The sequence below is a fragment of the Python bivittatus genome, unplaced genomic scaffold (assembly GCF_059951505.1).
Source record: "Python bivittatus isolate LINGU-HERP-01145 unplaced genomic scaffold, Pbiv_v1 ctg000220_np1212, whole genome shotgun sequence".
Lineage (NCBI taxonomy): Eukaryota > Metazoa > Chordata > Lepidosauria > Squamata > Pythonidae > Python > Python bivittatus.
In genome coordinates, this window is record NW_028277048.1 from 23983243 (window position 1) to 24044190 (window position 60948).

At 43.6% G+C, this 60948-nt stretch overlaps 1 protein-coding gene across 2 annotated transcripts; it reads right to left on the bottom strand.

The window, feature by feature from the left end:
• Positions 1 to 20429: 20429 nt before the first annotated feature.
• Positions 20430 to 57277, bottom strand: NR4A1 (nuclear receptor subfamily 4 group A member 1). 2 transcript variants are annotated; one of them, XM_015890202.3, is made up of 7 exons: positions 57090 to 57277; positions 33306 to 34141; positions 27281 to 27410; positions 26045 to 26196; positions 24107 to 24309; positions 22626 to 22804; positions 20430 to 21827 (listed from the first exon to the last, which is right to left on the bottom strand). In XM_015890202.3, the coding sequence occupies exons 2-7, from the start codon at positions 34137 to 34139 to the stop codon at positions 21571 to 21573; spliced, it is 1755 nt and encodes a 584-aa protein (XP_015745688.1). In that variant the 5' UTR covers positions 34140 to 34141; positions 57090 to 57277; the 3' UTR covers positions 20430 to 21570. The 2 variants fall into 2 exon arrangements, with proteins under 2 accessions (XP_015745688.1, XP_007440073.1); XM_007440011.4 differs by lacking the exon at positions 57090 to 57277 and adding an exon at positions 42420 to 42642.
• Between the last annotated feature and the right edge of the window lie 3671 nt (positions 57278 to 60948).

Genomic DNA, 60948 nt, shown 5'->3' on the forward strand with positions numbered 1-60948 from the left:
ACCAAGAATGTGAAATTGTGGCTTAAAGTCTGTAAAACATGATTTGCATTAACTGTAGCTAAGTGTTGCACTTGCACTAAATAGCTGTGGTTAAAAGTTATTGTTGTCCATGAGGGGGCAAATGAGAAAATGGGTGTCCCGATGCAAACTATTTGACTTCCTTGCAGCTCAACATTGAGATGCATATACTGTAGGAAGGCTAACATTTGCATGGTGACATTGCAGTGCGTGTTCCATCATCTCTTTGACGTTCAAGTTCTTACTAGATGCTTAGGTTAAAGCTGTTTCCTTATTTCTCTAACTCTCTGCATCCAAGATGTGAAGCAGTGTTTTCTTGAACAAGCCTCCCAGGTTGGCCTTACTGTACAACTGGATTTGTACTTTGCACTAAACTATGGTTTATTGAATAATGCACCATTCAATAGGATCTCACAACATTTTATGTTATAAACAGAGATGTAAAAAGTGTAGCTTGCCAGCACCACTTTTGCAACCAATGGAGCCCTTCCAGAGTAGGCAGGACCCCATATTTTCATCTACTGAGGAGGGGAATGAGGGCAGCATTTCATTCCTCCACATTAGACCCACTGTAACTCTTCTCCCTCTTCTTTAAGGATGCTACCCTCAAGGCAACAGAGGTAGGCTGCCCATACCATAAACCATGGTTTAAAGATTACAGTGGCTAGGTTCAGAAAACAGGCTAAAAGCAGCCCTGGATTGACCATTAAACAAGATAAGCATGTGCTTAGGGCACCAAGGGAAGGGAGGCACCTCAGAGTTTTTCTCCCTAGCTATCATGCCCTTCACTGCCACACTTTATTTGTTTTTAGTGCTTGTTGAGTCTTAATGTCTTGTCAGTTAAGCAATCGAAGGGCCGAGGGGCACCATTATCAGGCTGTGCTTAGGGCATCAGTTGGCCTTAATCTAGCCCTGACTGAAAGGACATGGCTGTCAAGCTTTCATACCATTACAATTAAACTTTCTCCCTGCTCCACTTTTCTAAGCAGCCACAAATAGGTTAAATAAGTAGGTTTATTACAGAGAATTAGGGAGCCATACAGTACATACAAAGAGGTTCTCTGTCTAAGAGCCTCCTGCTGTCTCTATACATTAGTCCCCAAGTTTTAATCCTGAGCAGCTCTCATCCTGCCTTTTGGGGTCAATGGCTGCATCCTGCTTGGTTCCCAGCTGAAAGATTTCAGAGAATGATCTCTGGCTCAAATGTGTTTTAAACCACGGTGAAACTTATATTTCAAAGGGAAATGGCTCCTGGCTCCTAAGCTTCAACAGTTGCAGGGGGAAAGGGTGGCTGGAAGTCTGTTCAGCTCTTTCTTGATGGGCTGTTAGGATCCTTTGCCTACAACCAGGAATATGCAATGGGAGGTAAGGATATCGATCTGAGGGTAGGGTGGAAAATAAGCAATTTATTTTATTTTTCTTTTGCACAAGGAGATTTCTCTTACTCCAGGAGCTGCGGGAGGTTGGGGCAGGGCAGTGGTCTTGGCTTCTTGTTCTCCAGTTTTGTGGTCAGCAAGAGTATTTGAAGGTGATCATGTACAGTGGACCCTCTCCCAATGGCTTTGGAGGGATTGGGCAGTGGAAGCTGTCAATCAAATAAGGTGCTCTAAGACTTAACATGAGGAATGAACCTCCCGATCTCAGGGATCTGAATTTGGAATGAGGGTTTGTTTTTATCTTGCTTAGTTGTTCCATTGTCTGAGGGAGGCAAGGTACCAATTCTCTGCTTTTAAAAACCTCTTTCTTTTGCACTACTGGTGGGGCCTTTCCCTTAGAGGAGTGGAGGTGGCCTGTTCCTACTCAGGGCAACCCCTTCTTGGCTGGGGAAGAAATGAATGACCTGCACATGCTGTGAATGGGAATAGAATTATTCCACCGTGCATGTTCCTACTAGGATCAAGTTTCCTCTGAGTACAGTATGTACAGTGACTGGCAGTCACGCCCTTTACAGAGGAGCATTTAAGCACAACCAAGACTACTTTTTCATTATCTCCCTGACTTGAAAACAAATTGCAGTGCCAGGCCTTCTGTTAATGGACATAACACAGATATTTCATGCTCACTGTGTGTGTGAATCTGTGCCTGTGTGCATGATTGAAAATCTGGGTACCCCACTTCCTGCTAACTGGGAGGAAGACAATAAGAGCCTCTTGTCCAAGTCCACTGAATGTGAATCAACAGTGCCAATCCCATTGAGAAGCACAGCAAAAAATAAAATGCTATTTTGAGATGTGTTAACAGGAGAATTATGTGTAAGTCATGGGGTGCAGCATCAGCAGTTCCACTCGGCTCAGCATTGCTCAGAGTTTGGCTAAAGGGCTGCATTCAGTGGAACCCCCTTTCTTAGAATGGAAACAAAGAGAAGCAGTCCTGGTCTGTAGATTGTTCCACCTCCCCGCCCCTCCTGCTTCAGAAAGATCTGTGTCTCAAAGGCTGTAGATCTTTCTTTACCAGGCTCTGTGTTTTGCCTCTACTTTATCTCTCTGGAGTCTTCTGTCAAAACAGAAGAAAAATGCCACCCTGATGCATTTGGACAAGAATCTGCCAAATCTTTTCTAGCCTAGAAGCACCAAAGAGCTCTGTATGTGGATCTCAGTTTATGTCCCTTCCCGCCCACGCATTGTTCCATTCAGGCTTCAATGCCGCTACTGTCCAGAGTGCAGAGACCCATGGCCAGCCAACAGGCCGTGTGTTCCCCCTTTCTGGCTCGCCTGTTGCAAAATGAGAAGGAAGGGAACATTCCACACCCACAAAGCTGAACACCCCAGGATGATTCAGGGTCCAGCTGCAGGGACAGGCCAAAGACCTAAGGAACGGGTGGTAAGATATCTTTGCCAACTGAAGTTGTCCTTCTGGCTCTCCCAAAGTACAAGCAAAGGATGGTCTCCAGCCATCCGCGTGACCCTCAAACAAATCCCCATCACGGTTGCCCATGCGCCAACCTGCCTTTCCTTCGGCTGTCAATGAGAGGGGATGGAGCGTGTGGTACAGTATTCCACTTCCTTACCCTGTAACGGGACCATGAAATCTTGGGATGAGATGTCATCCACTGTGGCCCGTTTCCCTGACCTTCTCTGACATTGTGTTTTGGGGGAGGAAGGGTAGAGAAAGAAAAGAGGGACATAAAAAAAAGGCAGCCATCAGTGAGGCATGAGTGGAGATGAAGAAATCTTCTGCAAGCAGTTTTCTTTAGGCCTAGAAATTACCATCAGCCAGGGCTGTTGCACTTTTAACCCAGTTCTTTTTGCTCAGCATTGCAACCTTGGATTGAATTGGTAGATTGCGAAGATAGAGCTTTTGCTTTCTATTGTTCAACATCTCTAATTGCTAAACGCCAGTCTCCACTTCACCAGCACCATTATTGTTACCATGACATCAAAGCAAACATCCGTCCTAATTTTCTTGGCCGGAAATGGCTCTAACTCAGCAACTCCCATCCAAGGCTGTTTGACAGCAGCTGCCCCTTCAACAGACGAAGAAAACATTGAATCGGCCCCACGGTTTGTTACTAGTACACCTACTGCTGCTTTGGAAAGAGAACCTGCCATGGAAGTAATCAAACACCGAATGGTTTCTGCTGCAAACATACAACCAAATTTAGATGAATAAATATGAAATAAATGTAACTTTATTTCTCATCGTATCCAGGGCCTTCAATGTCTAAACGTACATGAAGGTTTCATATTCCTGGAGTGTTCATTTGATACAGATAGTGCATTTAAATCACAAGAAAATGCTTTGCGATAAACTGACACAGGTTTTTATGTATAGGGCATACTGATAGGAAGAATACTGCAGGGAAAAAAAAAGATTTTTAAAGCAGACAGCATCTCGAGCCTACAAAAATGCAACACATAATCTTCTAAAGCAGCAAAAGTCATAATTAGCAGAGATACTTTTTTTTTTTTAAAGTTTGATTCTAGATATTAGTAACAGATGCTGTTCGATTGCTAAAATAATTAAATGTCTAATCGTTAGTCAACCGTCTTTCAGGAATGACTGAGTGCATAAACAATTAGGAGTAGGTGCAAGTGGGCTCTTTTTTACCATAGAGTTTTCTGTGAGAAAATATTTTGAACAATACAAGAGATTGCAAAAGATATCTCTGCCAATAGCAAACTGGGCTAGTTCTAAAATCCAAAATGGAACAATACATATACTGGTTAATTATACAAAGGATACTAATAAAAATGATATCCTGTGGAGTGCACTGAGGAGAGTACTTGGGGTTGACGTGTTGACTGAAGGAAGAAGGTGAATGTGACGTCTCCATGGAGCTGTGCTTGACGCTGGGTGATTACATCGACGTATCCAGGGCAATGTAATAGAAGTGGTTTACTATTGCTGCCTTTGGATGTTGTCTTTTTAAAAATTCCCAGTCTAGCCTATAGCTGTAAGCTTTCCAGGTAGTTTCCCATCTAAATATCAACCAAGCCTGATCCTGCGTAGCTTAGCCTAGCCCAAGTCAGCTGAGTGTTGCCACGTGCTGTGATCAGGGTAGGCAAAGGCACTGAAGTGTTAACAGTTGCTTTTTGATGTCTGGCAAACAGGAACAGAAATATGTGTGGGTAGGCTAGAGCATTCACCAAGTGTTCTAAGTGTAACATCTGAATGTTTCTTAACGGCGATGAGCTTCCGCTTATATTTTTACAAGCTAATTGCTCAGCCATATGATGGAGTATCTGTTATGAAAGGCACCTCCCGGAGTGTTCAGGTTTCTCTGAAATCTTGATCAAAATATGTTGTTTCTTCGTTGCTTTAATCACTAGCTGCATTTGTTCATAATATACGCAACTCAGGCATAAAGGAATGTTTGGATGTGAACAGTTGTATGTTTTTATAAAGAAGGGATACATTGCTTGGATTTATAGAAGCTCTTCTTTCAAATGATTGCTGGTTCGGCGATTGACTGAATATTTGGATTCAGTTAGAGTTAAGCACTCAGAGAAAGAAGGTATTCTTTTGCCTCTCAAGTTAATTGGAGTGTCTTCCCCTTGTGAAAAATGTGATCATCTGAAAACTGAAGCAATTGGATTGCTCAGTCAGATCTGTGGGGCTTCTTCCTCTTTTCTGTTGTGAATGATGTTGAAAGTAACATCACTGTGGAACAGAAAAACATGTATATTGAGGCAGCATTGAAACATGTTGATTGAGTTGGGAAGTACTTGCCAGAAATGAGAGCTGAGGCTGTATTCAGGCAACACTTTGAGGAAGCCAAGAAAGCACATTGATCTGCTGACCATGACTGATTGCTTATGTGTCATCAGATTACTGACGACTCCTAGTGACCATATGGATAGATTTTCCCCATGAAGAACTGTCCATAACTTGGTCTTGCAGGTCTTCTAATGATGCACTCATGGCCACTGTAACTGAGTGCATCCACCTTGCTGCTGGTCGTCCTCTTCTTCTCTTTCTTTCCACCTTTCCCAGCATTAGAGCCTTCTCCAGAATGCTGGCTCTTTGCATAATGTGTCCAAATTGCTAATCATGAAATTCTTTCATGAACTTACATAATTGTTTCTTCATATTATTTATAATGGTGGTTTTATTACTTTACTTTACTTTACTTTACTTTACTTTACTTTACTTTACTTTACTTTACTTTACTTTACTTTACTTTACTTTACTTTACTTTACTTTACTTTACTTTACTTTACTTTACTTTACTTTACTTTACTTTACTTTACTTTACTTTATTATTTTATTGAACTAACCAGTAAATTACATACAACAGCATATAAGGATCAACAGCATTTCAACACTGGAAAGGATAGTAATTAAAAAAGAAAAAAGAGGGAGGCGGTCTGAGAATTATATTAGAAACAGAACAATTCCAAAAGTTAGACCATATTGCTCAAAAATATTCTTTGCCCTTTATCAAATGTTAATGATGATCCAAAGAAACATTAATAATCCTATTGATGTCAGCTTAAGATGTAATAATAGCATGGTGGTGTTAATTTTGAAGGTAACATTGAAAATGAATTAGTTCCGGAAGCTTTCTAACAGCGTTATTGCTCACTGAGTTTATAAATGGGAAAACAGTGATAAAGAGAAAAAACTTACTATCAGAGTAGTAGATTACAAGTATTTGCTTCAGAATGGAATGAAGAAAAATTGTGAAATACTGAAACACGACTAAAGCAAACCCTCAAACATTTAAATTCAGTGCTTTATTTAGCAAAAGTCCTTTTTGGCAAAAGATCACTGTAGGTGTGATTTACAAGAATGCACAAAATAACAGCTTGCGTTTCCCAGAATGTATCCTCTGATTGAGGATGCCCTGACAATTTCAAACAAAGGCCTGAAAAATGCTTTTTCATTTGGCATCATTTTTAAAATTGCAGGGATTGTCAGTATTACATGAACTTCAACCTAATCTTATTTTTTTAAGTTATAATAAGGGTATTACTGGATATTACATTTGGCAGCACTGAAGACAAGAACATGTTTATACTAAACTATAAGAGTATTCCAGTTGTAGTTTATCTTGGATTCTTTACTAGTTATTCTTGACTTTTTATTTTTGGGGGGGTTCGTATTAGGTGGCAACGCCCCCATTTTAAATTTCTTTAGTGCAAACATTGAATGTACGATGCTCTGCTGTCAAAATGACAACACCTGTGTCATGATGTCATTGCGCATGTGGAGCAATTAAGTCATGACATCTCATGCTAGTACATAACTCACATCAAAAATCATGCTGAGTGCTGATGTCACTACCCAATACATGTCTTCATTTTCCCCCTTTACTTCCCTCCAGACACCTGTGAATATTACAAACTCTCCCCCCAGGTTGGTCCCCTCCAGGTGCCAGGATTCCCAGCTAGCATTCTGGGAGGAGCAGTTGCCAAATGTTTAGTGATTCAAGAGTGGGGAAGGTTGTCTTAGAGCATTTCTGAGCACCTGTCTATCAGCAGCATCTATTCTTGAACATCAATAGTTTTGTAGGGTGGGCCCAGTTAAGGCAGAGCACCATCCGGATTATAAAAAAAAGAACTGGAGGAGTTTGTTTCTGTCATTCTGAGCCTCAGACATAAAACCCATCTCACTGCACAAAAAGATAACATATTTTAAGAAGTAGAAATAATAAACAAGAGACTGTTACCATCCAAGCCTCCCCACTCTATGGAACATCTAACTCCAGAAATATGGGGGGCTCCAACCCTCTTTGCTTCCCAGCAGCAATTTAAATTGGAACAATTCTGGCAGGCTTTTGGCCCCTGGTTGTGTTTGGGCAGCCATCGTAGTTAGTTGATTGTTGTTGTTGACTGTTTTAATTCATTGCATAGTGCAATTGTTGACTGCCATCCAGAGTCCATACGGATTGGGGCAGCCTATAAATACTGTCAATTAATTAATTAATTAACAAACATACGTGCCTGGCTGGTATTCCCACAATGATAAATGCTACTGATTTTTAAATAAGAAAGAAGAATGCTGGAGCTATTTGCTGAGTCTGTTGGCCATCTTCCTCCTTCATCTGCTGGTTTCACTCTAAACCTAACCCTTTGAAGGCTCTTGGACTACAAGGACCTGGACATCATTCCTGAGGGTCAGCCCTTGCTGGGCCTCTGTCTAGTCCCAGGGAGGTGTGTACAGAAGCACATCTTTAGGCTGGTCCTCAACACGATGTCTTTGCACTTTGTCTTCCATTCACCTTGTTTGGTCCTCCTGACTAGGGCTGAGCTTGGGGACGCTCACCTTGCTCGAAGCCTCTTTTGAAACCCCAAATGGGGGGGCCATTTAGCACCATCTTATCAACCACCTCACAAATCTAGAGTTACTCCTGTTCGTTCTGGTGCTCCTTGCTCCCCTTAGTTCTAACTCTTGCACACCCATTGCCAGAGGATAGGGCTGTTCTTTCCCTTCCAAGAGCCGAGCGGATGTGTCTTGATGACAAGAACATGAAAGCGAGACTCCTTCGTTAGTGCCAGAAGTTATTTTGAATTGAGGGGGAGGAGAGAGGGAGAGGGAGAGGGAGAAGGAGAGGGAGAGAAAAGCCTGGCTCTGAGACTCCCATTTCCTTGCTCAGGAGCCAGGTGTGAGCTTTACACTGTCCCAGAGCACAGTCTTGAGGGTGAGTGCGCAAGGATGATCTGAAGAAAATAAAGTTTTCCCTTTTGTCAAAAGGCCCCTTTTACACAAACCCTGGCCATATTCAGAATGTCATGCTAAAGTGTGACCTGCCCCAAATGCTGAACCCTGTTCTGACTCAGTAAGAAAGCCAGGGATGATGGTTGTCCTTACTGTTTTACTATGGGACAAGTTAAGGAACCTTCTACATTTAAAAAACAGGTCCAACCTTCTTTCAAAAAAAGAGTGAAACCTGTGCCTATAAGGAGCTAGATAAGATCTGACAGGCCTTTTGAAAATACCCATCTGGTTTTATAGTGACAGATGCCTCCGCAGAAGCCAGGGGTCCAGTTTCTCCTGCAGCCCAGGCCAAACTGCCCATAGAGGGCAGTGGCCAGTGACCAGGGAGGCGGAGACATGTCTACCGCAGCCTCCAGTAGCCAGTGGGAGGCGAGCAGATCCCAGCCCCTAAGCTCACTGGCAGCCACACTGCTGGGGAAGCCTGCCAGATCATTATCCCTGGCCAAAATTATGTCAGGAGAAGAGGGAGAACACTACTTTAAAACTGTAGAAGCTAACAAGGCCTTTTAGCTGCCTCAGCTGTGGGTTGGCGATGAGTTGACGGCAACACCCTAAGACATGGTATTAAAGAACAATCACCAGGGCGTATTTATGCTGTAATTAAGGAGACATGAGGACGAGCCAATCTGAGATGTCCATTTTTAAAAAAATCCCTACAAGGATTGCCAGTCTCTCTTTACTGTTTGGGGCTCATCGGTCTTACGGTGCATTTGAAGAGAAGGACCGGGAAAGAAAAAGCTTCATTTCTTGAATTTTCTCTCTAGCCACCCTTCCTGAAGAATAACAACATCTGTGTTACTAAGAATAACCTTTGCACTGGTGTTTTTCTGTATGTGCCGCTCTCTTTCTGCACACCCCTATTGTCTCCACTTGGATATCATGTCAACAAATGACTCACACCCTGCCATGGGTGCAGTATGTGGCCTGGTGATGGAGGTCCACTGAAAAGCTTGAGACAGATTACCGGCCGAGGGCACTGCTGCTGGACTGTCCTGAAGAGCACATCCCTCCCCTTGGGAAAGACCCATGTGCCTGGCAGAGTCAGGCTGTCTTTAAAAGGCTGGGACCAGGGGAGCCGCTGACAGCCTGTGCTGCTGGATGGGGAAGCTGATCTTGCTCCCCAGGAACATTTCATGTTGTCCCCTGTGCTTGACAGAACATTCAGTCCTTCTGCCTCATCTTGCTTTGAAGGCAACAGGGAACTGGAAAGGGATCTTGAGATCCTGGTGGGCTGTTCCTTCTTCAGGGGGCTCTTCACTATGTCACAGTATTTAGATTAACCAGACAAGGAAGGGGAGGAGCCAGTAAGAGGGGAAGGGGCTTGTCAGAGTTGTGGGTACCTTTGGGAGAGAGCTCCTGCAAGGCTGTTCAGGAAGGGCCATGGCCAGTGTCCTGCCCATTGAAGGAGGAGAGGAAATGGCCCAAGGAAGCTTGAAGCCAGGGCATGCTGATACTCAAAGGCATCCATGAGGGGGTGGGGGGTGGGATGGGGGTCATGACTTATATGATTGAAGGCCTGCCCCTTTTTTGCACGTATTGCATGTGCAATGCACCTAGAAAGGGGTGGGGCTTCAATCTCACAGTTGCAGTCACCATCCTGGCTTTTTTTACCCCTGGAGGATGCCCTCAACAACAGAGGCTGAGGAATAAGAGAACACAAGGCTCTCTAAAACATTGATCCAAGGCATCTTAGTTTTAGAGAAAAGCCGAGCAACCTTTTTGGGAGGCCAAGGTTGGCTGTGGGCCTTTGACCTTTCCCCATCAGGCACTTACAGCATCACACAGCCATTGTGGAGGTGAGATACAAAGCTTCTCCTTGGTTTGCTTAAATTGCCCCAGTGGAAGACCTTGTAAATGGCTAGTGGAGAAATGGCCCCTAGTGATATGCTGAAGGCAGGTTATGGACAAAAGCTGATTTTGCTTTAATTTACATTTACATTATAAATGTAAATTTACACTATGCCATTTGTTATTTTTCTTTCTCTCATGTTAAACATTAAAATGTGTGTCACATTTTGGAAGGACTCTGGAGGCTGAAGCCTTGGCTTCAGGATGCCCACTTCCTGGGCTAAAATGCCAGGCAGGAACCACTATGAACCAGGTTTGATTTCCCCAGCCATGAAGGTCCTTGGGTGGCCCTCGCTCCATTTGTTCCGCTTACAGGGTTGTTGTCAAAAAAAAAAAGTGAGGCTGGGGACCATCAACGCCACTTTAAGTTTCTGGGAGGAAAGCAGAATGTGTCTGTAAAATATTTCTGTAATGTAACTTCTCTTATAAGATTTGTAAGATCTAACTCCCTTCCTTCCTAGCTTGCAGTGACCTTTAGTTACACTACCTTAGGCTGAGTCTCTTGTGCAAATATTGACATCTCATTCAGGAACCAAGACAGATGGACTTTTGAGTCAGCCGCTACCTGAAAAATAATGGAGTGGGACAAACAACTCCTTGACTGGGTTAGACCACCAAACATTGTAGCTGACTGCAAGCAGCTCTCCAATTCTCACGCAGAGATCCTTCTTGTAACCAGAGAGTGACCTGAACTGTTTCAGGGGAGAGTCCACCAATCATACTTGGCTTTGCAGATGAAGGATGCAATTTACGACTAAGCAAAGGTGTTCAGCATATGATGCTGGGCTAAATGTCAACATGGGCTAGATGAAGACAGACAGAAAAGTCTTTAGCTTTAAATATCTAAATCTGAATTAAATGTGGGTGCCCACTGAAGTTGCCTTGGGATTGCATTGCAAAAATCTCCTCTTCCTCCTCCTCCTCCTCCTCCTCCTTCGTTTTGGTTTATTAGAGGAGGGTGCTGTTTTTGTCATGTTAAAGGAACCAGGCTTCACGCCTTATCTGTATTGCAACCCCACATTGACTTAAGACTAGCAAAACAAGGGTTTGTATAGTTTGGCAAAGTGCTGAGCATTCCTGGGGGTGGGGGTGGGGGGTCAGAATTTTTTATCTAGGAGTTCTAACTCTCCTCAACTTTCAGAGACCAGAAGCCCTCCAGTGTTGCTGGACTACAACTTCCAGATTTCTAAACCATCTCATAGAATTCTGGAAGTTGTAGTTCAACCTCACTGACAGATGCCAAGTCAAGGAAAGCCCCTCAAGAACTCAAGTTCCCAAAGCTTCCTGAGAAGAAGAGATCACTACTAAACCAGTCTGAGGTATGGATCTGGTGGATTAAAAACATCATCTAGACCTCAATCTGTAAAGGCTGTTCTTACTTTCTGAGTTCATATGACATACAACCACAAATGCAACCAGCCACATTTTAGTGTGTTGTGCAAAATTGTATGTATGTAAATTATGATTCAGTGTTGCGCCAAACCCAAGAAAATGGCTTGAGTAATTTATAATTAATAGTGAATATGCATGTTGTACATCTGCAGCCATGCTTTTCATGCTGGAAACTGGAGGAGGGTGGAGGATGAAGGCTGAGCACAAGTAGCTTCCCAAAGGTTCCTGACAAAGAAGACATTTGGACCAAGAGCTTCCCTGTCCTTAACTCAGCTGCTTAGCCACTGAACTCTATCCATTTCCTGAAGCCATTTTTGGGAGATGCTCTGAACAACTGGAAGAATTTGCCATCTCATTCAGAAGGTTTGGCAGCAGCAATCAAGCAGTCAGTTGTGTTGAAAATCTTGGGGGCTGAGCTTTGGAAGGAAGGATCCCCAAATACCTGCTTTTGGCCTCAGGGCCATCTGCAATGCAAAGCCAACCTTTCCCACCAAGGCAGATTTTGTCTCCCCACCCCCCTTCTTGGTCAGCAGGGAGTGAGTTGGTGAGTCACATAGTCCTTGGGCCTCTTGCTGTTTCCTCTGCTCACTTAAACATCATTCTTCAGCGACCTGATGAAACCCTTTCCCAGTGAGGGGGCCACATCGGGCAGGGACACTGGAGAACCTTTGATTCCATGCCAGGTAGGGAATCATTCCCATTGGTGTTGATGGGGGAAGAGCGAAGAGATCATGATGGCTGGCCTATTTTGGGGAGAACAAATCAACAGCACGACAGGTGGTGAGACTTATAGCTGCCGCCTGGGAGATATTACTTACTGCTCAAGGGCATCAGAGTTTCCACAGGGGCTCACCCTCCTGTGATCCTCCCCACCTCCTGGCAGTGAGCTGCTGCCCCATGAAAGCTTTTTCCATTGGAGAGATGGGCTTAGCCTCAATTTGCACCAAAGCAGCAAACGCAAAGCACTATTCAATAAGGGAGCAGCTCCAATTTCTGCAAGGGGCCTATCTGTCACATATGCCCACAAGGCCCTGTTTTCAGAGCAGCAGTGGGAACGTTTGCTCTGGGATTCACATATAGATGGATGGCCATCCCATGGTTTGATCGTAGAAAGGATCAAATAGATTGACACTAATTAGTAAAATGTGAAGCTAAGCAGGGTCAGACCTTGTGAGTTCTTGCATGGAAAAACATGGGAAATCCCAGGTGTGTAGGGTAGACTGGGAAGTTGAAAAGATACCCCAGAAGAAGGTGGCAACAGTAACCATTTGAGTGTTGTCCCCAAGAAAAATGTACAGACAGGTCCTTGAAGCCATCAGGAATTGAGCTTGACTCCAGGAGAACTTAACTGCAGAAGATAAAAAATACAGAAAGAAATGGTGTTGACATAAGAAGCAGAGTGAAGAAAGAAGTGGATGGAGGATGGCTTAAGTGAGCCTTCTGCCCTGTATGCTAGGGAGTCTTTAAGCCCTGTCCAGACAACAGTTAATAGCTTCCTAGCATTTCAGTAATTCTATCACACAGGAGGATCCTTTGGAGCAGGAAAAGGACCTCTGCAAAAAGCAGATTGGGAGCAGTTCAAAGGGCAGCCAATGGGCTCCCCAAACTAGAGAGGTCTTGGCCACAAAGAGGAACAGGACGATTACGAGCACCAGGCTGCCTTTTTCACTCCTGGAAGTCTGTTCAACCCCAAGACAGTGGGCACTTTCTTCTATCTGGCTGCCTACTTGAAATCTGGTGGGGGCAGGGCTGGAATCCAAGTAGTAACCAGATGCTTTGCAAGCCCAGTGTGTGTGTGTGTGTGTGTGTGTGTGTGTGTGTGTGTGTGTAGGGCTGTCTTTGAATTTGAAAGGGCTTTGTTTGGCACAGTGACCTGTGGAAGTCTACTTTGAGGAGCAAGAGTGTCTCATGGCTTTTTCCCCACATAGCTCCCTGGTCTTAAAAGATCTAGTGGTTGTCCTACATGGGCTAAGAAAACAAGCAAGCACTACCCACAAGGCAGATTTTAGGTGGCCTAGGTGTCTTCTCTTGATTGATGTTCACCCACTTGCTCAAATGCCCTTAATATGATGTAAGGCAATGGTGGGGAGGTCTGTTACCTTCTAGCAGTCAATGTGCCTGACCACTAGTTGGGCTGGCTGAGGCTAAGGCAGAGATGTGTGATTTGTGACCTCTTGAAGCCTTTGGTGCAACCCCTAGAGCTCTCCCAAAGTTGAATGATTGATTTTTAATGTGGAAAAGCAAGCTATTTCCTGTGAGTCAGGCTTGGCTCCTGGGGTCTTCATGGGCACATGCTGGCAACCCCATGGAAATGGTTTGTTGGACTTCCTTCTGAATTTCTTAATTTTATTTCCCAGTCTAGCCTATAGGCTTAGGCTTTCCTGAAAGTACTCCCCTCCAAGCACAAACCAGATCTGACCCTCCTTAGGGTTTCAAGATCAGTCATGGTCAGAAGAGGACGTCAGTAATGTGTATAGAATAATCCTATTAACTGTAATGAGTGCAATTTAATTCTAATTAAGCTTACATTAAAACTAGAATCGACACACCTATTTTTTGTCCTAATTCATTTGTTTATCCTGGCCCCACCCACTTTTAAAGGTGTGGCCCCTGGAACTCTACCCAAAGGCCAAATAGGTCTCACTCGCCAAAGAGTTGAGCGTCTTGGACTAAGGAGAGGTGCAATCCAGCAACAGCAGGCCCCCCCAATGCAGATCTGCCACCCGTGGTGGAACCAAATGCCTCCCATTTGCATTCACAGCTTTCTGTTCTTCCCATAAAACCCTTTTTTGGAATTTCAGCCTAGGAAGCTAAACCATCAGGTGCTCCTCCCACGCTTCCAAAGGGCATTTAAAGATAGACAAGAACATATTGTTAAATGTTCTTCTTCTTGAGCAGCCGTCTGTATGTGGGAAAATCCTTCTCACCTGTTCTTTCTTGGGCGTTAGGTATAGATCCAAAATTATAAACTGGCGTGTGAACAAAAATGGCAAAGCCAGAAAGTTGGAGAATGGAGGCAAATACAATATTAAAGAAATGATGCTCAGAGCAAAAGGTCTCCTATAAGAAAAGAAGCTTGAGGGGAGAGAGAATTGCAGGCAATCAGAACCCCTTCGCTTAATAAACCTTGAATAAGCCAGTAAACGTTCTTGAATGCAGAGGATAAGGCAAATTCAGTGATTTGTCATGCTTCTTTATCTGTCTTGTACGAATACCAAAATGTGGACCAAGCCAGCACATTGCTCAGCTATCAGCTTAGTGGCAAACTATTTTGTAAACCTTGGATTGCTTTAAATCTCATTCTATTTCTCTCCCCCTCCCCCTTTTTAAGGACTACACAGCAACTTGTGTTTAATATGATGGTAATCTTTTTTTAAATCCTAGGGTGGAACCACACTGATACCACAATTGCGAAGCTGTGTATTATTTCAGTGGCTTGGCAATGATTAGAGCGTAGGATCCCAGGGTAAAGCTGAACCATGAAGTTCACCACACAGCTTTGTTCTAATCAGTCTCTCTTACCTTAACCCATTTCACAGATTTGTTGTAACAATCAAATGAAGAAGTGCTATGTGCACCACTTTGAGTTCTTGGGGAAAAAGTAGGCCATAAATGCATGAAATAAATAAGCAAATAGCCTGTCTCCTTGGATGAATTCAGGGAATCCAGCCTCTGTGCCATGAAGATGGTCCCCGCATCAAGGGCGAGCTTGCAGTCCTGGCAGTGAACTGGATAGCGCCAGGGTCCTCTGCAAAGTCCCCATCAAGGCCATCTGCGTTCTGGATATTAACAAGGAGCCTGTTTGGGAGATAAAGATAAGCCTGGCATCTGCCAACCAAGTAGGGGATCATCTGCCCTCTTTCAGCCTGTTGATAACAAGAAATCATTCCCTCAAAGACCTCTTCCCAAGAAACCCCAACGGTTCCACTAACTAGAATGCTTTGCCTCTACGACAGCCTGCAGAAGTGATCTCCCTGGGATGCTTCAGAAAAGTCTTGCCTCAGAAAGCAGTAATAAAGCTGGCTACTTCCTATTATGCTCACCCTTTGAGGAGCGTAAGCTGTTCAAAGTATTCAGAAAACGGAAAATCTGTCTGTAGGGAATCTTAGTACCTATCAATATTCCTTAACTCCCCTGATTTTTAAAAAAATGCTCTTTGCATCCCAGAAATACTAATGGGGGAGTTTTAAATGGCTAGTTTTGACAGAAAGAAGCAAGGATTGAAAACTCCATGGCTATATTAAACTTGGTTGCTTTTCTTAAGCATGAACTTTTCTTCTGCAGAGTTTGCCTTTCCACAGAGGCTGGCTACATGGATTTTCTCATGTGACCGTGAAAGAAATCCACTGCAAGGGTCCATAGCTGCCTATGCTTTGCAATGCGTTCGTACTTGTTCCACATGCTTCTATGGGACTCTCCCTCAATGGCAGGGCACATGCTTAGCATGCCACAAGTCTCTGGTTCAATCCCAGCAAATCCAGATAATGGAAATTATGCCCATGTGTATGTGGGGGAAACCCACCAGCTGGAATTCACCCAGAACTAGTAGTGTAGGTGGTTGTCTATTCCATGTTGGGCTCACCTTATTGATTTACTTAAGCATATGCGCAGCCCTGCTTTTCTGTGTGGAGGCTTCCAACACACCTTGCAGAAGATTACTAATCTTTAAACACAAGTCAATCCCTGTTCTCAGGCTTCTAATCTTAGAAGACATGACGGACGGAAAAGGTAAACTCGGGCACGCTTCCTTAAGGTTCCTTTAATGGGCAGCTCTTGTAGAAGTGATCTGCTCAGAGAGACCCACATGCCATTACCATAACTCACCCCAAGCAGATGGTGTAGCTCCTTTTAAGACAAGTTCATGCTGAAAGCCTCTGCAAAGTACAGGGCACCCCAGCAAGCAAATCACAGTAACAGTAGGAGACTCTTCTAATGATTTCTATAGGGCTTCCTTCCCCAATCTGGTGTCCTACAGGTTGCTGAATTTCATCCCTTCTAGCCAACATGACTGGAGGATGGCAGGCAGCGGGAGACTGCTATCAAGAAAAACAACAGACACTTCCTTCTCCCTAGCCAAGTCTATGCCTTGATGCCATTAAGTTAGTCAGTTCAGCTTTCCGAAAGCTGGATTAATCTCATTTGAAGGACAGGGTGGAATAATCTCATTGGAAGGATATTGAATTGTATTCTGCAGTGGTGGAGGTCAGCTACTGAACAAGCCAAAACAGGACAGAATTCCCAATATGTATATGCCAAATAAATAAACCTAGGATAAACTACAGTGGCTACTTAAGGAAACCATGTCCAGACATGGAATTGATAATGTGTAAGCATTTGACACGCAACCCATCATTTAAAGTACACTTGCTGTTTACACCTGTCTTTTGCATGATATAAATAGGGAGGCAAGAAGATTGATTGATCCACTTTTCTCACTATAATCTCTCAAAGCAGTTCGAATTATAATGACAATAATTGTATCGTAATGATGTAGAAGGTGATAGGAATAGGCTCTTGCCATCAGGCTTACAACATAAGAAAACAAGGGAAAAAAAGAATCAGTTTGACAGTATTGCAGGAAAGTTGAGCAATTAACCAGATATTTTACACCCAGCTGAATATTGGCTTATCTTTTCTTGCTGGAAGACATGTCTCAATAGAGCAGTCAACCTCAGCACCTTTAAGATGTGCGGACTTCAACTCTTTAAAGATGGTGAGGTTAAGGAACACTCCAATAGAGACGTGGCAAAAGACCCAGAAAACTATGTTCTTTTGGCCAAAGGGTGAGATCCTGCTCTGTGTTTCCATTCAAGTCTGTCCTACGCTGAGTGGAAATGGGCACTATCTTTTTTTTTTAATTTATTTTTCAAATGGATATATGCTGCCCATCTCACTGTACAAATGACTCTAGGACCCTTTTCTCGTAGGAAGAACCTCCCCTGCAGTTGCTCCTTCTGTGGCAGATGGAGGGGGCAAGGCTGAGCACCCAATATTGGTCCTGGACTGACTCATATGGTGACCTGCATTCAAACAGAGCAGAGCATATATGCAATGTTTTCACCTTGATCTCTGGAAGGCTTTCAACCTCTTAAGCCATTCTATCTATATACTACTAAAACTCTCATTGTGCTTTTCTGTTTGTCCCCTCAGGTTAGCTCAAATGGTGCATTATACCACAACAATTTCTGAATCAAGGTACCTAAAATTAATTTAAAGAAAGCATAAAAAATCCAGGATCCATTACTCCTGTGGAGTTGAAATTTCCATGATGTTCACACCAGTTTTATTTGCAAAGTTGTGTCCATTGCAGGGTCCCCGTGGTCACATGATTCTGATTTCTGACACTCCCTGCCAGCTTCTACAAGCAAAGTCAATGGGGAAGCTGGCAGGAAATCAGAAGTCACTCCTGCTTCCACTGCTTTTTTGCCCACCCATGGTCACTCTGTTTATCTGTTTAGGTAAGTAACTATTGACTTATTGAAGTTTGTTTGCCACTACAATTTTTTTCCCTATTTATGATATATACAGTACTCTTCTTAGATGATCATGGGACCTTCCAGCAATGGGATAAAAAGAATACGGTCAGCCTAAAATTTAATGTTCATTCTGGTCACATCAGACTGCACTACCTTTCTCTCAAATGGGTCACAGGGTTGTCTAGTATATTATAGAGGCAGCTGGGAGAATTGTACCATTTCTGGTTTCAGAAGAGATTTAATAATATTCCTGCAAGCATTATCTTGCATAAACAAGGGGAAGGGTTTCCATTTGCTCTCTCCCACATGTGAGAATGTACTACATGCAGAGAGGGATTATTAAAAAGTAAAATAATAATAATAATAATAATAATAATAATAATAATAATAATAGAAAGAACTGGAGAAAATCACAAAATATAAAGACCTGCAAATAGAAGTAGAACGACTGTGGCAAAAGAAAGCAAAGGTAGTACCAATAGCAATAGGCGCCTTGGGTGCAATCCCCAAACATCTGGAGCACAACTTGAAGACCATCAGCATTGACAAAATCACCACCAGTCAATTGCAAAAGGCAGCTTTACTTGGAACAGCTTATATCCTGCGATGATACCTTTAACATCATCAACCAAGAACATCTGCCTATCCCAGGTCCTTGGGAAGGACTTGATAGGTGGATAAAAATGCCAGTCGAAACATCTGGCTGACTGTGCGACCAAACATAATTTATTAAATGTGTATGAAACAAGGGGAAAATACAATTAAATCATTTTATCCAAAAGGGTGATGCTGAATTTAAAATGATGGAGAAGACAAAACTCATAAACAGATCACCAAAGCAACAAACAGTTACTCTAGTTAAATTTGGAACAGCCTTTGTAGCTGATGGGTTCTGGGCCTCTTTTTCTGTTCCTGATTTTTTGTTTTTAAATCTATAATGGCCTGGTTAGGGTTGGAGGTCCAGTGGACAGGCAGGAGAAGCCTTGGTTTGTTTAAAGCAATGCCTTTTGAGCACTGAGCCACTCTATTTTTGTGGAGCTGCTTAGCCGCCCCTTTTCCTGCCAAAGGTCAAAAGAGAGAAGTAACCTCAGCTGAATCCACACCAAGTCCTGAAAAGTTAAGCTGATCAACTCGTCTCAGTAGGGGTTGATGGGGTTTGGCCTCCCCTCCCAACCTAAAAGTGCCTGGGTTTCCAGGTCTGAACCTCACACTTGGATCTGCTTAACTCTGCTGTGTGAACATAGCTTATGCTACCCAGAGTTTCCAGTGGTGAAAACCTATTACTTGGTTCTTTCTACAATATTTGTCCAGCCTCCTGCTTTTCTTTTGCTCAAAGAGATTAAGATAGAATGACGATTCTCGTTTGACTTGAGAGTGTTGTTTGAAACCAGTTAAAAGTTGTTCTGGATGTCAGAAAAGACAACAAGACATTAAAATCTTAAAATAGCACATCAGGAAAAATGTTACAATATTTTTATAAATATTCCTAGAAGTTGCCCTATAGAAGCAAATCTTGAGAAGGTCCAATATCTTAAGACAAGCCATGGACTTGCTAACACAAGCAAATGAATGAATGTTCATTAAATGGAGGCGGATAACAGCTGGATTTGTATGTTATGCAAAGCCAGAATGAGACTGCTTTGGTTTTAGCGTATTTACAATTTCCAAACTCAGCCACTGCATATTAAAATCTTAAATTTTATTGTGTGTTGCTATATCAGTTTGGCTTATTCAAAAACATGATTACAAACTGCAGCTTACAGCAAATCTGTGAATCCTGCAGCAACTGAAAGCACTGAAGAAAGCAGAATGTTAGTGTGAAAGTCACATCACAAGTGGTTTGGGGTTGCACAGACAGCCCTCTGGAGTCCTTGGTGCTTTCTGAGCTTAGTTGCTTGCAGACATTTCATTTTCCAACTAGGTAACATCATCAGTGCAAGTGAGTGTGGGGTTTGCTCCATTTCTATACAGTAGCTTGCCCTGCCAGTGTTGGTCGGGATGTGGTTTTCTCCTTGGCAGTTCCTTGACTAGGGTATTGTTTTCTGCTTGTTTGTTTGTCTGGTATTAATCCCTGCTTATCTGGGTGTTGGTTGCTGGAGAGGATGTGTTCTGGTCTTTTTGTTTCCTTATCTTTTTTATTGTCTCTTTTGAATGGTGTGTAAATATGGTTTATTTCTATGTGTCTATTGAAGGCTAACTTGTCTGAATGCCAAGTTTCCAGGAACTCCCTCGTGTTTTTGGATATGGCTCAGATAGCCCCCTGTGCAAAAGGCCCCAAATTGATCACCCAATCATTAAACAGGGCTGAGAAAAAAACCCATCACTGATTTCTACAATAGTGTGCCCATACCATGGGAAACAGTGTTAGTCTCTGGTCTTAGGGTTGTTTTATTTCTTTTCTAGTCTGGCCCTTTACTTCTATGCTGGAGTTGAAGCATGGAATGAGAACCACTCCTTCCCCTACAAAGAATTCTCCATTTTCAAAGCACTTGGGCTACCCTACATGTAAATGATCAGGCACATAAACAAGTGGGATTAAGAGTTACATCTACTTGGGTATTCTTTTTTATTCAATATATTAAATATATATATATATATTAATAATTGGAAAAGTCACATACTGGAAATTGGAAAGCAGGGATAGACAAATATAAATGTCAAAAAATGGAGGACTTTACAATACAAAGTTATTTACACAGAAAGACAGAAGGTGTCTTGCAGGTGTAGAGCGATACACAGCTGTTGGTGGCTCAAGACAAAGAGCCTGCCTTTCCTCCCTCTGCCCACCTTTCATCTGTATTTACAAGCCAAACCATCGTTCTTCTTATATACATCTTTTACAAAGAAAATACTCAACAGAGCAAAACTGCCACTGTCTAAGCAGCAGGCGGGAGGGACACATGCTTATTTACGGCAAAACTCTCCTTGACCCTCCCTCCCCCCCAGTTGCACCGAGGACAGGATGCAAGCAGCTTCTAGGCCAAGGGGTTGGAAAACTTCACTTCCCAGACCTGGGAGTGTATTCTCAGCTGGGGCTGATCCAGGGCTGACGACAAGGTCAAATAAGAGAAGGCAACCTTTTTTTTTTTTTTTTTTTTAATTCTAAGTCTCTGACCGGCCTTCAACTGTCAAATCAATGGAAATGTTCCATTTGTGTTACAGACAGTGGCTCCATGCAACAGTATGGAAGAGGGGTGCTGGATTGCACGCAGAGCTGTTGGCGGGTCCTGGGACAAGGCAGCATTGTTTAGGGATTGTGCATGTAACCCAAGAAGGCACACAGGGCTTCCCCCACAAGTTTTTTTTAAAAAAAAAATACAAACCCCAAGAAGTTGTCCCAAGTTCAGAGAGAATTACATGGCAATTCTTAATGTCCTGGTAACCTCTAAACTTAAAGGAAATGAGAGGGAAAGGGCACATACAGTGCTTTTCAGTCTCCAACCACTGGGCTAACATTTTAAAACACTCTTCTGGAAATGTTTCTGGAAATGTTCCTGCAATCTTCCCTCCGGACGGAAGGTGGCAGAACATTCACTCTGCGAGTTTTTCTCTCCCTCCGAGGAAGATAAATGGTGATGGTGGTGGTGGTAGGGAGGAGGAGGAGAAACCCAAACAAAGACACTCTCCGCCAGAGAAAGCACCGTTTGGTTCATGGTGGCTTCCCTCCACCTTGTCCTCAGAATGGCAGTGTGTCCATGAATATTTTATCCACAATGGGAGGAGGGGGCACCAGGTCTTCTAGCTTCAAGTAGAAGATGCGCTGTAGGCCTTGAGTGCAAAGGGTGCGGAGCTCAGGAAGTTTGCCCAATAACTTCGAGAGGCAGTTTGGATGTACCTGCTCATTGGCGATGGAAGTCACATGGTCCTTAAGGCAATTGACAATGCGGTTCTGGAGGTCTTCAACTTTCTTTGGCTCCTTTAGCCCATGGCGGTCTGGTTTAGAAGAAGTCATTAAAGAAAGCAACAAAAGTCTTATTTTAAAGTATACAGATAAGCAACCTTCTCTGGAATGCATTATAAAGCTCTCTATCCCTCACGTTTTGCTGTGGAAACTAATGGGAAACAGTGGTTTCAACAGAAACTTTCTCTCTTATAGAAATCTATGCCTCAGTAGCTACATCAGAACAATCCTGCCTTGTGTTTCACAAAGAATAAACACAAAGGCAAGCAATATGGGGCCTTCCTTTGGACACATCAGCTTCATCACATAAGGACAAGTATACAAAAGTTGGGATTCTATGAATTTTTTTCAGGGATCTCCAACAAATGCTACTTGAACCACGTGGTCCGTGATGACTAAGTTGATTATTTTTGACCTCACTAATACTATATCCTATTCCAGGGACAGAATGTTTGGTCCTCCTAATGTTACTGAACTGCAGTTCCAGACAGTTATGATTAATGATGAGGGATGCTGAGGTTGCTATTTAGCACCTGAAACAACTGGGTGGACACACATTTCACATGCCTGAATAACACTTTTTCTGAAGACATCTATATTACAGGTGTGAGTTAAAATATATTTTCACAGATATCTGGAGTCCCCTTCAATAACATCTTGCAATTCTGGCTCATTATATCGCTTAGACTCTCTGAATTTCCATATCCCTACAAGTAGTAGTTGTTTGATCTTCCTAGGATTTGCCACCCCCCACCCCAATATTTCCTGCTTGCATGTCTCTCTGTCTGGTTGCCTGTCTGTTTTTCTCAGGAGTCCTCCTGTCTACCTACCTGTAATTATGACAAGTGCTGCAAGACAGGAGAAGGAGGGTACATCGATATTCATGCGGTGGAGGTTCTGGGAAAATTCAATGATGGAATCTATCCATTCCCCAAAACCCCGGACACACTGCATACGATGCAGCACAACACCATTACAGAAGATAAGTTTGCCTTCTTCTGGCTTGGATCTGCAAGAGACACAAAACATTGTGTAGTCAGGGAAGGTGGCCAGAAATGTACATCTGGAAGGAAATCTGGTAGTAGTGGCAGAACCATACAGAAGATCCCACATTCAATTCCTGGCCTCTCCAAGAAGGACTAAAATCAACCTATCACCATAGACAATACGGATTAAGGTGGACAGTTAAGTGTACAGCATTTCTGTCCTTACAAATTATGACTGGGAAGGGCAGCCCACTGAATCCAAGCAAGTGTGGGTTGATTGTGTTATAATTATATTTTTATTTTGCTGCTTCTCAAAATTAATTCAGAGCAGCAAATATAGCTCTTGCATGCATCAACAGATGCTCTATTTTATTCTCACAGCTACACTGTGAAGTGGCTAACCCAAGCAGGTGTCATGAAGCCAAGATAAGCTTCATAGCCAAGCAGTTTTAAGCCTTGGGTCCCCTGGTCAAAATCTGACATGCTATCCAGTTTATCATCTCAACATATTTCTTTTCTCACCTCAAAGGATTTCCTTGCTACTTTGAAGATTGCTCTTACTTTGATACCTGCAGCCCCTGCAGGTCTTCCATCTCTAACACCCTATTGATTTATTTAGTTACACACACACAAATCATTTTTATTTTAAAAATCCTGAATGAGCTTACATTAGTTATACGAGCATATGATAAAAGCAAGATACAATCAGATTTTTAAGAATCCTTTAAAACATCCTCGCCCTAACACAACGCCCACAGGCCCTGCCCTTTTACTGAAGCAGGAGAGTGAGTCTGTTCTTATTGGTGTCACTGGCCATGGTGAGTACTCACTAGAGTAGATATGCAGTGCATAAATCAAATTAATGAAATAATTGGAATGGGCAGCTGTAATAAGTTTTAGTGGTAATGATAATAATAATGCTAATAAATTCTGAGGATGCAAAAGTGGTAACTACAGCTTTCCTGTTCTGATGCTCAGAGCACCTTCAAGCCACTGGTGCTATTGGTTCCTCCGTTGCAGAGGTTAATGTCTGTTTTCCTTGCATATTAGACCAGCCATTTGGAAATGGTCATTGAAATGCACCTGGAGTCTACCAAAATGGAGCTTATCCACATAAGGCATCCCATCCCTTCTTGCTGTGCTCCTGTGATGCTAAGGAGCATAAGTGACCTTTTAGAATGATGTTGCACATGTTTAACAGTTACAGCTCCAAATACTGAATGGTTCATGCAAACTGTTTCAAGACAGCAAAGGCTAGTGACCAGATGGGGCTAAGAGACATGATGGTTTGCTGTTAACTGAAGGGAGTAGCTGTGACATGTTACCTGTATGCTAGCCGGAGAATGAATAGCTCCAAAAAAGCAGATTCCAAAAGCAGGTCCTGGTCCTCTTTTGGAAGCTCTAGGAAGCCTTGAATCTTCTCTGCCCATTTTCGGATCACATCCATTGAGCCCGTTAACAGGTCATAGAACTGCTGCACATCCACGCAGTCCTCCTTCTCAAATTGATAGGAGACAGATTCCTGGAACTGACAGCACAAAACAAGCCAGTCTTAGAAGAGAAGCAGAACTTTTCCTGTGAGGTGGCAAACAGTGGCCTTCTTGAGGTCAGCAGCACACATTCTGCAAGGCAGTGCACAAGAGTGGCTTCCCACTCAATGCCTACAATTGGAGGCACACTCAAGAGTTACTTTATTCTCTAAGGAACAGAAGTGCATTCTGTAAAACCCCTCCTGGCACACTTTGGTTCTGCCGGTGCTATCTAGCATGAAGAGCTTCAGCATTGTAAAGTATATGCTCTAGAGCGGTGTTTCTCAACCTTGGCAAGTTGAAGATGTGTGGACTTCAACTCACAGAATTCCCCAGCCCCAGCTGGCTGGGGAATTTTGCGAGTTGAAGTCTACACATCTTCAATTTGCCAAGGTTGAGAAACACCATTCTAGAGGGTGGGCAGGACATGCCACATAAAATTTAAAATGACAGCTGATTTAAGAAGATAAAGTGAAGACTTTACTCCTACTTTATCAGGTTATTGGAGTATGACTGTCAATAATCAAATGCAGTAAAACATCTGCTTTGTCATTAGTCATTGCTAGCTGGGAATTCTGGGATCAATAATTCAAACACTTCATGCATGCTCCCCATAGGAGGTTTTTCTCCTTGGCCCAGGTTGATGCACCACCATCAGGGTGAATATGAACATCAAACCTGTATATATTCAGATATGGAGATTGAATCTATATCCCATGTTCTATTAAAATGTCCACTTTTTAACAATGGCAGTTAAAACTTATAACCCCCGTTATTACGATGTTGAATTTCCCTCATGATGAGGAGATCACTGCTTTCAAGTTATGACTTCCTAAATATTATCAATGACAAAGGCAAAATTTTTATCTGTAGCTTCAGCCCATAGGAACCGGCTGGTGCCTCCCACATAGCTTTATTTTTGTCTTTTACGTAATTTATATATATGATTTTTTCCCTTAATTGCTGTAAACGTCTTAATGTTTGTTGGTTTGTCTTGGACCATAAATCAATAAATAATAATAATCCCAACACTTCTAAAGGTCACCAGATTGGGGAAGGCCAATGTACCTCAGCAGTCCATAAAATATAGCCACTGAACAGCAGCAATTAGCATAACAGTCCCAAAAAATAAGCTAAAGAAGTTGTGGCTGTGAAGTGAAGTGACAGCTGCCACCTTAGATGGCTTAAGCAAATACTACTTGGATGATATTTAAAACAAAAGGATTCTGAATTGTCCCGACAACGTCTAGCTATATAGTCACTGACAAGTTTTAAAAGTAAATAGATATAAAATTACACTAATCCATACACAGTGCCTATCACTGGCTACTAGTTTTAAAATGATACATGAATTGGATGATACTGGATGAGGGGTCTTGGGCTGATCCACCACCATTCTTCTGGTGCAACTTACCTATTTAATTTGGTACAGACATTTCACGCACAATTATTTTGTGTAGTATGCTGGCTTTCTCTGAGCTACACATGGCCAGTCCCCCCAAACCAAGTGTGTATTTTATAAAAAGCAGAGTAGAGAGAAGGAGATACCTGCTGCCTTCTATATAGGAAGCATGAGGAACTTCCAGATCTAGTTATGATCAAATGATGGCAAAAGGATTGAGGTCCGAAGATATCAGGCATATTGTCTCACTTCTCAGTTTCAGAAATTCAACCTAGAAAAGGGTCAGTGTCTAGACTACAGAATCTCCAATTTCCAAAAAACTAGATAAATACCTTGGAATAGTCAAGTTTGGTAGCACTGGGTACAGAATCTATGTGTGCTCTCACAAGAGAGGAGATGAGGCTGACCGGTGAAATATCTTGAGTTTGTTTGGGCTTGGAGGGCAGCCGACCACGTCGGCCTTTCAGGCTGTCTGTCCGCACCACTGAAACAAGAAGAGGAAAAGGGAAGGAGAAGAGAAAGGTGAGAAGAGGATCGTAGGCAAGCAAGAGCTATCACACCAGGAGAAACCCACAGTCTAGGAAGAGCTGCTCCTTTTTCTAAAATCAAGGACCACAAACTGGATCTCAGCCAGAGGCATATGGTGTTACGCTTCTGTGCATCTCAATACCATCCAATGGGGTTTAGAGCTGTGCAGCATTCTATACATTATGAGGGCTTTTCCTAAGGGCAGAATGCAACATTTTCCAAAAGCTGGATATGTTTGTTTTTGGCCTAGTATGTATGTGAACCCAGCCATTCTGGCTTATCTTGCTTTATGGTTTCCTGTGATACACACTTTATTCAACAAATCACATCATGGATTCATACAGTGAGTGACCCCCATCAAACAACCGGACACCCTAGGAACAACTCTGAGCAACCAGAGGAAGTGGTCAGAAGCACTGCAGTTCATCTTCCTCTCACTACATTTTCAGTCTTGGAAAAATCCATGTTTCCACAGAGCAAAGCCATTTTCACTTCCATGGGTTGCCTTCAGTCACAAGGGTCCGAATATCTCAACTCCAGATATGAAGATCTCAGTGTCCAAAACAGAGTACCAATCCCCTCCTGGCCTGAAACCCCACCCCAGTTCTGTACATGATACAGTTCAAGTTGTTTGGCTTAGCATAAAAAGCCAATCAACTGGCCATACTGTAAGTCATGCTTGAAGAGTGGATGTTTCCTACCATTTCAGTCCATCCTGGTGGCCACAAAGAATCCTCCTTTGCAATTACAAATTTTAAATCCTCCTTTGCAATTACAAATACTGGACCAGCCAACTGAATTTCACAACTAATGCAGGTAAAATACTATGCTTTTTTTTTTTTTTGCAGCCAGTTGCCACTTAGCTTGTACATTTTTAATTTGCACTGGGAGCCAAATATCTAATTCCAGTCTCTTGCAGACCTCTCCAACATGGAATCTCCCAGGCATGTGGAAGTTCAACTTTTAAAATAGCTCACCAGCCTGGGCTTCAGAGGGCCTCAGGGTGAGAAGGCTGGTGAACAGGAAGGAACGTGCCTCACCTTCTTTGACCATTCCCACAGCAAGGCACTTCTGGAACCGACAAAACTGGCACCGGTTTCTCCGCCGCTTGTCCACAGGGCAATCTTTGTTGGCTAAGCAGATATATTTGGCATTCTTCTGTACTGTGCGCTATGAGAGAGAACATAACAAGGTTAAACCATTATAAATAAAGGACATTTTAACCTTGGTGACAGGGAAACTAAAGGGTGTTCACTAGATATATATTTCTCACAACATTTTGAAAACCTAGGTGGTTTCTCATGCCATGAGGGCATTATCCTGTTAGCATGACCAAAATCTCATGTTCCATCTAGGTGCACCTTCCATGCAGAGCTAGACCTGCATACCTTCATTTGCAGATAATAATATTCTAATATCACAGAAATTGAAACTGAAAGATGGAAACTGCATGGAGCAAGCATGACAAGAAGCAACTCATCACCTCTGCTAAGAAAGAATGTAAAGTGTTTCTGCTTCAAGCAGCATCTCATGCAGAGACGAGAAATATGCAGCCCTCCAAATGCTGCTGAACTCCCAGCAGCTCCAGCCTGCATTGTAATTGTGAAGGATGTTGGGAACTGTGGTTCAACATCTGGAGGGTCAAACATTTCTCACTCCTGCATTATTGGATTGTGGTATCTACATACTAAGACACACAGCACACACAGTCAAGAGCTGAAACTGAAAAGCATTTTATCTGAGGTGACATTCTCTTTGTGGTGTTAAATTTATGGCAGCCCTGGTGCACCTAAAATCACGGGGTAGTAAACATGTACAAATGATTCAACAATCTGACATAATACAGCTTTCAAGTATTTTGGAAAAGCAGTGATACACCAGAAAGTCATCTTTCCATTGGTGGAGATGCCAAGGGAAGCCAAATTCTTCAGAAGACAGCTCTTTATTCATCCATATGCATTAAAAGGAAGATATGTCTGGGCAAGGGGCAGACCAACCCACCAACTCTAGCTTTCCTACTTTCTAATTTTTCCAAACTTGTTCATTCCATCTTGTTTTTGCATTTAAAAAAAAATCTACTTGGAAATGTATATCCATTTCTCTAAGCATTCCTGCAAGCAAGTTTCTTTAACTTGTGCTTATTTACAAGTCTTTGCAGCAGGAGATTCAGAGAGGAGTAACTGGGGCCCCACAGGGCGGGACTGTGAGGATATATCCATAAAACTGTACAGTGAAATGTCACTTCCTTGGTCAGGAACATTTAACAAAAGGCAACGTAATCAAAATAGGTGTCAGGAGTGTGGAAATGCATAAAGGTTGGAGAGCTTGCAAGTTCTGGGTTCGTCTTCTTCCTCTTCCTGTTCTTCTTCTTTGACTGGATGGAGTCTCTCCTGCTTTCCTTGGGGAACTAAGACAATATTTCCATTTATTTATTTATTTATTTATTTGCTTGTTGGATTTCTATCTCACCTTTCCTTCAGGAGCTCTAGTCATTGTACAGAGCATTCTCTCCTCCTATTTCTCCCCAACAACCACAACCCTGTGAGGTTGGCTGGGCTGAGAGAGGGGGACTGGCTCCAAATCGCCCAGTGGACTTGCACGGCTGAGGGGAGATTAGGACCTGGGTCTCCCTGGTGCTGGTCCAACTATGCCCCAGGTGCCTCAGAGGCTAGACTTGCTCCCTCCGTTGCTTAGTAACCAAGAATAAAGAGACCTGTCTGGGCCTGGTGTGTGTTGGCTGGAAAACCCACCCTAGAAACAGGCTGCAAGCAGAGATGGCACACTCATGGTATCAGAAACCTCTACTGACAAGAAAAGACAAAACACTCTAAACCTTCCGAAATTAATGTTGAAGAAAATTAAGGAGAAAATGGACACAAAGACTGCAATTATATCTGCAAGTTACAGATGCAGAGCAAGAGTCAGGAGACCGTATACATTGTGATGTCGGTACACCATACAGGATAGAAAGCTTCAGAAACAGGAAACAGTCCTCCTAACACTTATGCAGACCCAGCAAACACAACATTAGCAACAGCTCTCACTGCATTTCAAAGGGGAGCCTAGCAGAAGCCCTGTTTTTCAATGGTTCCAGTTTTGGCAACTTCCTAATAGCCACTAGATGACAACCGAGAGATAGAACCAACCTCTCTGCTGCCACCTCTTGGTCACCTGAAGGTTTGCAGCCTCTGCATGGTAGATCGACTCATGAGGAGGCACAGGCAGAGGTTATGTCACCATACTCAAGAGAAAAACCTCAACACTGTACATTTGGAGCCTCTAGAGTGCTACTGCAGTATTATTTTAGAAAATAACATAAAATAACAAGACCTCATTCTTAATTACTGAGATGTTTAAGTGCATCTGTGTTTTGTATACCAGATGTGGTAGTTATGTTACATTAAACTTTGCAAAGTAAGTAAGAGAGCTTACTTTTCAAGTAAGTTAGTATCTGTACGTAAAGCAGATGCAAAGCTGGTTGACTTCATACTAATAATACCAGTATTAAACTTAATGAAGTTTACTTTTGGCAGGGATTCTCATTTCTCCTTTGCCCCAGGGACCCCTTAACCCTTGATCTGTCTCTAAGTAATTTCTCTAATGTAGTGTATTTTTGCAATTTCCTCATTATATAAAGAGTTGTATACATTTTTTTGGTCCAAACTGCAAAAGTCAGAATAAATTTTGTTTTGGTTCATGTATTGACTTGGGAGTTACAAATTAGGTTCATGTTCAAATGTGATCCAAAGAAATTCCTCCCTTGTGTCTACTCTGATGCATTCATCTGTTCTAGAGAAGCCGTTTAATCAAAAAAAGGCATATTCTGATTGCAAAATCAAGTGCCCAGGTTAAGATCTGCATGCTGTGAAACGATGTGCAACTGATTTGCCACATCCCCAAAACACAGCCATGAATCCCCACTCCCCTCTCCCCCCACTTCTACCACATTTCCTGGAATATATCCAAGTTGCAAAGAGTCATCTGATTGCTACACCACCATAACCAACCAAAGTCTCCCTCATGTCATTTTTATCATGTGAAGTAAAGCCAACGGTGTGTGACTTTCTTCATGGAGTTTGTTACATTTTTGTTCAAATTTCTGCTTTTCTCTCCCCTATTGCCAGGGAAAAATGGGATTTCTCTTTAGCTAAAATTGTGGTCCTAGCAACTTTCTTTCACCTCAACCCTGACATCTGCTTATTGTGAAACATCGGCCTGCCATTTCTTCCCATAGCTTAATCCAGATTGGAACTGCAACAACCGTCAACAGGTAGAAGTCCCTCCATTTGTCTCACTATGGACTGGATCCCTTGCCTCAATTAGAAATTTGTGGGGAAGAACAACTGCAGTTAAGGAAAAACTGGGAAGTTACTATCCCCTATGATTTCAGGAATATTCCCTCCATTTTAAGTATCTGGAGATTCTTGGTATTGCTCTTTACACTCAAAACTGATTTCAGAGCCATCGGCTGGTGTGGGTCTTCTGATTTCAGAGCCATTCTTTCTGCCAAGGTCTTGGGGCAGGATAGTCCCCAGTTATTTGCAGCAGAGAACTTTATACCTCTGAGACATGGACACTTTTATTTATGGTTGCAAGGAAGGAGATTTGTTGCCAGCATAGCACAATCCACACCAAACTGGCTCTCCGCAGGACATGTTAAACTACCATCCTATGGTTCTTAGCCGAGTAAATTAAACACATCTGGTGGTTAAAAGATGAATAAGGTTGGATTAGAAGGCCATGTAATCCAAGAAATAAGGTTTAACAATTACCTTAAAATTTGAGCATATGTAAAACCAAGCTAAGGTATTTTGATAAAGCAGTGTTGGTGGTAATACAGCACCTATTAACTCAGTTCTGGAATTGTACCACTGATTTCTAGCAAAATAATCACCAGTATTCAGTGAATCGCAATAGTTCAAGGGGCATTAATTTTACAGTATCAAGGCACCCTTAGAATTACTGGCTGCTTTTCAAAAATCTTAGCTTTCGTGGCTACACACTGGGAAATGCAAGGGCCCAGATGCATGGTCACCTAACTGAGCTCTATCTGAGTTCTTGAAGCTCTGCTCCTCTCCGCTGGCACACACAGAGCCCTTCCCGGAGAGAAGAGAAAGGGCTTTCTCTTACAAGCACCGCTATTCTCCACAAAGGCAGGGAACGCCCTCCATTTCCTATCTTTGCCAAACCACAATGCAAGGGAGAATTCAAGAGACGGAAATGTGTGCTGTTGCGAGGCCTCCTTGCCAGAAAACGCCTGCCCAGGAGAGCACATTAGCGGTTGCACAACGTAACCAAATTTGAGGAATGCAGACCCTGTTGCACTGGTGTATTTTCTGACAGAAGTCAGAAGGGACATCCTAGGGGAGAAAGATCTTTTCTTTTTGGCCAAGCCCAGCCTACGTCAGGTGGAGATTAGACAAGAGAGCCACTCTGTGGGCGCCAAGCATGAAAGCAGTGGGAGAGAAGTCTTATTTCAGGCTTTTCCTTACATTTTGTTATTAAAAAGAAAAAAGGCTTGGCAGTAGTTAACTTGTGGCCTTCTAGATGTTGCTGACTTCCAGTTTGGAGGGTCTTGCTGGCTGCAGCTGCTGAACTTTGTACTTCAGCAACAACTGGAGGGCTGGAGACTCTCACTCTTGCTTTAGCCAGTTTACTGGCTACCCTATAACATCCTGAAAGTAAGCTCGTCCTCTGAATGCTGGTTCTTGCGTAGCCAAAAGAGACATCAGGATGCAGATATCAGCAGGTGTGGGGAACCCCAAAGTTTGCAAAAGGGCTAAGATCTTTAATGAATACTTGGGAGAAGGGACCCCAAAATAGCTCTGTGAGCACAGAACCCTGAATCCCTGAGAGAGAACCCCCCAAAAGGAATAAGGGGAGAGGGAGGGGAAGATAAGGCAGCCTTCCTCAACTTGCTGCCCTCCAGATGTGTTAGATGCACAGCCCTCAGGATTTCCCAGCCAATCCTGTATTGAAGTCTTTCTTGGGCTAAGTGCCCACTCAATAAACTGGGGTCAAACTAGACAAGCTGAACTATATTAAGCTAATTTCAGGTATGCCTGTTTGGCTGTGTTCTCCTCTCTACTGCATACTGGCTACAGGCCTGCCTCCCCTTCTGTATTTGTGGCCTTCCAAAATCTCTGTTCCCAGAAGGGCAGTGTCCATCCCTGGGATGCCAAACCATCTAACAGATCAGCCTTCTCCCACCTGGCATATTACAGGTATGTCCAGTTACAACTCCTGTAATTCATAGCCGGTTCCTCATTTTCTTGCCCTGTGTTTTTTTCAGTGCTGCAAACAGACATTTCAAATTTTCCTCATGGTTTTGCAGATGGTTCCCCATTTTCCAGCTCTTCCCTGAAGACTCTTCCCTGTTTCTTTATGATTTCTGCAGAATGGCCTTCTCCCAACTTGATGTCTGCCAAATCCACTGCACTGTAACGCCTTTAATTTTGTTCTTATCCTTCGCCACCCCCCTTTTTTTACAGCAATCTACAATGCCCACTGAGAAGGAATTCTGTGCACCAAGAAGCTGCTGATTCTTGACTGCTTTAGGTCTCAACAGATGAAATAAGGGTAGCCTCTGAAATACACAGAAGGATTGATATGGACTTAGAGCTTGCCAGAGCTCTTCTACAGCCTCCCGCTGAAAGAATTTTTTTTCCTGCCACCTACCCTTATGAGGGGAAGAGTGCTTACAATGACCTCCTTTATTTAGAAAGCAGTCAGAGAAAGGTCTGATGAGTCATCCCTGTGGCAGCCAACACATAGCAAGGGCTTTCACTTTCCCTCCCTGGAAAAGGAGGCCTTGAAATCCCGGCATTCTGTAGGGACATGTAGAATGTTGGGATTGTCTTCAGCCAGCCAATCCCAACCTGGTGCCCACCAAATCAGTTGAGACTACAATTCCTCAACTATCATAGCATTTAGCCATCCTGGTTGGGAAATTCTGGGAGTGGCTGCTTCAGGATGACTGGAAGACCACTGGCTGGAGAAACTGGCTTTAACAGCACCAGAAGTTTCAGAAGCAAGTTCTAATGTGAAATGATTTATTCCTCTTACCTTGAAAAAACCCTTGCAGCCCTCACAGGTCCGGACACCATAGTGTTGGCATGAAGCGTTGTCCCCACATACAGCACAGCGCCCTTCATTGGATCCAGGGCTGCGTGTCTTTGTTGGAGAGAGGGAACTGTCCATTAGGCCAGAGCCATCCAGGCCTGGAGAAGCCTGGCTGAGTGGCAAAGGAGAAAAATTGACTGAAGAGGAGGTTTGTGGGAGTGAGAAGACTTCTCCATCCACCAAGTGCTGGTGGGGTGCTGGCTGCATCTTCAGAGGACTCTGGGGTGGGACTCCAGGGCTGTGAGCCGAAAGGCCAAAGGAAAAATAAGATGGTTGAGTAGAACTACTTTTGGGAGGCTCTGCTGCTGTTGCTGCTGCCACCCAGGGCCTCATGCCCTCATAGGTATGAGAGGGGGAATAGCTTCCAAAGGAGTTCTCCCAAGTTGGCCCTTGGGAAGTCTGGAAACTTGGCGTGGAAGGGGAAGGGACTGAGCATGGACTGCCATAATAGTCTGAGCCGCTTGAGGACATGGTCTCATCCAACTGGCTGCTGAAAGGGCCAGGATAACAACCATATACTTGGAAATCTTCCAGCTTGAAAGATGTGGTATTGGGGTTTGCAGCTGGAATCTGATAGAGGAAAGCGTCAAATTCGCCTGTATAATTGTCCATGAAGGTGCTGAAGCTGGGCAGAGTAGTAGTGGCAGCAGAGATCTCGGTATTGACCAGGTCCATGGTGGGTTTGCCAAGCTCAGGGGTCAAGAGGTCTGCTGGGTAGCGCTCGCAGGACCCTCCGTTCTGAAGCAAGGTCCCATATTGCGTTTGGATACAGGGCATCTCTAAGGGAAGAAAAGGGTATGGGGAAGGAGAAGATCTACTGTTAGATATTGGAGATGCATAAAAGGTCCTCCAGAGTAGAGGTTAGCACTGTCTGTGTTCCAATTTGGAAACTCTTATGAATTGATTTGGCAGAAAAGAAAAGTGATCTTAATGGTGCCATAAAAAGGGAAGGTCTTATAACTGTACACGAGATTTGCCTGACCTACTGACTACCAGAAGTGTTAAAATGATAAACAGCTAACACAAGATTCTGGGAGCTGTTGTCCCAACAATGTGGTGGGCCAGAGAAGGCTGGTCTCCACTAGATACCCTCACAAATATGACAGGCTTTTATTCACATCAGGACAAATGGCTACTTCAGATTTAATACAAACCAAGTCCTTGGCCTTGGTCCTCCCTCTTGTACCTATTCTAAACTTTTATTTACAGGAGCGCAAATGAGGGAGGAAAGAGTTTGGGGCCCTTGTTAAAAGGAGGGCTAACATTTCTGATGCACTCTTTCTTCATGGGAATGTTAGGAGGACAAATAAGATGTGCTTCTTCCTTTCTATCCCAGATATTTCTCTCCACCAACCCAAGAACAGCTATTTACTACTCTGCAGGATTAATCACCATGTTGAAATTTGGAATAAATGATATTTATTGACTCTTGCAAGTGAGTGGTGGTGGTTTTCTTGTCACACACTTAATAGGTTTGCATCTAAGTTCATTTCTACATCTTTTGCTTCATTTTTCCTCTTGTTTAAATTGTTATACTGTACAATTTCTTAAATTTTCTAGACATCTGAAGCAGCAGTTATATATGTAAGATACCACTTCCTAGGTGATACAAGGTATGCCATGAAGAGCCCCACTAGGCACGCCCCGTAGAAGATTCCTGTGTTTTTGTCTCATATTAAAAATACTTCTGCTAACACAAGAGACAGTAAAAGCAAAGATAAAACCACTCTTTTGTGCATCCAGAAAAGCCACTCTTCTAAAGCAATAATGGGACATTATGATGCAGACCCAGCTGTACATTTGCAGACACTCGATGTACCTCCTGTTCCCTGCCCATCTGCTTGGTTGGTGTCACTGCAGAGAATGCGGGCCAAACAGTATACATGATCAACCAAGTGTTTTGATGAGGAAAGAAAGGAAAATGAACAAGGCAAGCGAACAAGAAATGCAACAAACACAGAAGGAACAGGAACCCCGAATTTTATACTGGCTTCTCTCCCAATGTGGGAGATAAGAACTAAAGCATTAAGCCAACGGCATCATGAAAGAAACAGGCAAGCATTCTATAAAGGTGTTCTAGGTGAAAAGACAGCAAATTTCAAGAACTTCCTCATGAAATTTAAAAGACTGATGCAACCATCTGTTTACCTAAACAACTTCAAGCTTTAAATGGCAAGGCCACCAAGATATTAACACCTGATTAAAGTTCATAATTGTTCTTGTTTCCTTGCAATGCCTGGAATTCCCATAGCTTGTTGAAGCTTGATTTTGAAATTTCTGTTGCCGCTATTCATTCCATCTTAATTTTCCAAACTTGGAACCATCAATATTCCAAAGTTCTTGAAACAACTTGACATATAAAACGAAGTGGAATTCAGTTTGGACTCAGCTACAGATCGGGCCTTTCCCCAATATTATAAGGCAACATGGTTTTGAAAACCTGAATTTCAGGTTGGTGAACCAAGGAGCCAAGAACCAAGAAAAAAGGATGCAAGGCAACGTACTGAATATTCCCTGCCCCCAAATTAAGTTTTTCTCTTATCTTCCCAATGAATAGCCTGTACACAATGCCCAAGCCTAGAAACAACAACTCTGTTCTCTCCCATGTCTCAATCAGTCCAAGTATAAAAAAAAGAAATTTTAAACGTGCCTGCCTTGCCAGAGGGATGGAGGAAAGCTATATAAAAAAGGAGGTATTAGTCATGTCGTATCCTACTTGATTATCCCACTTCTACCTTACTGTGGTCCTTTGTTTGAAGGAGATCCATCTAAATGTTTGATCTGGCCCTTAAACAGCAGCCTCAGACAAGGAACATGAAAACTGGACCTGCTGTGGAGACAGGATCTCAGAGCTTTTTAATGTCTTTCAGAATGGTGCAAAAGAGGAATCATAACTGGAAGCGTTAGCCAAGATGAAAGTCAAGTCTGTAGCAGCAACTCTTGCGGCAAGATGATAATGTCAGCCGTATCGCTGACCTCTAAAGGTTAGGTCCTGTTAGCAAAAGCTGCTGCTTTAACAGAGGAAAGGATTATGGGATCTTGAGACACAGAGAATTCCAAGGAGACTTTTAAACCCTGCTCCGCTGAAACAAGGCCATCAACCATTTCTCAGGGGGACCAGGGCTCCTTTTAGTAGCTCGGCGTGCAAATCTTTAGTCGGAAATAATTCCTCCCTCCACTAGTTAAAATAAATCAAGGATCACAGCAAACCTGGAATCTGGATGGGTAAGAACTATGTCACCCAAGAAGTGGCTAGCTGATCCAGTATTGAACTTCAATTAAAAAAACAAAACAGAACAAAACTGAAGCCTGCAGCTTCTTCTCAATTTGTCAGGAGGATCAGGTGGTGTTGACACAAGCATGCATATGCTGTGGCCGACAGGAAAGCCACATCATCAAAGGAAACAGAGAAAAGAGCAATCAGGAGCCTTCGTGGTCCTAAAGTACCAAAAAGAGATTCTGAAAAATGATTGAGTGACATCTTTTTATGAATGTGGTTCCTATTACGGTTTTTCACTGTTAATCTGTCCCCAAATGCTAGCAAGGTGATGGAAGAGTTCAACCTGCGTGTGAATGAATATCCACCTGGATGCTCCCTACCCCAAACTCCAGAAGGAGAAGTGGCAGAAGCGCTGGCTGATTTGAGTCCCTTGCTGAGACAAGGTTTTCATTTACAGCCTAGGTCGGCTGATTCTGCTCGACCACTTTCCTTAAAAGAAAAGATCATGTTCATGTATCTTTGGAACATCAGCGTGCTGGCATAGCCCCCCTGCACACTCACTGATGCTATCTGATCTTGTTATTCTGCATTCCTAAAATAGAACTTTGATATCCAATTGTTAAAACTTGTTATGATTTACACACTGTTCCAATGTAGCAACGGACGATACCCAGGGCTCCTCGTAACACAGGATTTATTAGCGTACTCTCCCCAGAGGAAGTCCTGACGTCTGCAAATGTGCGAGAGCAATATCTCCCTAGGCAATGCAGGACCAGGGAGCTCCATTACACCAGCCTGACTTCTAATCTTAGAAATTGCTGCTAGCACCACTGAGCACAAGGGCTGATTGGACAGCAGATATCTAGCGAATAGGAAGGGTCAAGAGTGGGCCTTTTAGCGCAAAGCTAGGTATGATACTTCTCATGTTATTAGTCCTTAGTGTGCAAGCTTTTTAAAAGTCTTTTAAAAAAAAAAGAAGAAGAAGCAATCGTCAACTGTTTTATCCAGTCTGGGACCATTTAGTCCTTTGTGATACTACTCTAATTTGGGCCCTTCCCTCCCTCCCCCACCTTTTTTAAGCCTCCATGCTAAACCTATATAGAACAATGTCACAGCTATATTGGTCTACAGCTCCTGCAGGGAGGGGAAAAGGACAGCGCTTGTAAATTAGAATAAGAATTCAAAGAAAATGGCTTGATTGATAATACTAACTTTCCCCCTGGGCTTGAAGGCATAAATATCAAAATAAAATTAAGAAAGAGTAAAGACAAAAGGGCTGAAGAGCAGCCTTGGCCCACTCATGGACTGAGAAATCAACAGTGGAAACATATTACGTTCTGAAAGTACACAATAAAATTGAGCTAAGTGAGGTAGAATCTGAGAAAGTCCACTGCTGTTCCATCATTTTTGCCAAGAGTCTCCATACGGAAGGTCTCGCTTCACCATACTTTTGCTTAGTTGCTGTTGTCCTAGAAATGTGCATCATCATCATCATCGCCATCATCATCATCATCATCTATTAAACTTGTATGCTGTCTGACTCTCCATGACACTGTGGTGGCTCACAACAATCAAAGAAATTACAATCAGAATTTTTGCTCCTAGAATATGGGCGTTATAAAAAAGGAAATTCTCTGACAATGGAGTAGGGTGGATTAGCTTTTAACCAGCCACCTAAGACGTACTTGATATGCAAATATTAGCAAGAGAGGATACTCCTCTGAACCCGGATGAGCACTGCCTGCTGACTTCTGTACAGATTAGTCATTTGAAAAAGAGAGAAGGGCAGGTAACACTCTCCTGGTGAGTTGACAGTCCTGTAACAGAAGACTGAATCCACCCAAGAATTACCTGGGTAGATAGCAGCTGGACCACCAGATACCTCCACACTGCTCTTGAAAGCAGGTGAAGGAAGAATTCTCTTCTGGGAGTGGCAGTTTTTCCCACTGTGGCCAGACGGTAATTTTGACGGGGATTCACCAGAAAAGGCATTTCAAGATATTTCAGTTCCTCCCTTTCTCAGAGCTACCTAGCTGCCTAAAAACACTTCGATTCACGCATATAGGGCTGGCGCTCCAACCCTTTCCCACAACGCGTCACAGCCAGGGAAGCAAGTGACAGAAGAACCGGAATTAACCTCCTCTGCAGCAAAGGACCCTGTTGGAAGCAGAGGCCTCGAAGCACCAGTGCCTTCTTCCTGCAGGCATGGTTGCCATCGCTTTCTCCTCTGTGTATTTCTCTCACAGTCTTCCACTATCTTCCAGTGGAAACTGCACAGCGTTGCTATAACGACACACTCACCTCTTTACCCTGCGAGCCGCCCCTTTGAGAGTCTTGTTGTTTTAGCGCGCAAATGGCTCCTGCAATCACCGTAAAACAGATGCAGCAGCAGATGTGCTACTTACTATCCCTGCCTGATGGGCACAGCAGCCTTTCTGCAGAACTTTGCCACCCTGCACATCCCCCATCGTTTGACAGCTTCCGTGTACCTCCCTGGTTTCAAAGGTCGAGACAAAAGCAAAGGCACTAAGAGTACGTAAGACAGAAGCCTAACCGGATCCCCACTGCAATCAGCAGGACAGAAAGCTTCAGGGCCAGGGAGCCAAGGACTGCTGCCTGGCTGGCCCCAGAGAGTTGTCCTGGGATAGAGAGGCTGAAATCTCAGCCTAATATACTAATTCCCCCAACACTTAAGAGCCAACCGCTAAGTTCTCTGGGACAACGGCAGCTATAACCCGATGAGGGCAGAGATGACTGCTTTTGGAATGGGAAATCTATGCCTTCAAGATGTGGCTGAACTATAATTCCCCACAGCCCAAACCAGCCTGGCCAACAGCAAGGGATGCTAAGTGATAGAGTTTAGCTATATTTCACAAGGCGTCCATCGCTGCTTTGGAGGAACAGCCCAGAGGCCCATCATTACAGCATTCAAGATAGCCCTACAATTTGCTCCCAGTTTGTTGTACTGGATTTAGAGATTGCTCAAGAGTGCCCTCTGCTGGAGCTCCAGAACAGCAATGACAGATCAACTTCCTGGCAACTTGATTACAGTATGCTGGGTTCAAAGCTAATATAAAACCACTGAAAGATTCCTAACACAGTAAGCAAAAACTGGCACGATTCAGCATAAATGATCATGCTGTTTCCGAGAAGAAATACTCACCAGCTTAAGGAAACTTGCAACAAGGAACAGACTGTTATTGTCAGTTTGACAATGGGTGGAATTATCTAAAAGAAGCTTTTCTTGTTGAAAGCTACAGTATTTCTTCCAGGCTCAAATGTTCCAGAGCTGAATCCGCTGCTTGTGCTCAACCCCATTTGAACAAGGGCAGATGGATTCTGGCATTAGATGTACAGCTCTCCTCTGCTATACAGAGACCCTTTTCCTGCTTTGCATGTTTCCTGTGCTTTTAACAGCTGCACATCAAGGTATTCAACAGATGCAGCTTTCCACAGCATATAAATGGCAGCAATGAGAAAACCTGCAGCTGTCAAGATGTCTGATCTGCCAGAAAGGATAGTCAACACCACTCAAAGCTATCAATGGGAGAGGTAAGTAAGGGCTCCTTTCCAAGAGACCAACCCCAATGCTGTTTTTGTGTAAACACAAGCTTTTTAAAAGCTGAAATAACCCAGCTGGGATTTTCCCACTTCCTGTGATCAAACAATGGAAAAGGGTAAAATAATTCCTATTTCCCAGATTTTTGTCTTGACAATAGCAATTTTCCTTGAGAGAAGTGTCTAGAGATGACATAATGAAGGTAATTGGTTCTCTTCTTAACTAAGTCTCCATTCTAGGCAGATTTGCCTGGGAGTAAACCCCTTAGAACAGAGCTGCCCTTATTGCTGGGTAAATATGCACAAGATTGTGCTATGCGAAACAAATCCAAGCTTTTGGAAACGCTGTGCTTACCACACATCGCTCTACAGGGGCTGCTGAGATTATACTAGGATTCAACCCATATTGTACCCCTAGGCTTACTGGTCTCAATCTAGGTTTTCAAATCTCCTTCTTAATGATTCTGGGGTGGCCAAGTCTGCTAAAGGAGGTGCTTACAATGGACAAAGGAAAGACTGTGGTAAGTGGACTTCTTCAGCCTTTGAAGTCCAGCGCAGACTTGGAAACAAGAGGAGCCCAGCCACAGCAAAGGCTGCCAGGTGCTCAAACCTGATGCAGCACCTGTCGCTCTGAACACGCCAGGAACTGCAAGCCCTTCACCCCCCTGCAAAGCCACATGAAAGCACCAGGGCAGGAGCATTCCTGATTTATGTCCTTCAACACCTGTGATGGTACCAAGCTGCTCAGCAAATTAACCCACAAATGTGTGTGCGCACACACACACATGCACACAATAAAAAGAGCATCTCTTTTGAAAGGGAAGGAGAAAAAAAGAGAGAACATTAGAAACATGTTCCAAAGACGCCCTCTATATACCCTTTTTGAAAATATGGGGAGGAATTTCTGCATCCAGGAAAGGAAAGTGTAAATGTGCATACATGCGGCACACACACACAGGCACACACACTACACACAGAAAGGTGAACAAAAATTCTGCAGCTAAAGGAGGACTAGCTGTCTCTGACACTCTGCAAGCAGAGTGACAATAAGAGTCTGGCACAAGCAGCTCTTCCATAATGATCTTCCAAACAAGAAAAAATACACGTGAATTTCTTTTCTCAGTTTGGTTTGGGCAGAATTGATATATTCAGCCTGATGAAGAAATATCTTCCGATGTCTAGGAAATTAGAGACTGACCTGTTTGTCTCCAAAACACGGGCACAATCAAAACATGAGGCCTTGCATCTGGATGCAGTTTTAATCACAGCACACAAGCACTAGATGTATGATGTATTTTGCGTATCAAGCATTAGATCACTGTTTAATATCACAGTTTTTCTTCTAAAAGAGACGACTTCACTTTTGCCCAAATGAGGTGTCCATCCTGTATTGCCATCACAATCAAGGTCACAGGAGATAAAAATGGCAAAATGCACCCAGTCACTGGCACACATCTGCCAGGGCTCCCACAAGCTCAGGTTACAGCAACTTTGTCCTTTAAAATGCAAATGTAGACTTTTGAAAACTGCTTTTTGAAACAAGTGCACCATTATAGTTGCCATCAGGCCAATCCAAGACCCCAGCCAGATCCTCTTGCAATTCAAGCTTCAAAGTACAAATACCTCTTTTTAAGGAGAAAAAGCCTGCCCTTACAGGATTAGTCCAGCGGTTCATGATTTTGCCTTCTTAAAAGCTGAACCTTAACCCATGCTTTCAAGTGTCCCATATTACATAGGAAGAGCCAGGCAGATGAGATCTTGGCCGTTCTAGTAACTTTCTAAGATCTGCAAATCAAAACATCCCTATTTGAATAATCATATTGCAATTCATGCAGTTAAAATATGAATAAGCAACAGAAGCCACCACCGCTCTTCAGGGATAAACCCTACTTTGCTCTTGCAAAATGACTTGCACATCCATACTTCACTCAGCACGCGTTTGCTGCTATTAGAACGGCCCTACTCACTATTTACACTTCCTTTCCACTTTGCAGTACGGCAGATGACAACATGCAAGCGTGTATTTCCCACCTCGCCCGCAATCCTTGCGCCCTAACTTTTCAACATGCAAGATTCCCTCCGATCCCCGAAAGGATTCGCGGACTACGAACTTCTCTCCCCCCTGCTTTTCCCCAGTTGCACGCCTCTCCCGATCTGATAAAAAAGCACCCTTCGTCCTGCAAACCAGCCTATTAAGTCCTTCTCGAAAGCCACGGAGCACTTCTGCGCCTTACGAAAAGTAGACGGGGTGGGGGGGTGACAATAAATCCACAACCTACCCAACGGAGCTCAAGAATCTAGCTGCAGTCTCTTCCACTTTTACATATGAAGGTGCGGGGAAGTCGGTTTGTGTTTAGAAAACCCAAGTGCATCGGGAGGCGCCGATTCTCGCTGCTGCTGCTGCTGCTGCTGCTGCTGCTGCTGCTGCCGGCGCCGCGCAGATGAAACCCCAAGATAAGAGCGAGCGAGCCCGCGCGGGAGCGAGCTGCCTACAGTCTAGACGCCGACTAAGCCACTGGGGCTCACCAGCCCGTGGCCAGGAGATTCTCTTAAGCTCTCTGTGACGCAGAGGCGAAGGGGTGGGCAGAGGAGGAGGGGGGATCCTCTGACGCACGCGCCCGGCTGCAGCTTTCGCCATACAAGGCAAAAAGGGGCGGAATGTTCCGGCGCCCTCGGAGCGAGGGGCGGGATCGGAATGTCTGCGCGGGTGACGCACACGGGGTTCCATTGACGCACGCCTTGGAATTGTTTGATCTAAAAATAGAACGAGCTGCCCCCAGCTAAAAATAGAGCCCTTTCCTAAGCAAGGATTTGATGGTGGGGGATTAAAAAAGAGGAGGAGGAAGAGGAGGAGGGAGCGAAAAGAGTGTCATAGGAAGAACCGGAGCAGAAAGGTCCGAGGTACGGAAATGAAGGGCCGGTCACAAGCGAAGGGGGGCTCGGGATGCACAAAGGAAGCGCAGTTTCAGAGCCACTTTCTCAACTTTCTTGCAAAAGCTTTATGGCCTCGGCCCCTGTCCCTGCAGCACAGCCGCGCCTTGCCACGCCTTTCCCCCCCGCTTCCAACAGTCCACGACCCTTGCCGTTCTCAGGGCAAGTCCACACCGTGCCTCGCTTCTGTACTTCCCGAGCCTTTCCTTTCCTTTCCTTCCCTTCCCTTTCCCTCTTCCAGTCTCTTAAAAGTAGTCTCCTCCCTCTTCTGCTGGCGATGAAGGAGACGACAGCCACGCTATTCTCACGTACCCTTGCAGAGACGTGGAGATTTTGAGCAGCCGGTGTCCTAGTGGCAGAAGAAAGGTGGAAGCCGAAAAGGGGCTCTCCGGGGCACACCCGCCTCGGAGACACTGCAAACTCTTGAGGATGGCTCCAGATGGGAAGCTCGGAGCAGACCTGTTCCGGACGCATGGTCCAGCTATACCAACCACATTCTCTCCCTTGGCAGAACTGGGGTAGCTTTTAATGGGAACTTTCTTGGGACGGGGTCCAAACATGGTTGACTGTGGAGTCCTCGGGGTCTCTGAGCTTGGTTGTTTTCTTGCAGACGTTTCCTTACCCGGCTAGGTAACATCTTCAGTGCTAGAAGGGAGTGAGGTTTGCTCTCTGTTTATATGCTGTGGCATGCCCTGCCAGTGTTGGTGGGGGTGTGGGTTTTCCCTCTTGGTATTTGATTAGGGTATTGTTAACACCAGACAAACAATCAAGCAGTAAACAACAGCCTAATCAAGGAACTACCAGAGGAAAAAATAAAACAAAATAAAACCCCCACCCCACCAACACTGGCAGGGCATGCCACTGTATATAAACAGTGAGAGCCAACCCCACTCCCTTCTAGCACTGAAGACGTTACCTAGCCGGGTAAGGAAACATTTGCAAGAAAACAACCAAGCTCAGAGAACCCCAAGGACTCCACAGTTCAACCCTGAGCTACACATATTCTCTTCCATGGTTGACCACTTTCAGAATGATGGAGGAAGTTATGCCTTCTAGCCTGTGAGCCTCAAAAACCTAAGCAGTAAAATGTGTCTGCCGTTAAGGTGACAGAAGATATTTTTTTATTTTTGTTGCTACAGAATACAGCTACTCCTCTGTAAACTACCAAGCAAAAGGTGCGAATTTTTGTTTTCCTCAGGATTTTCTCCTGAACTTTAAAAAAAAGTCATGGGAAAAGACAGGGAAAATTGTTATGGATGGAGGAACATACTACAAATAAGGCAGGGAGACCACACAGTGTGAACCAGCCTTTTCTGAAACCTCCTTACAGTACTAGAGCCCTCCTGTGTTTTTCTTTTTCCTTTTTTCCTTTTTTCTTTCTTTCTTTTTTTTTGCTGCTGCTGCCAGAGATCTGTCAGAGAAGAAACAAAATAAAATAATTGCACAATGTCTTTTGGGCGATAGCACAAGGAGCTCTCTGTCTTGAAGCACCTTTTGTAGTAAGAAAAACAGACTGAAGTGGAAGTGAGAAAATACAGAAAAGAGATTGTTGATGGAAGTATCCTGACATCTTGACATTGCATAATGTCTGAAGCAGGACAACAGCACAAGAAAAGTCTATGATGAAAGTACCCTGATTCTGCTGTCACTGAAAATAGATAACTTGAAATGAGAGGATATAAAAACTTGGAAAATTGGTTTGCAACATTTTACTTGCGTTATTCCTTTTTATTCAGTAGCAAGAAGCACATAACATAGCAGATTTTTTTAAAAAGCTCTCTGCCCTGGAAATAGTGCTAAAAGCATCTTCTGATAAAAGGCACAGGTAAAAATGCCTTAAAAAACAAAAAAAAAATTGTCAGTAAAAGTACTGCAATCTTGGAGTCAGTTTTAGCCAGCCATGCACTGCACTTTTTAAATGCCATTTAGTAATACTGGGACATTTTCTGATTATTGCCTTCATAAATTGAAATTAAGCAGTCCCTAAGCCTGGGTTAATAAATTAAAGGTATATGATAGAGGAAGCTGCCTGAAGCCAAGCAGATCTGTACCTGAACAGTCTGGGCAGCTGGGAAACTGCAGTGAAATCACCTGTCATAGGCTACAGAAAGATACTTTAACACAAATTTAAATCTGTTTTGGCCAAGCTGACCCTGCAGGTTGAATATTTGAAAACTTATGATTTATAAAATAATTTTGGAGAAGTGCACGTACATCTTTAGATCACTGTTTCTCAACCTTGGCACTTTAAGATGTGTGGACTTCAACTCCCATAATACCCCAGCCAGCATGCTGGCTGGGGAATTCTGGGAGTTGAAGTTCACACATCTTAGCTGCCAAGGTTGAGAAACACTGCTTTAGATAAACAGAGTTGTAATCTAATTAAATGCATTTAGGTGATTTAACTCGATGGACTAATTCATGTAAACTTGTTTTTATAATGCACATGCATTTTGTAGGCTTTTCTTATGCAGGAACTCTTTTTTCCAAGATGATATTTGCTACTGCAAGTTTTTATCTATTTTTTTACAGCTCCCTAGTTAGATGTAGCTAGTTATCATATTAAATATACCACTGTAGGGTGAAAAATCAGCTCCAAGGTGGATTATTGAGAAGCATGGTAATATTAAAATGATGGCAGCACCAGCCAAGCTATATAACACATTTCCTTTATTACTTTTATTGCTTGCTAACTCCCTTTCAAGGTAGAGTCTGGTGGAAGCCCTCAATCAAGGAGAAGAAATTAGGGACAAGAGTGACTAAGGAATAAAAAAAAAATGAAAGCAGTTTCTGGACATGGCTTTTTATACCTGTTATAGACTGAGCAGGACTTTCTCTAGGTCTCAGCCATAAATATATTTTAAGATGCATTTCACTATCCCTCTTGAGTCTTCTCAAGAGATTTTCCTCTGTATCTATGCATCTGAGTGTTTTCTTCACTCCGGCTTCTGTCAGTCAAGTTTCTTTTCTTTTCTCTTCCCTGAACTAACTTTCTAAGTAGTTTAAGATTTCTCCCAAATTCAGGCTCTGAATCATTTTAAAGACTTCCATCTACCATTGAGCCTTCTGTACCCAGAGAAGGCAGCCAGATCAACAAAGCAAACAGAAAAGACATCACCCATCAAACGTGTGGAAAATCTCTCAAAATATCAAGAATTGTGTGGCTTTCCTTTCTCCACAGAAACCATGACCCAAATAATTATTATATAACCCTGAAAGAATAAATCCATACTTGATTTACAGCAATGGTTATGTGTTATTTAACAATATTTGAAGAACAAAAGAAGATGGCTTTTGAGGAATCCGGCCAATTTTCGAGAGAAGTTGTTTTGTTTACAACATAATTTACTGGGCCTTTTTGCTTTTCTTCCTTTAGTTTTAATTTCTATTACACTGTTAACACAAATGTATTTTTTTCTGTCACTAAAAAGCAGCACTGAGGAAACCCCATGCCCAAATAATGCAAAGCAAAACATGCTCTTTTCTCTCTAGATATGCCAACTGCTGGGAAATGACTACTTGAAAAAATAGCTGCTGTTAAGCATAGGAAGAAGAAATAAGCTTGTTATATATAAAAAAAAAAAACCTCTTACAAGCCAGTTTGGTCTAGCGGTTAAGGCACCAGGTTAGAAACTGAGAGACTGTGAGTTCTAGTTCTGCTCTAGGCACAAAGCCAGCTGGGTGACTCTGGGCCAGTCCCTCTCTCTCAGCTCTGCAAGAAAACAACTGTCGAGCCACTTCTGAAAATGTTGCCAAGAAAGCTGCAGGCAGTTGCCTGGAGTCAAAACTGACTCGAAGGGACAAATTTCCTTTTGTGAGAGACAGTTTGGTGTAGGGGTTAAAAACACCAGGCTAGAAACCAGGAGACCAGGAGTTCTAGTCCTGCCTTAGGCACGAAGCCAGCTGGGTGACTTTGGACCAGTCCCTCTCCCTCAGTCCCAGGAAGCAGGCAATAGCAACCACTTCCAAAAATGTTGCCAAGAAAATGGCAGGGACTTGTCCAGGCAGACACCAGGCGTCAAGATGGACTTGAAGGCACAAACAACAACAACACAAAGGCTGTTGCTGAATAGCATTGTCCTTTGAGTAAGTATGCTGAGAAACAGATTGGAAAGAGGTCTGCCCCAAAGGAAACTTGAGCTTACTGTCTTAGCAGTCAGATGCAAAAGGCCCTTTGCAAAGTTTAGTTCAGTTCCTAAAAAAAGTTTGCCCACCTTCTGCAGACAGGAGTCTAGCCTCAGTCTAGCCTCTTTCATTCCCTCTCCCCCCATTCTCCTGCTTGGTGATACTGTTGTCTCCGAGCGGAATTTTGTGGGCCCAGCATAAAAGACACCGATAACTCAGCAGCTGGAAAGATTGATGCCTTTTCCTATTGTTAAAAATATTTTTGGCCTAGACAGCCTCTGAGTTTGCTTAAAGGCCTCACATTTGTAAAACTGACTGCGTAACAAGATGCGTTTTTAAGGCAATGTTTGAGTCAAAGACCTGGCGGGAATCCCGGAGCAGCTGCTCTGAAGAGGAATGTAAGCATCAGACAGATCTTTCCAGCACTTCTCAAAGGCTGGGTTGTTTTAAGGGCAAACCCGAACATTTAAGGAATGTGGAACCGAGGATGTCCTGTGGAGGATTTTTTTAAATTTTATTTTTAAAGAGTCAGGTTGGTAAATAGGTAACAGAGGATTCATGCTTGCAGCATAGCTCTGTTCAGACATGAGCCCGTTGCTAGCATAAGTACCAGCCAACCTTTCAGTCAAATATAACTGCATTCTGACAACGGCTTGTATGTTCAGGATAACCTCAAATGCTTTGAATTCTGAGTTTATTTAACAGTCATTTGAAAAATAAACAACTGGTTGGGTTCATCCATCACAGTAAGCCACAAACCATGGTTTGCAGATCACAATGGCCAGATTTGTTTATTGTGTTAGTTAACATGTTAAACCAAAACCAAAGAAATCATATTTTGTCTCCTTGTGATGTGCAAATTCAGTGACAGTATGCTACCTAAAGATCACGGAGCCAAAGCCCTCCTAATGATGAATTCACAGAATATGAGCTAGAAAGATCAATTTAGGCCATGAATCCATTCCCTTCCACAATGCAGAAAGGCAAAGTCTCAGTATTCCATCTCAGGACTTTCTCCCTCCCTCCACACATAATCCTGGAACTGTTAATGATGACCATTTGTATTGACTGAGGAATAAAAGGATGTGGATGTTGACTACAATGAATGTTGCAAGGGAGGACCCATTCACTACCTAGCTTTTTGGTTTGTCTCACGGGCCAAAATGGAGTCGATGTGCCCTCCCCTTGTCCATGGAAAAAGACCACCTTGGAAGAAGAGCAGAATGCCAAACCTGATGGAAAACGAGCAGCCACAAACCATTCTGCATGTTCACCTGGTCCCCAAGTGGTAGGTGGTGGCTCGGATTCCAAAAGAGAAAGAAAAATAGCACCATAAAAGGCAAAAATCAAACTTGGGAGACCCAAAGTGGTAAATGTCACGGCATATCTTCAGATGGCTTCAGTAGGAAATTCCACTGAAGTAAATAGGCACACTTGAGAGTGAACAGCCTGTGGCTTACAGCCTTAGCAATGTCTGTGGGGGAGGCAAGAACTTCTTTTAGATGCATGGAAATGTGGCTTGCCACTCAGGGGAGGCAGGGGAAACCCACTTAGATCTCCAGGCCCAGATACCTCCTTTCTTCCCTTCAGTTCAAAGTAACTGACAGAACTGTGAATATGTATCTAACCCCAGGGTTCCATTCCTGACCAACGTGCTGGAATGAAATGGAAAATCTTGTGTTACAGCAGCACCAGACAAGTAGGAGCAAAATGGAAGGTGCAGCCAGAATGCAGATCTATAGCTATCAAACCAACCGAGCAGCCAGTTAAATTATTTAAAACTTGCAGCCCTTGGCCCAATTTCATGTGGTCCTTGAGCTCGTTTCAAAAACCTTTGGCAAGATATCAGTTCTAACCTCTGATGAAAGATAGGCTTCTTCTCTGATCTTGGAAGAGAGAGAGAGAGAGAGAGAGAGAGACAGAAAAGGGGATGTGAGGAAGAGGAAGAGAATACTTTATTTTTTTAACTTCCTGTAGTATGTTGAGTGGACCCTGCCCATTTGGCTCAGTTTCTGGGTTTGCACAATATAGTACATTGAATCACAATCTGGATTAATTCAGTAAAACAGGTTAAGCATATTGTGTGAGCCCAGCTAATTAGAGAAAGAAAGAAAAGGAAGACTGTTAGAATGAGAACCTGGGTCTCGTGATCTGCTTTTGGCTCTACCCCGGCCCGTTCCTTGCTTCAGGTATGCCTACCCTGTGTGCCCCAAACAAACTACTCTGGTGGGAATGTGGCCCTCACTACAAAAAAGATGAACTAAGCAAGTATGCTTAGCAACAGGTAATTGCAGCCCAGAATGCTAATTCAATTCTACTTTCCCACCTGAGATTTCCTTCTCAAACATACACAAACACTAAGCATTGTATGGCCACCAAATATGCTCCATTCTCAATGGCTGTTTATTTGGAGTGTTCTTTTTCCTCCCTGTCTAGGCATTTCTCTCTTTGTCTGTTGGCTGCTTCTGCAGACTTTGGGAATTCTTTCCTAGCTTTCTGATACATTTTTGTGCTGTTCTGGTCATATACTGCTTAGTACACAAACTGTACACATAGTGCCTTTTGCAACCATTTAAGAGGATATTGGAAAGGAAAGGGAGACTTTTTCATAGCAATGGCAACAGTGGTGTGGAAAAATAGAAGGCTTTGAAAGCTATCTGGAAATGACAATTTGTGTTAAAACTAAAGCCAACCACAGTTCTACTCAAGCAACAAAGCTATTGCTTTACCAGCCAGCCACGCTGATGGAGCAGGTGGCAGGTTTGCTGGCCAAGAGGGACTGTGCTTTAACATCCCTGGCGGTCTCCTGGGCTGCCAATCACATCAAAATTACCCCCAAACAAGAACCCAGATATGCAAAGTGTTCTGGCACAACATGGATCTAAAGGAAAGAGGGTGTGCAAGTACTCAGAGTACGTTCTCAAGACAACGCTCAGTTTCAGAGTGTTCTCAGCCAGATGGGAGATCTTGTAACTGGCTGGCAGAGAAGGCAATAAACACTGCTGAATTGCCAAGTGCTTCTGGGGCAGACATCAGTGAGCATCTCAAAGTTCCTGCCTGGGACTCCTTACCATGCATCTTGCTGGGCTCTGTCGAAAAAGCACTATGAAAAGATACTATCCTCAGGATTCTGGAGGAGACCTTTTAGCAGCATGCCCAAACATTGGCTTACCAGCCACTTGAAAGAATACAGAAGTGGCATTAGAAAAACATTATCAGTGTGAGTACTGGAGTAAGAGGGTAAATTGAAAATTTCGGCAACTAAGTCCTTGGATGCATTGTTGGCTATTTTCTTTCCTTCTAGACCTGCAATTTTAGTAGGATAGCAGTAGGTCAAAGACTAGTCCTTTTTGCCTGCACTGATTTCATTCTACCCCTCTCCTCCTGAAAGACCAGGGAGAGATCCTTTGGCACCATTACAAATGATCCTGAGGATTGCCAAAACGGCACAGGGCAATTATTATCAGAACACTCATCCAATGAGGGTGTGCAACTTTCAACCTGGCCCTGATTAAAACTGGAGGATCAGGGGGAGAGGGCAAGGTTCCAACTGTCAAGGTTGCAGACCGCATCATTCACCTGCCTGGCTCCTTTTTGACCATGGTTTGGCATTCACTGGTGACTGGATAGACACACTCAGTTCACCCAGGCTTTGCTTACCCTTGAAGGATTGAGACAGATAGTGGTAGAGTTTAGGTCCTAAATTCTAACCACTCAAAAGCAATTTCTTCCCTAGAAGGAAGGGTGACCTGGACAGTCTGCTTCAAAGAGAGCTGTTCTGCCTACTAGCCCTATTGTTGTTTGGATCTGGCTCAACATATATCATGAATAGACACAGCCTGATGTATGTTGAGTTTGGAGTTTCAGACAGCTGACCCCCACCCCCACCTCCTGCCAACAGCCCAGGTGCAAACCAGATTAGCTAGAAGTACAAAGTCCTCCTCGCTTACATGCTGGGGTGGAATGTGCCAAGGTGCTTGGAGTTCCCAGCTGGGATTATGGAGACTGATATTCTAGACAGTAACAAATATTTCCAGGGAAGCAAGTCCTTCTTAGGAAATTCAGTGGCTCACTTGGTTGATGTGCTGCAAATCTGAGTAGACATTCAAAAGTAACAAATCTGGGCATTTCTCTTTGCAAGGCAGAGTTTTCATCCCTGGAGAGCAAAAGGTTCTATGGGGATTCAGGATTCATTTCTTCCAGGAAAAAAAAAGTAGGATATATGATGCCTCTCTCCTACCAATTTTAGCTTTGCAACAATTCTGTGAGATAGGTTAAGCTGGAAGATAGCAAGCAATTAGCTGACCTTGTTGAGGAAATTTCATACTTGAGTAGGAATTTGAACCCAGATCTTTCTTATCCTAGTCTGGTACTAACACAAAATAACTCCCATGTCACCTTTTTACTGGGGAGAGGGGAGTGTGGAGTCATAGACAGCAACTTTGTTCACCTATTGTGCTACTCTGTAGCTTGCTTTAATCAAAGTTTGCTCAATAATCTGAATTGGCTGGGTTTGTGCTAAACTGGAACCAAATAAACCACGGTGTTACACTACTTTGAACCAGGAGATCCAGGTGCTTGGCTTCATCCAGGTCCTTTCTTTTTACTTTTGGGTGGGTTTAAGGGACAATGTTTGTGCCTTAAACCTAAAGGCACGAATTTCACTCTTTAAAACACATGAAGCTCCCTCCCCAAATAGCTCCTTTGGACACTGCCCTCAAATATCATGCACAGCTTGGTGAACCCTGAGCTGATAAAAGTTGCTCAGTTAGATCAATCTAAATCTTTAGATTTAGATTTCCACACAGGACAGTCATGGTACTCTTTTGCATGTGTGTCACCTCTCTTTGGGGAGCTCCATTGGTTGTTGATTTGCTTCTGGGTCCAGGTCAAGGTGCTGGTTATAACCTTTAAAGCCCTACATGGCTTGGGGCCAGGTTATTTGAAGGACCGCCTTTCCCCAATTATATCTACCCAGCCCACCAGAGTGGAGAGGCAGGGTATGTTGCAGATCCCTTCAATGAGAGAGATACATCTAGTGGGACCAAGAAAAAGGGCCTCCCTATGGAATATCATTCCCCTGGAGATAAGACTGGCCCCCACCTTGATATTTTTCTGAAAGGCCCTGAAGACGTGGTTTTGTCAGCAGGCCTGGGAACCCCAGGCTGATACGGAGCCAATCAAATGGTTAATCTGAATGTGTTTGTTGCCACCAGGGGTAGGCGGTTTGTTTGTTTGTTTATTGTATTTGGGTTTTAATTCTGTAAGCCACCTGGAGTCACTGTGTGTCAGTTGAGCGGCCATATAAATTTGTTTAATAGATAGATAGATAGATAGATAAATAAATAATACTCTTTTCCAAGTTCTTTAGAAGAAGGATAGATACTTATTTAATAAAATTAATAAGTGGTGCCTGGGGAGCTGCATAAAATAGTTGGAACTCACATTTTAGGGTGTTTCCCTGTCTCTGAGAAGGGCTATGTCAGTTCCATGTGGGTCCCTACAATAATGTTAGGATGAGGCCTAGACCTGTTAAACTTCAGCCTCTCCATAGGATCAGCTTCTGAGCAGTGCCTGATGTATTAAAGCAAAGTGAATCTTAAACCTGCCAGTGCATCACTTCCACTAAACTCAAATTCTGACTGTGTTTCTCCAGAAGGCCAGCATCTTCTCATATTGAGCTTGTGAGGACACATAATGGTAGGATTCATGTCAGTTCTGCCAAATCCCAGCATGTAATGCTAGCCTTCACTTTAAAGGGAAGAAGCCCCTTAAACTTTTTGGCCTTATGCAGAAGAAAGGGAGAGGGTTCTTTCTAATTCTGTCACGAAACAAACAGAGAGGTCTTTCCCCATCTTGACACTTGACCCCAGATGACTCCTGATTGTTTCAATCACTCTGGACAATATTCAGCTGAAGCCTATGCATCCTGAACTCCTGCCGCAACCATTTTCATTGGCAGAAAACCAATACAATAGTAGAGCATCTTTCTTGGCACAACCCATCAGCTGTAGGACAAGGTGTACTGGCAAGTTGGCCAGAGAACTGAGTTGGGAGAATCCTTCCAAGAAAAGCAACAGGGTAAGAGGAAGAAATCAGCTCTAAAAGAAAGGCATTTTTGTTTTGAGGACTCTGTTCTTTAACATAATATAACTATCTTTTGTTGCCGAATCAGTATATTTAAAATGTCAAGTCCTTCCGTTTATACAATTCTGTTGTTCCTCCTTACATGATGCCTTCCAGAAGCGTTGGACCGCAATTCCCATCATTCTCATTAGGAGTCCAACACCTGTGGAGGGCATCAAACTGTGTATTGATTTATGGTGTATTCCTTGTTTCAACTCTGGGTTAAAACTAAATTCTTCTACTAAGAATGAATGAATCCCTAAATGAATTCATCTGTCCCAATAATATTATGCTGCTTATTTAAATGTAAACAGTTGTCTCCTACTGTTTTCTAGACTATTGCTTCCATTAGCTGTAGAGGTTTCAACTCTTTCCTAGCTGCCAAGGTCAAATGTTTTATTCAAATGAGGGCTTTATTGTGACATTGCACAGGCAGAATTTCACATTTCAGTGTGCCCCTTCTGTGTTTCACCACAATTCTGCCTTTTGCCTTTTTTCATATCCAGGGAAAGAAGAAGGAACAGCTGTGCCATGCCCTTTGATTGGTAGTGACAGCAGCTCTCCATCTGGAAGTGCCTTACAATCAAGCCAAACCTCCACAAAAAACTGAACAAAATCACGTTGCCGTTTTCTTAAAATGTGACATGCCATTTCAGATAAAAACTTAAGCCCAATGGCTAAGAAAAAAAAGATTTTGGCCAGAATGTTGTAACTGCAGTTATTTTCAAGGGTTTTCCCTTCTGGAAAGAATGTGTAGTATGTCCTCTTCATCCATTCCTCCCCAAAACAGAAGAGTCCACGGATGAAACATGTGCCACTTGGAAGAAGAGCTTCCCTTGAGCAACTCAGAAGCCATTTTTTGGTCCCTCCTCTGTCCCCTTCTTTTTTCAAAACAAACCTGCAGGTGCAGTGAACACCTTGGGCACAAGCCATCTGGCTGCCTGCCAGCCACGGTGAAGGACTAACGCCTGCAGCTGGTTCCAATCTGCAGAGGCTGGGCTGGGAACTGCTAGCGAGGTTTGGCAGCCCACAGGCTACACGCACGCATGTTTGTGTTTCAGAGCAAGCCAAGCCCACAGGGGCGTCAGACAAAGTGCTGGGGTGCCCCACCCACTACTGAACGTCAGCAGCTGGACAAGCAAGCAGCTCGCGTCAGCAGCTCTTGAAAGTAGACGCCAGGGACTGTATATAGGCCAGGTGGGGAATCCATCTGAAACTAAGAATCCTCCCCGTCACCCTTTAAGCCACACACTTTCCAGCCAATGCTGAGAAGAGAACCCCTGAGCCCCAGTATGGCCATTGCCAAAATATAATAAAGTAAAAGTACATTTCAGTGCAGCAAAGCAAATACTGGCCAAGTTTTCACCATTTTTATTCCCTAGTGAAAAGGTGTCTCTTTAGCTGGCAATGGAGGTAGAGCTCCATCAAGGTAACTAACTTACCCATGATTTTGGATTAGACAAACACTACTTGTCTAAAGCCTGGAGTGTAAACCCTGTCCTGTAAGGATCAGAAATCATGCTATGGAGATTGGCAATGAGGGAACCCCCTCAGTCATGACATCAAAATCTCTACATACCATTTAACAAACAGGTTCTCCTTAATGGAATGATTTTTGTTGTTAAACAGAGCAAAGCAGGATGGGGGCATATGGGTGTGTTTCTGCTGTTGAAAATGAATATCCATGACTTGCAGAGACCTTCAAGAAAAGCACACATCCCTACTCTCCCATCCTTGCCATCAGTGAAATAATCATCGTATATCTACAAAAAAGATTTTGTGGAGGACACATCCGAACATTTAATCTCAACTGGCAATGGTAAAAGCAGCAGCTGTAATCTTAGTTATTATTTATCCTTCATGCTAAGTTATAATGTGGGCAAACCCAAACACCCTGGTTTGTAAATCATAGTTTATGGCTTAGCACTGTGTATGAGTCAGGCCTATGACGATCAACAAACATGAATTAAAACAAACTATGACTACAGGAACCTGTGAATTGAGCTTAAGGATCCATTGACAACACCGTAATTTCTTAGCATTCTGAAGTCCATATTCTGAGTGCATAATTTGCACTTAATATTATTTTCCAGCAAGATTAATAAAGTGGAGGGACAGAATTTGGATTATTACTTCAGTCAATACATACAAAACAGCTAAAATGCTTAATATTCTGGAATTAACTAATATGTTCAAAAGCCGTTTCTCAGGAGGTAGCTATGTTAAAGACACTAAAAGTTTACTGCTCAGTTCGAATTTCAGGGTTAACTATTTTAATAGATAGTGCCCAGGGAGCTTCAAGCTTGATTTCATAGCCCCAAGGACTATTGACTCCATTTTTTAATCACTACACAAAAGCAAATAATCACACCAAGAGACAAAGTTCACATTAAGCTTACCTACGATGACTGCAGGAGCAGTTAACACACCTAGCCTGACTGACATCTCAAGCAAGCTCTCCGCTAGATGGATGACAAGGTAAGAAAAGTGCTGTTCTGCTAGGGTGGTCAGAACAATTACATAAAAAGGGATTCTGGCCCTTTGAAGCACTGCCAGGATCATTAACCAGAGCCACATGGCAATCAGAACTGCAATTCCAGCAAGAAAAACAGGTTGCACTCTAGAAACATATCTAGCTTGTCAATCAAGCACAGCTCTCCCTCTCACCACACACACACACCGCTGACATTTAAAGGCTGCAAGCCTAAGCCTACACATGTGGACTCTACCCAACTGAACACAGCAGGACTTCCTTCGAAGTAAATATTCTTAAGGGTATTTGGATAGCTTAACTGCCAATTAATTGGCTTAATTCAGGAGTAAATTCCATGGAATAAAGCTAGCTTTACTTGCAAGCAGAGGGTAAAGAGGAGAGCAAGTCTTTTTCTGTCACCACCAAGCACATCACTCTCTGAAGTATTTAGTATCAACCTGATTCTTGAGGGTCTGACACAAGTGGGCTTCTGCACTGAGTTCATTATATATAAACAAAGGGTTTGATCTAAGGATACTTAGTTTCATCCCAAGACCTCCTGGCTCCTCAGCATAATCATTTTTGAGCCATCTTTTTGCAAGATCGGATGAGGTCTGGGCTTTGCAGACTTCAAAGGGAAAGGAAATGGACACCTAAATCTGTAGCACAGAATTTGTTTAGAAATTAGAGTCCAACCCACGGGCTTCCATGCGCACTTTTCAATGCAATATCCCGACCTAACCTATATTATCTTACTAAGCCCCTTGAGATGCGCAGTGCCACCAGGGCTTCCAAAACCTCCTGCCACAACACGGTGAGGAGGCATCCCGCTGGTGAAGGTTGTTCTAACCCCTAATAACCCCAGCGAACAAAGTTGATCTGTGAAGGCCCAACCTGGTGCCCTTCTGAAGTGTTCAGATGTGGGAACGGTGGTCCTACCATTCCCCAAGAGATAAAACACCCCTAAAAACCGCCCAGTCCTAGCCATATTTCCTCAGCTCCAGCGTAATTGTCACCCAGGTCGACCCTCGCAGGAGCGTCTGTAAAGTAAGAACGAGGAGCGAAGAGGCCGCTCCCCGCTTGCTCCTCATCAGACCGCTTCACTCCGAGACCTTCCCTTGAGGGCGAGCTACAAACTTCACCGCCTGAGTTCACACGCCCCCAAGGGGTTACTGAGGAGGAAGCCCGGACTTGCTCAAGGGACCGGGTTTCGGGGAGACCGCTGTGCGGCGGGTTCAGCGGGCGAAGCCGCTGGGCGGAATAGAGGCGGTGGGCACTGCCCGGGCGCGCTCACCTGCTGCACGCGCTTCTCCATCGCCTTTCCTGCAGCGCCGGCTCTCGGCGTCCTCGCCCGGGAAAGCGGCCCGGAAGCGGGCTCCGGGGACGTGACCTCCCCAGGCATGGGGAGCCCGGCCGGCCTGCTCGCCCACTTCCGCGCCGAAAACAACCACCCCGCAACGCGCTCACCCCGGCTGCTCTCCCCATCCGCCCGCTGCTTTATTTTCTGCAGACTCCGCCCTTCAGCCCCGGCCAGGAAGGAGTCTCCGTGACGTCAAGCCCAAGCCCGATTGACGTCGTCGGAATCCCAGCCATCAATGGGGCTAAAAATAGACGCCTCCGAGCCCAAAATACACGCCCGACGCGCACAGCGGCTCCCCTCCTCGGGTGCCGCAGCGTTTCCCGGCTCAGCGGCAGAATCGCGGCGAGTGGAAAAAGGGTTCCCGTTGCCGAGCTGGCCGCGGGCGAAAGAGGTGGGCAGCGCAGGTTGACGAAGCCGCCGTGGGAGGATCGCGCTGCCGCTGGCATGACGTCGCCTCGCTGGGTTAGATCAAAGGGTCAGATCAGTTTCTTCGCGTCCCTCCCCGCCAATCGGAGCGGGGAAAAAATTCCCTTCCACTCCGGCGAACTCGAAAGTTTGCACGCTCCTTTGTGACGCGTTGTTGTTGTTGATGCCCGATCAAGTACAGTGTTATCCAGTGGTGGGCTCTGGATTCGTTTTCGAATCGGTCAGTACGAAGGCCGCTGAACGTTTCGGTTCTTGTAGAGTCTGGAAGCGATGGTCTTTTCAGGGCTCTGGAAACGAAGACGTGTCAAAACATGAACACCTGCTTTCTAGAGCCTCCCAAAGGCAGCAGTAAATGGACATCACAGAAGAAGACAGTGCGTCCCTCCCGAGCACAGTAGGAACTGGGGATACCCTCCAATAGGAAGAGGAGCAGCTTTTTAAAGGGGGCTAATTCACACCTCTTAGTTAAAACAAGTACGCATCTGCTTGTTTGGGCCTTGTGGCATTTTCTTCTCAGTACCTCATGCAGTGTTTCTCAACCTTGGCAACTTTAAGATGAGTGGACTTCAACTCCCAGAATTCTGGGAGTTCAACTCCACTCATCTTAAAGTTGCCAAGGTTGAGAAACACTGACCTCATGGCATAGGAACAGGAAGGAAGACTAGAGTCCTTGGCACTTCAGCAGCTCAGTTAGGCATTCTTGAAAGCAAGGCTGATTTTTAACGTGCATAGGTCAGGGTTTTCAAACTGGGGGGTCACACAACTGGGGGGTTACAGGCAACTTTAGAGGAAGGGGGTGCACAATTTTAAAAAACCCAACGGGGTTTGTGTAAGCAAAGTGGGAGCATTGTCAAAATCCTCCTGGTTTGTTTGGACAAGCTGTAGCCAAACAAAGAAAGTAACACATGAAACTAGTTTTGAGAGATGGCTAAACCCCAGAATCTAGCTGTCTATCAAAACCATCTGTCAATCACCGCAGTTTATTTATTATTTAGTTTCTTGGGGGGGGTCACACAAATTTATTTATTTATTAAATTTGTAGGCTGCCCATCTCCCCCGGCATACAAATACATTGATCATATTAAAAGATCATGGTATTGAGACTCCCTGGCATAAATGATTACAATATTTTCTTGGAGAATCCAGATGATGAGCATCCTTGAGTCATCAACTCCTGTTTAAACTCTGTTTTGTCTGTTCTTGATCATCTCCTCACTGGAGATTTGTGTCACCTGATAGTGCTAACCAGGCATGGTTTTGGCAACAAATAATTGAACTATTTGTAGAGGTTTGCATATGCATCTTTTCATTTTTATGGGTTTTTTAAAATACTAAAATTCTGGAATTTCAAAATGCCAGACTGTCATATGGTAATTCAGGCTCTGTTGTTTTTTTTTACTTTTTAGATTTTTTTATCCCGCCTTTGTCATTTTTATAAATCATTCAAGGCAGCAAACATACCTAAAACTCCTTCCTCCTCCTATTTTCCCCACAACAACCACCTTGTGAGGTAAAATGGGCTGAGAGACTGGCCCAAAGTCACCCAGCCGGCTTTCATGCCTAAGATGGGACCAGAAGTAACTGTCTCCTGCTTTCTAGCCTGGAGCCTTAACCACTAGACCAAACTGGCTGTTCCGGTGATCTTTCTACTCTTTGTTTTCAGAACAGAAGAAAGATTCACCTATACCTGTATAGAGTCAAGCAATCTTCTGCAATCAAGCATCCTTTTTGCCCAGACCCTCTCACTGATATTGAGGGGAGGAAAAAGGCTTAAAATGATTTATCCCCCCCACCCCGCTCCACTGTGGCCAGAATGCTCCTTAAAAGCAATTAATTACAGTCTATGATGTCCCATGGAAGACAGTGCTATTTTGCTATATCAAAATGAACCATGCTAATAAGAGCAATGGAGGAAAAGCAATAATTAGCCAGCCAGAAATTGGCAATGAGGGGAAATGAAAGAGATGCTATTCAAAGGCATTTAAAAGGCAATTAATCACTAAGTTCCAGGCCTGGATTGACAGGAAGCCATAAACAGTCTGACTGCAAATTTTGGAAGAGGCATTTATGGATTGAAACTGTCTTCTGAGTAAACATGACAGGAGGATCTGGGTGAATGGGAAAGACATTGCTGAATGGTACAGTGCTATAATAAATGCTCTGAGGATTGCTATTAAATTTCACTTTCAGCTAACTGTGAAACAGAAGGATTTCAATAATACCAAAACGTTCCCATATAGAAGCAACTTTATTGCAGGGAAGAGCATCTAGGACCACAGCCTTATGGTCCTTATTTGGAGAGTAAGACCTGTGATTGGAACCAGCCCAAGACATTTTGGAGCATAGGGTAAAGGACCCAATTCTGCTTTTCTTCTCTGCCAAAAATAGAAGATGATTAAACGGCCAGTTGAGTCTTATTTCCAGCGATAGGCAAGTGTCTTCCATCAACAAGGAGGATAATATATTCTCCAATAAATAAATAGGTAGGTAGGCAGACAGACAGACAGACAGACAATCCCCACACTGCACAACATGCAAAAAATGAAAAGGGAGAAGAATCAGTTGCGTCCCTCTTTTTCTTGGGATGTGCCTCTGGTACTTTTATTGCTTATTTTTACAAACACTTTGTCTCATTCTTTGCATTTCCCATACAATGCTAAAATGAAGACTATTTTCACACCTGGCCTTGACTTTGCAATTTTAAACCCACTCAAGTGAACTTCATTTAACTCAAAAGGGAATTTATTTTAGAGTAGACACTGCATGATTGGAATCCTTTCGTCCCCATATGCAAATGACCTTTGAGACATGAATGTCCCCACAACATTCCTTCTTTACCAACCTGCATACAGTAAATGCATGGCAGGCCTGTGCATCATCCCAAATCAGTTCTTTCAACTTCTCCCTATTTCTTTGCCAATGGAATTGTAACTGCAAGCACAGGAAAAATCATGCGACTGGTGCATTTACTCATAATCAGCTGATTTCAGTGCTTTATAGTTGCAGTAGACATTACAGAAGATGGAATTTGGCTTCTCCTCTTCTACTGTGCATTGGAAGTATTGGCTGCATGCCACCAGTGCAGTCCCAAGAGGCCTTTCTACATTTGGGTCGGGTTGCAGCATCTAAAACAGACCCTTCTTTGCTGCCGACATGTATTTTTTGCACATAACATGAAAAATATTAAGGTCCTGCATTAAGACCCGTGCACAATAAATGTGAGACAGAAATCCTGGTGAGCCATTTAAAACCAAATGTTTGACTTGGCCCCTGCAGTTTTACATGTTTATTACAGGTCAATCTAAGGAAAACTGAATATAAGCATCCCGTGGGAAAACATTCTGCTGTAATCTCAGAAGGGGAGGTG

Coding starts and splice junctions, on each gene's coding strand:
- NR4A1 (XM_015890202.3), bottom strand. CDS start 34,139: ATGCCCTGTATCCAAACGCAATATGGGACCTTGCTTCAGAACGGAGGG. Junction 27,411..33,305: donor GCTGCAAGGGTTTTTTCAAG/GTAAGAGGAATA, acceptor TCTCTCTCATAG/CGCACAGTACAGAAGAATGC. Junction 24,310..26,044: donor CCAAACTTGACTATTCCAAG/GTATTTATCTAG, acceptor TTGTGCTGTCAG/TTCCAGGAATCTGTCTCCTA.